Source organism: Mustela nigripes, chromosome 9, assembly GCF_022355385.1.
Source record: "Mustela nigripes isolate SB6536 chromosome 9, MUSNIG.SB6536, whole genome shotgun sequence".
NCBI classification, from domain to species: domain Eukaryota; kingdom Metazoa; phylum Chordata; class Mammalia; order Carnivora; family Mustelidae; genus Mustela; species Mustela nigripes.
The window spans coordinates 26,014,276-26,082,859 of record NC_081565.1 but is presented as its reverse complement, the minus strand read 5'-3'; the positions used below and the strand labels follow the sequence as shown (position 1 = coordinate 26,082,859).

At 42.4% G+C, this 68,584-nt stretch overlaps 1 long non-coding RNA gene across 1 annotated transcript; it reads left to right on the top strand.

Annotated features, from left to right (window-relative positions):
- Positions 1–8,801: 8,801 nt before the first annotated feature.
- On the top strand, positions 8,802–36,468 carry LOC132025060 (uncharacterized). The gene is made up of 4 exons (XR_009406402.1): positions 8,802–9,029; positions 22,119–22,225; positions 22,755–22,902; positions 36,105–36,468. It is a non-coding gene; the product is annotated as an uncharacterized LOC132025060 (long non-coding RNA).
- Positions 36,469–68,584: the final 32,116 nt, after the last annotated feature.

Sequence of the window (68,584 nt, the reverse complement as noted above, 5' to 3'; positions counted from 1 at the left end):
AAAGAAATGTCTTTGGGAATTGTAAGCCGAATCAAAGCCCAGTTCATGTGTGACATGGGGTTTAGCACTACTTGACCATTTGCAATTAAAACTCCTTGTGGGGTGTGGGGGAGGGGAAGCTTGAAAGCCTGCATTCAAAAACATTGACCGTGGTGTTTAAAAAAAGATACTTTTAGGGAAAAATGATTGACATAAGGGACCTTGGTTAACCTTGGGGTTTTTCCTCACCATACTCTTTTGAGCATGAGTAAGAGTCGGAAGTTTGTGGCTTCTTGAATGACTCAGCCTTGAAAGGTCTGAATTGTTTTGCAGACCAAACGCAGATCAGTGGGTCACCACAAAAGTTTGCTGCAGGAGAGCTCTAAATGCCCTTCTCCGTGGGCTATCCTAGGCCATCTCACTTGGCTCTCCAGGAATTCATGAGGATCTGACCCAGCTGGTCTCTACCCAACCTTCCTTGAGTTATATTTTAAATTATTTAAATTATCATCTATAAAATCTCCTTATTAGACAAATCAAGGCAGGGTCTTTGACCTCCTGAAACTCTTCTACAACATTCTGGACTAATGATCTTGTTGACCTTAAAAAACGAGAGCCACTTCTTTTACCCGCAAAATGAGTTTATTGGGAATAGCAGAGGAATTATAATTTGGGACAAGCAAACTATGGTGAGCTGTGGGCAAGTCCAGAAAACAGAGGAGATAAGCTTGCTTTTGTAGGGGAAAGGAGGAAGCTGGGTACAGCGGTTTTGCTGAGTTCTCATTGGCTGGGCTGTTGCTGGGCAAGGAGAAATTCTTTCTTCCCTCTGCTGGACTATGGAAAGTAAGCTTCTTCCAGTTGGATAAGGGGAGATACTCTTCTTGCTCCAAGTGGTAGTGTGTGAGAGCACCTCCTGCAGGGTTTCATGACTCCAATGTTTCACGAGGTTTCCTTTCTTTATTTTTTATAATTTTTAGCATCTACTCAAATCTACTGGGCTTACTATTCTGAAGACAGCCTATCAGTTGTTCTTACAAAAACTTTGCTTAAATATCAATCTATACTCTGCCTCTTTTAATGTCCCACTTATTAGTTGTTGGGACCGGGAGACATAAAACCTTCTTTTCTTGTCTCCTAGAAATATTTTTCTCCTTGCCAACTTTTGAACCCCTTGTGTTCGGAGACAGAGCTAATGGCTGCCTCTGGACACTCTCTTAGCCGGCTTGGAGGTCCTCCTGCAGTGTGTAGTGGGCATAGATATCACCGTAAGGTCGAAACGGGAGATAATGTGGGCCAGCCACACACACACCAGCATGAACACGTCTGTAGCTTCCTCTATCGGGAGGTGGTCAAGGCTGGAATAAGAGGATTTATGACAGACTACGGTACTATGAATTAAAACCCGTCCCTACTCCCTCGATCATAAAAATCAATGGTTTTATTTTCTGTGTTCGCCAGTGTCTGTCCATATGCAGAGCTCAGTTTTTATAGGTATACCGACGAGATGGCTATTTCATGTTCTTTTCTTTGCTGAATGAGTCCTAAGTATTTTTCATGTGATTTCAGAGTAGGCTGAATTATTTTAAAGGATGCAGAAACATGATGGTTGACTTGTTTGTTCCCTAGTGTTGGGTAGGCAGGTTGTTTCCAGAGTCTGGCAGTTGTGGTTAGAGAACACTGAGGCCAACTCCTCCCATTCCCCCGGGCCAGCCGCTGATAGGGCCCCTGGCCTAGGCAGTCTGTCGTGTTGGAGGGCAATGGTCTGTGGGGCTTTGAACACTCCAGTGAGTCTGAAAAGGGTCCTGCTGCCCTTGGGCTGGTATCCACAGAGCTGGAGGAAGGCTTGGCCCCTTCATGCCCCCCACTCCCCCACCGAGTGGTTCCGTCTTACACCTGGGCTTTTGTTCTGGTTTCCAGTCCTCTCACTGGGAGACTGGTGCCAGCCCTCATGCTTAACTCTGATGTTCTCACTTGTGGAACTTCAGGGGCCCCTGTGCTGGACCACCCAGGTCCCTCTTCAAAAGGGCAGGACCTGGCCCCCCGGCTTCCAGGACTGTTCCCTGCACACAGTTGTACAGGATGGCCTCCGCTGAAGACAGCTGCCCTGTCGAAGCCCCTTCCCTGAGCCAGCTCCATGACAGATGCAGGGGTGGAAAGGCCTGGGCCCCTGTCCGCAGTCCCGGACAGCTGTGAGGAGGCATCGCAGCCTCAGGCCTGAGAACTCTAGCAGGGCTCCATCACATCCCAACTGCCCCCTCTACTCCTGCTTCTTTCCTTCTCCCCAACCCCCCTTCCTTCCACAGCAACAATCCCCAGACCACACCCTAATAAACCTCGTGCCCACTCCTCTCCATCTCAGAGAGCTGGCTTCCTGGGAAAGCCTGTGATACCTTCCTAGTCCCGACTGCCTGGGCTCTGCTCTCCCCACAGCAGCTAGGCAGTGCCTGGGATGCTAGTGCAGGAGGGACCTCCCCACGCCCCTGAGTCACAGGACCACCTTCCGTGACACTCCAGGACATCACTGGCCCCTGGTGAGCTCAGTTTCCAGCTCTTCCTCGGAGATAGTTTTCAATTCTTCTTTCCCCCTAAAATCTCCACAAAGAATTGCTAAATTCTGGTGACGGGGTGATTAGAATATGGAAAAAGTCTCCTGCCCTTCCTTCTCTCCCATCCATTTCTTCCTTTCCTCCTACTGTCTCTGTTCTGTGGGAGCCTGCATTGCCTGTTTCCCCGTGGACCATGGCCACACCCTCCTAACCGGCCCCCCTGTCTGCCCTTAGGCATCTGCTGTCCTTCATACTGCGACCTGAGGGACCATTTCAGAGCTCACATATATGCACGTCATTCCCTTGCCTAAAGTCTTCAATGCCTCCTTACAACCTGTAGATCAAAACCTAGACTCTTAGCAAGCCCTCTGTGGGTTACCCCACGGGGGCCGGCGAACAGCCTGGGAGGCTGGTGTCTTGGCTTTGCTCTCTGATAGCCGTGTGACTGCGGGGGCCCCTGGGACCTGGTACCTGACTTCGGGGGGCTCCTCGGTTACTGCACCTGTACAATGAGGAGAGCAGTAGCTCCTTTTTCACTGGAGGTTTGTTTTCGCTTTTAGAGCAGCTTTATTGAGATACCATTTATAAACCACACCATTCACCCATTTAAGGCATAGGAGTCAATGGTTTTTGGTGTCCACAGAATTGCACAACCGTCGCCCCCTCACTCACTGATTTGGAAGGTCAGATGAGCCGTGTAGGGGAAACATTTAGTGCAGTGCCGGGGGCACAGGCACGCTCAGTAAATGGCAAATACTGTTGTTCTTGATGGATCCCTTATCTCTGGGGCAAGTACTCGGGGTGACAACCTCATGACCTAGTACAGGGGGCACTCAGGCATCAGGAAGGGAGCTTCCGGTCTCTTCTGTCTGTGGCTTGAAGCTCTTCATTCATTCCTGTTCTTCAAAGATAAAAAGTGAGGGCGCCTGGGTGGCTCAGTGGGTTAAGCCGCTGCCTTCAGCTCGGGTCATGATCTCAGGGTCCTGGGATCGAGTCCCACATCGGGCTCTCTGCTCAGCAGGGAGCCTGCTTCCTCTTCTCTCTCTCTGCCTGCCTCTCTGCCTGCTTGTGATCTCTCTCCGTCAAATAAATAAATAAAATCTTTAAAAAAAAAAAAAGATAAAAAGTGAGGCGGAGGGAGGTCATGGCTTTCCCCAAATCACCACTCCAATATCTCTTTAATACAAGGGCAGATAAATAAGTCTATTTGCCCCCCCCCCCATTGTTTAAGTTTGGAAACCAGCCACTGCAAGTTTCTGGAAGAGATAAGATCAGGTAGGAAAAAAAAATCCAAAGAGAAAAGGAAATTGACTTAAAGTCTATGTGATGATTCCGAGTGGGGGGGGCTCCCCTCTCCCTGCACTTCCTCTTTTCTCACCTCCTCTGCAGGCTTCACATGAGCTGCAGGTCAGGGCGACCCCCGCTAGACAATGATGGAAGCCTGGAGGCTGCTCGTTAGTGAGCAAATGACTGTGCAGAGAAGTCTGGAGGTGGCATTCCAAACTCGCTGGGAGCTCGGGCCCTTGGTGTGCATTTGGTTCCCGGGCTTTAAAATCCCCATGCTAGAGGGAATCCCCGACCAGCCAGTTTTCACCAGGTGGGTTTGAATCAGTTCCAGCCTCCCTTTCTGGGCTATTTTTCTCTTTGCTGCCTTGCAGCTAGATACGCTGGGGTCCCTGTATCAGGAGTCCTTTGCTCCTGTTCCATCCCCACCCTGGCTGAAGCAGGGAATAGGCTTGGTAGAGCAGGGAAGGGGCACCTGGCTTGGGCTACTGGGACCCCCAACTGTGGCCTGAGTTGAGCCCTGCCCCATGCCTCCCCATCCCACGGTCAGGATTACTATTCACTCTTCCTAAATTTAGCCTGTGTTCTGCCTCCCTTTCTAAGTTCCTGTGCTGGGGCCTCCCTGTTTGTAAGGCTGTCTCGGGCACCCTCCCCATCCCCCTCCTAACCCCAGTGCCAGCTGTGGACCCACCTTCTGGCTGGACCTTGTCTATTTCTGTTTATGGTTAAATCCAGTCTTCTGCCTGGCACATAGTAGGAGCTGAATACATACTTGCTGAACAAATACATTGTAAACATCCAGGAGAAATAGATTTGTAGGAATGGAAGGTGATCAGCTGTTTGTTTCCAAAGCCGGGATGATGTGAAAGGTTTGAACTGCTTATTTCATCAAACCCTAACCTGTTAGAGAAATGTAAGACTGATTTCCTTAGGTTTTAAAAGCTGTCAAAGGACTTAATTTAACATGCTGAACCTCTTCAAATTTCAGAACACTTACCCCATGTGCTTCTCCTGTATAATCCTAAATCCTGTTCACAATTCTGCCATTTGGATTTGACGTGTATTCCCACCCACATGGGGATAACCTGCTTTTTCATAATTCTATAATAAAATGACTGCAGCCATCGTTGCTGTTCAAACCCAAATCTAGCCAGATATTTATTTATAAACACAACCCCTCATACATGCTGAAGGGATTCATGTAGTCTTCAGAGGTATTTCAAATCGAAGAATAAACTTCTCAAAAAATGAAAATTTGTGGTTGTTTCTCTGTGGGGAGACCAACCACGTTTATTAATAAAATAAAGGAGAAAAAGAGTGGCCCAGCATCAAGGGCACGTGAGGCAGGCTTGAGAAGGCGGCAGAGGGTGCAGGAAGCTGTCCACCATGGTCTCCCTCTGCTGCTACCTGCTCTGGGGGTTCCCACTCCAGGACATTGTCTTGTGCTCCCAAACCCCTCACTTGCCACAGTAGAGCTGTTGCTGTTTGCCTGGATTCTAACACACTCTTCACATGGCCTCTGTTATGGACTGAATTGTGTTCCCCTCAAAATTCCTGTGGTGAAGCCCCGGCGTGGCTGTATTTGGAGATGAGGCTTCTGTGGAGGTAGTGAAGGGTATATGTAAAGGCAGAGCTCTAGTCCGGGAGGGCCGGTGTCTTCGTAGGAAGAGGAAGAGACACCGGAGTTCTCTCTCTGAGCACACACGCAGGGAAGGCCGTGTGAGGCTGCAGTGAGAAGGTGGATGTCTAGAAGCCGGGAAGACGTCCTCACTAGACGTGCGGTCTGCTCCCACTTTGACTGTGGACTTCTAGCCTCTGGGACTGTGAGAAATCAAGGTCGACGGTTGAAGCCACCCAGTCCATGGCATTTTGTGATGGCAGCTCCAACAAACTAACATGGCCTCCTTGTGGTTTTTTATTTTTCCTTTTCTTCCCCCAGGGACAATGCGTTGGCTTCCTAGGGCTACTGTCACAAAGGACTAGAAACTTGGCAGCTTTATGAAAGCAGCAGAAATGTCTATTTGTCCAAGGTGCAGAGGTTAGAAGTCTGAAATCAAGGTGTTGTCAGGGCCACACTCCCTCGGAAGTTTCTAGTGAAGGCCCTTCCTGGCCTCTTGCCCCTCCTGGTGGCTCCGCTGTCCCTTGGCCTCTGGCTGGAGCCCTCCGTTCTCCACTGCATGGCTCCTCCGGCTTCTCTCTGAGTCTCCTCCCACTGTTTATGGGAACGCTTGTAGGGCCCACCCAGTTAGTCCAGGATGGCCTCATCTTGAGATCCATACTTGAATTACATTGGCAAAGACGCTTTTTCCTAAAAAGGACACATTCCCAGATTCAGGGGGTTAGGATGTGGATATATGTTTTGGGGGTCACCATTCAATCCACTATAGATAGGCTGTTTTATGGCACACAAATGATGACCACCATATGTACGTCTCTTCATAGATAACCACGCCCTTTTGATGCATATGAGCTTGTGTGTTCTTGGCAAATGCTGGGAGAGGTTACTCTATGACAGTCTCCACTTACGGAGGAAGAAAGGAAGCTGGAAGTGACTCGCACAAGGCCACACTGCGAACAAATTATGTAGCTGCATTTTCTTTCTTTCTTTTTTTTCGTTCACTTAGTTTTCCACCTAATAAGGTCTACCCTTTGAAGTTCTTCTTCTTCTTTTTTAAATTAACATATAATGTATTATTTGTTTCAGGGGTACAGGCCTGTGATTCATCAGTCCTACACAATTCACAGTGCTCACCGTAGCACATACCCTCCCCAATGTTCATCACCCGGCCACCCCATCCTTCCCAGCCCTGTCCATAAGAGTCTCTTATGGTTTGGCTCCCTCTCTGGTTTTGCCATTTCATTTTTTCCTCTCTTCCCCTATGATCCTCTGCCTTGTTTCTCAAATTCCACATGAGTGAGATCATATGATAACTGTCTTTCTCTGATTGACTTTTTTCGGTTAGCATAATACCCTCTAGTTCCATCCATGTCATTGCAAATAGCAAGATTTAATTTTTTGATGGTTGTATAATATTTCATTATATACACACACACACTCACACAAACATACATATATATGGCACATCTGTTTTATCCATTCATCTGTTGATGGACATATCTTGGCTCTTTCCATAGCTGGGACATTGTGGATTATTGTTGTGGATATTGTTGCTATAAACATTCAGGTGCATGTGCCCCTTCAGATCACTACATTTGTATCTTTGGGGTAAATACCTACTAGTGCAATTGCTGGGTCGTAGGGTAGCTCTATTTTCAACTTTCTGAGGACCTCCACACTGTTTTCCAGAGAGGCTGCACCAACTTGCATTCCCACCAACAGCATAGAAGGGTTCCCCTTTCTCCGCATCCTCACCAACATCTGACTTGCTACTTTTAGCCATTCTGACTGGTGTGAGGTGGTATCTCACTGTGATTTTGATTTGTATTTCCCTGATGCCGAGTGATGTTGAGCACTTTTTCATGTGTCTCTTGGCCATTTGGATGTCTTCTTTTGCAGAAATGCCTGTTCATGACTTCTGCCCATTTTTTGATTGGATTATTTGTTCCTTGGGTGTTGAGTTTGGTAAATTCTTTATAGATTTTGGGTACTATGTGGCTGCATTTTCATCCAGGATTTTCTGTCTCCAAATTCCATCTTTTTCTCACTGTGCTCTACCGTCTCTCAATCACTGTTGATGAAATGAAGATGATAGAGTTAAGAAAAGTCCCTACAAACCTATAGTGGATAATTGCCCTGGCCCTGGTCCTGTGCCAAGAGTTTTATTTGCACGAAGTCATTTTATCCTCACTGCAACTCTAAAGGCTGGTGCCATTATTATGTCTATTCTACAGTCAAAGAAACTGAGGTTTCTAGCTAACATCAGTTAGCTAACATCAGTCATCCAAGCTTCCCAGCTTGGCAAAAGGCAGAGCTCAGATTTGAATCCATGTCTGTCTGGATCCACAGCTTGAAGTCTTTTTTTTTAAGATTTTATTTATTTATTTGGCAGACGGAAATCACAAGTAGGCAGAGAGGCAGGCAGAGAGAGAGAGGAGGAGGCAGCCTCTCTGCTGAGCAGAGAGCCTGATGCGGGGCTCGATCCCACACCCTGGGATCATGACCTGAGCTGAAGGCAGAGGCTTTAACCACAGAACCACCCAGGCGCCCCCACAGCTTGAAGTCTTAATCCACATTAGCTACGTGGTAACTTGGCATTTGCAAATGCCTATGGAATTAAAATCCAAATGGCATACAAATTAACAGTCCAGACTATGGAATTAACTTTGCACTCTGATCTGTCTGCCTTTTGAGCCTAGAGAGGCAACATGCCATAATGGTGAAGGGCATGGGTTCTGGAGCCAGTCTAGGTTTGAATCCTTGTTCTGCCAATTACTGTCTTTGTGGCATTGAGGGAACTTCGCTTGTGGTTGTCTCAGTTTCCCCATCAGTCAAATGGGAGCGATATTCATAGTACCTACATGGGTTAATAAGTTAATACTTGTCAAGCTTTTGGAACGGGGCCTGGTACATGGCTGGTACTATGTGAGTGTTAAATTAAAACAAGATCATCAGCCTTCCTAGAGTCTCAAGACAGGACGGCACACTCATGTGAGAGCGAAATGTAAAAGCTCATGACACAGGCTTGCTTTAGGCTGCTAGACAACCAAGGGTGGCTTTTATTTTCCTTGCATGTGGGGAGTTGAAGTTTGCCTTGATGTCTTCCCTGGCTCTTCTTTGGCAAAAACACTGCAACCAGGGTTCTTGGGGGAGGAAACCCGCAAACTTCACGCTCCCGCTGGCACAGAGATGCAGAATTGTCAGGAAGCAGTTTTGCTTCCAACAGAATTCCTGAAAGAGTGTACTTTACTGTCATGAAACAGTCAAGGGGACGTCTGGCTCTAAGGACCCTCCCTTCCTGGCAGCACTGGGCGAGCTGTCTTTAGCCAGATTTTCTCTAACTCCCCCCACCAAAATGCAGCCAGGCTCTTGCAGAAGGAGTGAAGTCATCTTCAGGACACCGTGCATGAGACCATCTCCTGGGCGTGTTTGCACTTTAGCAGATCGTCGTTCACCCCTGAGATTCTGGGATCTGGGAGGGGCCCGTCCTCCTCTTCTGCCTCCAGGGGAGTGAAGACACACGGAGTTCTCTTTGCAGCTGTGCACTGACTGCTTTCCCACTCGCAGGCTCTGAGCTCCGTGCAGGCAAGAACAGGGCACAGGTGAGGTGTTTAGTAAGTGACTGTTTCCAGAATTGGATGATGTGTGGGTGGTTCTGGGCTGCCCGGTTTTCCAGGGCGAAGGAGCAGGATCAGCCGCCTGTGTAGTTACACAGAAAGGCCCTGAACTTGGCTACTGCTCTGCTGTCATGGTCTTGAAAGTCTTAATAGTTTCTAAAGAGGCTCCATGGGTTGTATGGTTGCTCTTATGGAGGAGGCGTGACTGCCCCCGAGTTCTCTGTCCCCAGCCCTCAGGACTTCCGAGAGGCCTGATCTGTCCTTTGGGTGGTGAATATCTAAAAAGACGTATAGAAGTTTAACAGTCTTACTTGGTCAGTGCTCTATTGTGTATGCCCTTGGGACTGCACATTAAAATGCTTCCACTGCCTTCCTGAGATGATGCTCATATCGGCTGCTCTTTTTCTTCCGTTAGTGGGTTTATTTCCATTTATCCAGGCTTACAGGTAAGCACGGCCTTTTGCCAATCAGGTTGTTATCATTTTGCTCAAGAACGATAATAGGACAGGCCTGCCAAGGTAGAAACAAATGCACAGTCTCTTCTGCTGAGTTGGCCAGGGCTGATGGGAGGATGGGCTGGCTTGGATCATTCCAACCAGGGACTTCTCCAGCGCGTGCAGTTTCGGGGAACTTGGGTATAAAAGAATGAGCAAGAGACAAGGTCTTTGCCCTGGCAGAGCTCAGAGCCTAGGGGACAGAGCAGACAGAGGGAAGTCACATAACAGCACGGATAGGTCAGTGCAAGTGCTGCTGTGTGTTATAATAGAACCACAGGGAGTTAGGAGTGTTTGCCAGGGAGAGGAGGTCAGGCGACAAGAAAGGCATCAGGAGGAAATGATGTTTGGGGAGAGAGGGGAAGGCGGATTTTCTCAGGCGAGGGCGTGCGGATGGGGAGTAGAGGGAAGAGCATGTGCAAAGTGACTGCTGTGGGAGGAAGTGGGGCGACATTTGAGGGGTGAGAAGGACCAGCGTGGAAGGGCAGACAGGAGAGGCAAGAAGTAGGGGAGGGTGCAAAGCAGAGATTTGGGTTTTGGTCTTGGTCCTTAGCACAAGAAGTCACTGAAGCCAGTAAAGTTGTTAAAACTGATCTGTGTGAATTAGGGAGGGCAGATTGGAGGGGACAAGAGTCGGGAAGGGCGCGAGGAGGAGGCTGTGCCACTGGCCCAGACGAGAGCTAATGGGAGCTTGGACCAGTTGGTGCATCCCTGGAATAAACAGAGGCATATTTAAGAAGGGAAAGAGTGGCACCTGGTGATGTCTTGTTATGGGAAGACTCACGAGCTTCCCTGCCTCATAAGAGAAGTAGACGTTGAATGAGTGTGGGAATAGCGCTGTACAGGCAGCAGGCATTCAGTGAATATGTTCTGCCTTCCTTGTCCTTGAATCTGGGCTTCTGAGGCTCTGTCAGCCCTTAAACCAACCCTTGGAGGTGTCTGCACAGCTTCAGCTTCTCAGACAGTTCCAGAGTGTCACCTCCCACCTTTGTAGACCCCGTCTCCGTGCAGCTGTGGCCCACCTTGCTCTGGGACTGGGTGGGGAGCATCCCATATTGACATCACAGTCAACCAGGGCCCTGGAATCTTTGTTCTCATGGTGTTGAGGCACACCTCTGTCATCACACCCTTGCTGGCCACACTCCCAGGTCCCAGGCGAGGGGAGATGCATGCTGGCAGCTAAGCACAGAGGTGGGGTTGTGGTCCTCTGGCCGCAGTCCTCTGAGGGGCTCTTGGTAATGGAGCCACAGACTGAGCACTGTCTACTGCAAAGAGCAGGAGAGCAGAGGGGCAGAATTCATGTGGGTTTCCATCTTTCGTGATGACTGGGAGGAAGGGAATTGCAGAAAGGGCCCTGGGGAGGGAGGCGCTCAGTAGGGGCCCATGCCTTACTGTATATGCACTAGTATATATGCACCTTAATGTCTTTGCACATGCTTTAATGTATATGCAAGCTGTGTGCCCGTGGGGGTGTGCAGGTGCACGCTTATGAGCAGTATATAATTCTGTTATGTCTGTCTGCTTGCATGCTTGTGTTCATATCTGCATGGGCATGTGCATGTATGCATGGCTCTCTGTGTATGCACATGCATGCTGGGGCATGTGGGATGTATGTTTCTGTGTGGGCGCATGCATGCACACCGTGTACTGGGGTGCCTGTGTGTGTGTGTGTGTGCCCTTGGAGGAGCCCTGGGTCTAAGCAACCCTCTCCCCAGAGTCACACATGCCCCCAGCTGCCAGCAGGTGGCCCCTGAGCACCACACGCTGGGCTCTGGGGAAGGGGCCAGCCACGTTCCTCCAGCCCTCTCCTTCCTGAGAATCACTGCAGTGAGGACCGCAAGATTCCTCCTCACTACTCTGGTCTCTCGGGCTTTATCCCTGAGGATCTGCCTACCCTAAGTTCCACCCTCAGCCCACCCAGAAGCAGAGGTACACCTAGTAGTCATGGGAGACAGTGGGTATAAGGAAGAGGATTCTGATGTGTGGCAAGGACCTGAGAGTGGCAGGGACTTACCTTTACATAGAGTGAATGAGTGACTGCTCTTGGTTCTGCTCAGGACTCTTGCTGAGAGATGCTGGCCCTACACCCAGGTGCATAGGGAAACCCCTGGCCTTGGCTGAGGCTGGGGAGCAGCGCAGTCTGAGGGTGAGAACTAGTCTCTCTGGACCACAGAATGGACAGAAGACAATGCCTAGGGATGCTTACTAACCTCTGGTTGAAGTGACATTGAGGCCAAGTGAGGCAGACAGATGGCATTTCTCTTTCTTGGAGGCGTGGCAGTTCCATCACCCATATCTCACAAAGACAGCAACCGACTGCATGCACAAAGACAGCCAGTCTTTATTTAATTTTGACTGTGTGGCCTCAGGACACTTTGGAAGGCTTGAGAAAGAACTAGGGACTAAGTTGGACTTGACCACATTCCTATAAGAGCCACTAGAAGGCCAGGGAATTGACTATGACCTGAGTTATCTCCCGCATGCAGCCCCTGCAGAACAAGCCCCATGTCTGTTTCTGGGTGCACCTGTACCCAGTGTGGAACTGAGTTGGGGCCGAGCTGGGGCTGTCCCTCACTGGTGACTCCATGAGCAGGTGCTGTAAGGGGCTAGTCGGCACAGTCTGGAGCACCTGGCAGAGGGTGGCCTGTGTGAGGCTAGCTGGCCTAGTGGAGGTGATGTGGAGATGGGTAGAGCTCTCCCTGAGTCTGGATGAGACCTACTGTGGTGGTCCCGGGTGGAAACTGAGAAGGAGGGCTCAGGTCAGACCTTTGTAGACTGTCTGAACTGGAAAAGATCTGAGCCATCAGACAGTCCTGTGGTTTTTGCAGTTTCTTTCAGGGCCCTGGGGGTTCCTGGGATATACCCTAAGGCAGCCAGTGATGGTGGGAAGGGAGTGGAGAGAGAGAGAGAGAGAGAAAGGGAGAGACAAGACTCTGGACCCCTAGCCTTGGTTCCATTGAAGCAGCTCAGCTTTTTATCCTGAGGACAAACTGGAGTTCATTTTTAATCAAAGGAGTATTTATTGAGTGCCTACTGTATGCAACTCAGTGTTCCAGATTCTAGAGCTATTTGGAGACCAGGACATACAACCTCCCTGCTCTTGACCATTATATTCTAGCAGGGAAGGCCAGGAAACAGACAAATAGGTCAGTTTTGGGTTGTAAGTGATATGAACACAATAAAACGGGGCATGCAACAGAGTGACTTGGCGGGGAAGGAAGAAGTGGAGATACTTTAGATCCTGTTTAAGGATGGTCTCTCTGAGGTGATATTTGAGCTGACGCCTGAATAATGACAGTGGGAAGAGCATTCTGGATAAGATTTTGTTTGAAGAAAAAGCTCTGCGGAAAAATTTGAAAATCACTCAGTTAGTCTTTTATTTATATTCATTTATTTAAATTTCAAAGGTAATACATATTCATTGTAACAATTTCAAACCTTATTAATGTATATAAAGTCAAATGTAGAAGTAGCTTCTTTCCTCTTCATCTCCCCTCCCCCTACCCCCAGTTGCACTTCCTGGAGAGAATCCCTTTATCGGGTCGGTGGATAACCTCCCAGATTTTTCTCTCTGCATTTGCAAATATATATGTTAATTTCCCACTTTATCTCTACTTGCCTGTCTCATAGGACATGCAAGCTTCCCAAGTCCAAAATGGACTCTGGAATTTCTCTACTAAACTTCTCCCCCCCCCCCCCCCCCCGCCCGGGCTCTCTCATCTCAGTAAATACCACCACCAGCCCACCCAGTTGTTCAGGCCCCAAATTTGGTGCCATCCTCAATTCCTTCTTCACTTACTGTCAGACGCCAAGGGCAATCCACTAGCAAATCCTGTTGGCTCTACCTCCAAAGTATGCCATTATCTGGACACTTCTCTCACTTTCCACTGCCAGCTACCTGGGCTCAGCCCCCAGTCCATCTTGCCAGGACCTCCTCACTTCTCTCCGTTCTCTCATTGGTATTTTCCTACAATACATTCTTCACCTGGCAGCCAGAATGATCTTTTAAAAATGGCAAACCTGGTCACGTCCCTCCTTGCTTAGTACCCCAGTGGCTTCCAAAACTCTCTTCTCTAGTCTCATCTTTTCCCTTTCTCCTTCTTATTGGTTATCCTTTGTCTTCCTCCTACAGGGTCTCTGGGCCTTCTATTTGCTGGGCTAGTTCTTGGTCATCGTTCTGATCTTAGCTCAGTATTCCCCTCCAGGGAGTCATCCCTGAATGGCTTCATGTGTAATAGTCTCGCCTCTGCCCTGTCCACCTCTGTACCCCCAAACATGCTCTATCATATCACCTAATTTTATTTCCTTTACATAGTACTTATGTCACTGGAACGTATCTTGCTTATTAATGTCCTTGTTTATCATCTGTCTCTGCCTCCAACTGAACAAAGTCTCTGTCAGGGCAGAGATCCTTGTGTGCTTATTTACAGCTCTCCTGATGGACAGGGGAAAGTTTTCCCAGATTGTTGCTAGTGAACAAGCCTCTAGACAACATTCTTGCATATGGATCCTTGGGTAATTGTGTAAGGGATTCTGTGGGACAGATTCCTAGAAGTGGAATTTCTAGGTTGAAGATAATATGCTTCAACTGTGATAAGGTATATCAAATTACAGCCCAAATTATTGTGCCAATTTACACTCCCATTGACTTTGCTTGAGAATGCCTTTCTCCAAGTCCTTGACAACACCGGATAATAGAAATCTTTTCCTTGTTTTGGCCTATGTTATGAGCAAAATCCAAGTATTTTACTTTGTTTAATTTGTAGTTCTTTGACTATAGGAGATTGAATATTTTTTCACAAGAGTTTTGGTCATTTGTACTTTTTCATTTGGGTAATAAACATATGGCTGGCCCATCCTCTAATATGGGTCTATTTGGAAGAAAGAATAGATTATAGGTAGACAATTGCCAATGTTGACCACACAGGATTTGGCTATTTATTATTTTTTTCTGCATTTATTTCTGTCTTATTGATTGGTAAGAGCCCTTTATGTTCAGTGGCGTTAATTTCGTTACATATGTTGCAAATATTTTCATTATGTCTTTCCTTTGTCTTTCAGTATTAAGGTTTTAACATCTTTAAACAGAAACAGAGATGGATCTTTAACTTTTCTATTTCTGTTAATGGGAAAATTACAACTGTAAAGTTTTTAAAACAATCTATAAAAAAGATATTATGTGAAAAGTGATTCTTCCTCCCATTACACTGAGCTAACCTTGGGTATCTTTTCAAATTTTTCGTGTTTACATGTACATTCATCATTTATTTATTCATCAGCCATTCATTCCTCTAGCAAATAATTATAAGCCATTTATACTTCCAATATGTATTGGGTATTTACTTTATTCCTGACATCATATTAGATATATTAAAAAGAGGATATATGCACATTATCTTTTATTTAAAATTTTTCTTGGAACATGTGCTTTTCTTTATTCATTTTTTTTTTTTTTACATTTCAGATGCTTCTATAATAACACATCCATATCTACCTCATTGTTTTTAATGTTTGCTCACTGTTCTATTTCATGCATAGACCAGAGCATTTTTAATCTGTCCTCTCTGATGGACATTTACATTGTTTCCTGTGTGTTTGCAATTACAAACAATGTTGCAGTGAGTATCCTTGTAGCTATATCTTTACCGCCATGTGCAAATATATCTGTAGGGCAGACTCCTAAAATGGAATTGCATTTTAAGTTTGATAGACATTGCCAAATTGTCCTCCAAAACTGTGTTTCAATTCACACTTCCATCAGATGTGTGAGAGTGCCCATTTCTCTACTTTATTTGCAACCCTGGATATTATGTCTTCTCAATTTTTGCAAACATAAGGCTGAGAGTGGTGTTGCATTGTTTCATTTTGCATTTCCCTAATTAGCCATGGAACTGAGATTCCTTTCATATATTTATTGGTCACCTGTATTTTTTTCCTATAAATTGTCCATATTCTTTCCTCATTTTTTATATTGAGTTGTCTTTTTAAAAAATTTAAATTGACTTGTAGATTCCATATAGTATGAATATTTAAGCTTTGTCTGTTACATGTGCTGCAAATATTTTCTCCAAAGCTGTCTTTAGCCTTTTAATGTTGTTTATGGTATAACCCCACCTTTTTGACCCTAAGGTTCCCTAACGTCTTCCTGTAGAGGTCTCAAACTATGTTTAGTTGCTCGTCTTTCTCTTCCCAGCCTAGAGTCTCAGGTGATCATACTCTGGAGGACTGCAGGTGAATCCTGACCGAGAGGTGGGGAGTCTTCCTTCACTGGCTTTGCTGTGGCCATTTCTCCTCTGTTGACAGAGCACCTCATCATTCCTTCACACGCATTTTTGTTTGTGTAAACTTTTAAGACTTCATGTCTTTTTCTTGCTTAAAATAGTCTATTACGCAAAACACAAGTGGCCCCCTCATTCTTGTTTTAGATGATCATTTCTGAAATGACCCCAGGAGTCCTAGCGATTCAGGGGAAATGACTCAGGGGCAGTCTTTGGGTTCGACTGAGCTGGTGGAGGAAAGGCCCCGCCCCTCTTCAACCTGTGTATTTCTGCCTGACCTTCTCCATGAGGAAAGCAATGTGCGTCTGTGCCCAAACAAGCCTGGAAAACGCTACTGTAGAACGAGGCCTTTATTTTCTAAAACCTGTGAAGCACCAGGGCCTCCAACGAATGCATCTCTTTTACACTGTAATCACTCCCTCAGCTTTTAATAAGGAGGCCATCTTGGAGCTCTTGTAGCCACACACGGCTGGATGTTCTTGGGTGTGCACAGGGCAGATTTTGGTTAATAGGCTATCATGGGATTTTTCTTTCTTTGGAGAAGGTGCTCAGTGGAAAGATTCATTAGTACCTCTTATTTATTTATTTTTAGAGCATCATTAACCTGCATTTTCTCAAATACATAAATGTGCCCATTTCAACCAAGAAGTTTGTCTGGGGCAAGGATGCAGCAAGACAGGAAGTGAGTGGAGAGTCGTTTTTCACCATACCAATCTCTAAGGATGACAATGACCTGTGGCAGAAAAGCTGCTTTTGATTGAAGTAATGGGAACCCCAGCCATGAGGAAAATAATGACAATAGCCCTCCTCCCCCCCCCCAGTTTTGCTTTCTTCATTTTCAGTTACCCACCATCAATTGTAGTCTGGAAGCAGATGATCCTTCTTCTGATGGATCCTCAGAAGACCAGTAGGAGCCAAACATCTACCAAACCACTCACCTCATGTCGTCTTATCACAGAGGCATTCTGTCACCTCACACCATTGCTCGGAGAAGGGTGAGTGCAGTGACAGAGAGAGAGAGAGAGACCACATTCACATGAATTTTATTATAGTCTCTCATTATAATTGTTCTATTTTATTATTAGTTATTGTTGTTAATCTCTTACTCTTCACTTAGAAGTGAAACTTTGTGGTAGGTTTGTATGGAAAAGAAAAAGCATAGTATGTACTGGATTGGGTACGATCTATCCAGAGTTTCAAGTATCCACCGGGGGTCTTCAAATCCCCTTCTAATAAGGGCTGTGGGGACTATTATATCTTTTTTTTTTAAAAACAAGAAGCCCAGGGTAGGGTTGTTTTAGGGTTGCTTAATTCAGCAGCTTGACAGGGATCACAACTTTTTGCCTCTTGCGTAATATGACTGTTGGGGCTCAGGGGTCATGTGCACATCCAGTCCTGCACAGTGTTTTTACTGCTGGTGGACTCTCCATCACACCTCTTCATAAGAGTGAAGAAACCTTCTTTTGAAGGCCCAGTCCAATTCCCTCGGTCTTGTTTGTCAGAGTTGAGGCCCATGTCCGCTCCTAGACTGGTCACTGCCAAGAGAGTGGGATTCTTTCCAGCAGTGACTGCCTGTTCATGAGTTCACCCTGAGGTAGGGAGAGGGTTGCCTTCTGTTGAGGGGTGGTTACCTGCTCAAAATTAGAGAGGGTGCTGCTAGTAAGGAAGGGGGAGGGGAGAGGCAACCAACAATGGTTGCTACTACCCTTCTTTTATTTTAGTCAGTCAGCCAGTTAATTAATTAATTAATTAATTATATTTTCCCCAAACGTTAACGTGATTGTTGTTGGAACAACCTGATCCACTCACTATTTTGAGGTTTTGGAGTTTAGGCCAAATGATTATACACAAGAAAGAGAGTACGCATGCGCATATCTTAAATCGGGTCCCACTTCTGGAAGGGGTATTTTGTAGGGGGGCGAATAAAACTTTGTTGCTCCAAACACAGCTGAGCATTCAAGAGACTGAATAGTTGATGTTGCAAAATAAAGATGGAGATTTATGAGAGGCAGAAGTAGGTGCACAGTTCCTTTATAAGGTCCTCACACTCTCTTTGAATATTAAACACGCACCATCCAATTACACAATTTCATCTGTTTGAGTTTACATCTGTTGAGTCTGGTAACAAAGCTGTCACTTATGAAGAAAAATTTCAATTAATTCGTTAATAATAATAATAATATTATTATTTTGGATTGGTCGAGAGGAGTTTGGGCATAAGGCTGGTGGCTGAATAGTGCTCGGCTTGTTCTGGATATTTTCTCTCCATTAAACGAAGCCACAGCTTTCGTGGTTTTTTTTGTTTGTTTTGTTTTGTTTTGTTTCAGACGAAAATTTGGAGGCTTCACATGTTGGTAAAAGAGGACAATGGTGTTGTACAACTTGGATTGTGTTAAAGGGGTATTACAAACGTTCATGAAAGTTGGCTTTGTGGCAGGTGATGCTTGCAATGTGTAGATTCCCATTGACAGGAATGAAATTGTATGTGTTCTGACTAGGGCTGCTGCTGGGTTCTGAAGACCCTGGAAATCTAGTTAAGTCACACGCAGCATGTGTCGTTCCCATCATGGCAAAGGTAACAAGAAGCACTGTGCCCTGAGTTAGGATGCTTGTGGTACCCAGGGAATGCCACAGGCACCAGAGAACGCGAATTATGCCAGCTGTAGCTCCGAGCTACTTGAGCGAAAATTGACCCTCCAGGGTCCAGAACCCACTCCAAATTTCCTCCTGCTGTTATGCTGCGGTAACAGAAAAGGGGAAAGAGAAGGCTCACTCCTTGCTATGTTTTTTATATGCTTTCAAACATCAGAACTGATTCTCCAAAGTAATTTTTCTGTATGCATCCAGACATTTGGATGATGCAACCCGGGGTCAAATCTTGAGCTTCCATAACAAGTCATCCTGAAATCAGATACCATTCTCAGCCTTGGCAAATCTTTTCCCACTACTCAGAGCTCCAGAGACCTGGTGGTCCTGTCCTCTTGGGGGGCGGGGCTGGAGGTGCATACCGATGGTGGTGATCTCAGCATGGGGATGAGTAGAAAACAAAGGATGATGTGTATGTGTGTGTGTATATGTGAGAGAGAGAGAAAGAGAGAGAAAGAGAGGAGGGGAGAATGCGCTTGTTTCTAAGAGGAGCTCTGGTAACAGGTTTCTTGGGTAAATGAAAGTTGTATTGTCTTCCATCAGAGAGGACTTGAAAATAAAGTGCTTTAATGCTAATACTGCAGATGTCTGCAGGAAACTCAGCACCACACCGAACACTGTAGTTAGATAGCTGTGCAAAAAAGTACATGAAGGAAAGGGCTAATGTGCAATACTTCTATTTAAGATAGAAGGAGGAAATAGAAATTGTGATAGCATGCTATTTCAAGTAATAATAGAAAGTACTTGATGTTTACATGGTGAATGGATCAATACTAATTCTGTAGTCAGTGCACATACAGTAGTTTGGATTATACAAGTGATAGATGCACTCAGTATAGCTGAAATTTCTACCCTGCAACACTTATTTCTTACTGCGTGTTAGATGGAATTTTCCACCCAACTATCTGGAAGGATTTGCATAAGAATGGTGATAGAGCAGTATTCTTTAATGATGTGCTTTTCTTTGTTAAACTTCAAAAATGTCTATGGTGCATGATGAGGTTTGGGTGAATTGCCAAGCTAATGCTTTTATATTTTCTTTAAAGAGCTTATCTTCACTGTGTTGTGGGAGTTACTTTATATTGTGGTTATAAAGGCAGTGGCAGTAAAGCCGAATTTGTAGCAATCCCCAATAAATGCCTCCTCCTCCTGCTCAAGGGCTTGGTCCTGCTAAAAGGGGAATTTGGGAAGGCACTTGACTGCCACTGGTGCCGTTGGTGATGATGAGTCAGTTGGACTTGTGCTATGTTCCCATACCTGGTTCTTCTCACCAAGAAGCCAGGATGCCATTCTTGTGCTCAGACAATGGCCCCTTGTTAGCCTAAATCAGCACCGTGCCTGTCAAATGGCTTGAGATCATCCCCAGGCCTGGTGCTCTCACTGAAGATGAGTTGAATTATTCAGATCAGAGCCTGGGAGCAAACGCTGTTTGGTAAGCGACCTTTTTGTCCTCCCCACAAGAACCTCATGTTTACAATGCGAGGAGGAAAAGGGGCTGGAATCTTGGGAATTCCAAGAATGCAGCCGACAAGCAAAAGAAGCTTTCCTTCCTGGGTTGTGCACTTCGAGACATGCTCTCCAGATTCTGCTCCACAGCAAGGATTTGGAAGTACAAAGGTGGAAAAACAAAGCTCCAAAGCTGGAGCCTGCCAGGGTAGTCCAATAGAGGCCTTCAAATTAACCTCAGTTTCAATGAAGCAAAGAATGTGAAAGCCAAGAATGGAAGGAAACTTAAGATCACCTAATCCGATCCTTTGTCTAATGCAGGAATCTCTTTCCCAACACAGCTTCATGGCTTGTTGATCGGCAGTTGCTTCTTGAATATGCCCAAGGACAAAGAACTCACTTCCTCTAAACAGCAGGGACAACAGATGACATCATATGGAAGACTTACTGCGTGCCAGGCTTTGTGTTAAGCCGCTGAGATTCGTGATCTTTTTAATGCTCACAACAACCTTAAGAGATAGGAAGTATTATTGCCACAACCACTTTACAGATGGGGAAACTGAGGCTGTATATGTTGCGGAGAAAGGATTTATAAGCTGTGTTCTTTTTTTTTTTTTTTTTTTAAAGATTTTATTTATTTGTTTGACAGAGAGAGATCACAAGTAGGCAGAGAGGCAGGCAGAGAGAGAGAGGAGGAAGCAGGCTCCCTGCTGAGCAGAGAGCCCGATGTGGGACTCGATCCCAGGACTCTGAGATCATGACCCGAGCCGAAGGCAGTGACTTAACCCACTGAGCCACCCAGGCGCCCATAAGCTGTGTTCTTAACCCCTGTACTTTCCTGCCCAGCCTGCCCCGTCATTGATTGGCAGGCTTGGTTGTTACTTTTCTGTTCCCTGGAAACATCTGGAATATACCTTGCTTCTCTTTCACAAGATAGCCCTTGAAATATTTAAGGCAGCTTTTCTATCTCTCCAGTTTCCCTTTTATTCTATTCCATGCCAAACATTCCTTTGTCTCAGTTTGGTGAGTTCCTCTAGACCCATTCCTGCTTACCAATGCTCTTTTCAAAACATTTGTCATTTACTTCTTGAACATTTTGAAGAGACCTCATAATTGTTTTCTTTTATTAGGAGGCAGTGGGCTTTGTTGGTGGCATCTAACCATGAAGGCATCTATTCTGGGTGCAGAGGCTTTCCAAAGAGCACATGATGAACTTTTTCCACAGCTCTTTTCAGGGAGAAGGCATTTAAAAAATCCAGAGCATTAAAATAAGCCAGGGTTGAGCTTCGATGTCATTGCTGGTGGTAGAGGCGATGTTGGAATAAAGGACAGAAGCCTTCTTGCAAAGTGTTTGTGGTGGTCCTATGAGGCCCTATGGGAGGCAGCTGCTCTTGGATCTCATTCAGTATGACCAGGATTCTCTGTAGCTCACTAGCATGTCACCGTGTTGATTGGCCTTAGCTTCTTGCCTTAACCTCTTCCCTCTTGCCTTGTGAAAAGGGGTCGTGTTGTTGACTCTTGGGCATATTTCTCATGGAGTTCTAGGTCTGATTCAGGCGACCTGGGGGCATGCTGTGTTACCTTGGGCAAATCACTCACATCTATGGGCTTTTAGTAAGTATACTTATCTCTTAAAGGGGGTAAGTATATTATTCTAACAGTATTAAATTAATTAAACAAGGGGCGCCTGGGTGGCTCAGTGGGTTAAAGCCTCTGCCTTTGGCTCCAGTCATGATCCCAGGGTCCTGGGATGGAGCCCCGTATTGGGCTCTCTGCTCATTGGGGAGCCTGCTTCCCCCTCTCTCTCTGCCTGCCTCTCTGCCTACTTGTGATCTCTGTCTGTCAAGTAAATAAATAAAATCTTAAAAAAAAAAAAATTTAATTAAACAAGGAAGCCAGTAGCCTCATGTCCCTCTAATGCTGTGGGCTGCCTACCTAAGCCAACCAAGATCTAAGCCCCTCAGTGCCTCCAGGTTAGGAAATCGAAATGCTAAGGACAACCAGTAGAAAACAGCCGACTGGGCTTTCACCTATAGCCAATCAATAGTTTCCTGACTTTGCATCTACTTGTCTAAGACCCTCTTCCCAAGCTACTATTGGTGGACACTGCTAGCCACTTCCGGCTTTGTGCTGCCTGGGCTCGGAACCGGTTTTGCTCAAATAAAGTCAACATTTTTAATAGGCCTCAGTTTATCTTTTAACACTCCTAGTGTCAGAAGAAACGGGAGACCCCCCGCGCCCAGGAGCAAGGTGCCACCGAGCGAGCGGGGTCCCTGTGGAGGCCGTGGTTCTGGAGGCCCCTGGAGGCAGGTGGTGGGTAAGTCCTGGGCCTAGTCTGGCTCTGCAGCTTTTGCGCCTTTTCAGGCTTTGAACATTTCTTTTTCAGGCCTGTCTGCAAACACCCTGTGGGACTGGGTCGGACTCAAAATCCGGCCTGGATTCGATTTAGAAACGGAACCGGTCTGGGGTTGGATTGGGTCTGATTTAGAAACCGGACGCGGGTGAGGTGGGGGTAGGGGTCGGGGTAAGAGGGTGTGGCGGTGGGGTGGAGGGGACTTGGAAGCCTGACCTGACTGGCTTCGGATTGGGTCCAGTTTAGAAATTGGTTCGGGTTCGGGTCGATGGGGTTCGGGTCTGTCTGTCAGTCTTCATCTGGACTGGGGTCCACGTGAAGGCCTCATATGAAAAAAATTTGGTTTTAGGGCTGAACAAGTGGCCACAGTGGAGAACCTTTAACCTCATTAAGCTTATCTGTTAAAAGGTGCCCTAGAGAGAGAGAGAAAGGGGCTTCAGCCAAGCAGTCCCTAGACAGGGACTGGGGGAAAATCATTCTTCCTCCTCTGCAGTGTCTGGTGACTAGGATGGGACCTGCTGAGACACCTCGGTCTTTCTGGAACCTGCAGCTGGCATCCTGGGAAACCCGAAGAAGCCGGAGCAGGGTGAGACTTCTCACCAAAGTCAGCTCTGTCTGCGGTGCCTGGTCGAGGCAGGAAGGTAAGATTTCGCGGCGTCCCCTCAGTTCCAAATTCACATTGGGCGGAGGAAACGTTTATCCATCCTTTCTCTCAGGGGCAGCTATTGCCTCTCCTTGGTCTGGTTTTGTGTCCGGAGAACTTGGTTGGTCAACCTTTGTGGGGGAGGGGTGTGCTCAAAAATAGGGCTGGACAGAAATGTAAGTTATACTTCCTTTGCAGCTTGGGTTCTAGTAGCTGTTGCCTGCTCTCAAGGTAATTGTGTCTTTCTTCTGGTTATCTTGGAAAGTAGCTCTGTATCTTGGGAGGGTAGTATCTTCTGTAGCCTTGGGAGGAGCCCTGTTGTGTCCATGGGTTTGTTGAGTACTGCCAGGAATAGTTACTGCTTGTCCAGCTGACACCTGGCCCAATGGTTGAAAGGATTTTTTAAAAGGTATGTCTGTGGTCAGAAGTTAACCAAATTCAACGTTGATATTCAGAGCCTGGTAGGAACTGTTTAAAAAAGCCTTGTCCCCTAAGCTAAAATGAAACTATGTACCCACTGGGAAAGAAAACATTCTGAAGGCATTGTGGAAGGCTTTATTAAAACATTCCAAGGAAACACAGCTCTAAATCTAGAACATAAGAATCTCTCTCTCTTTTTTAAAGTAAACTCTATGCCCAGTGTGGGGCTTAAGCTTTTATGACTGTGAAATCAAGAACATGCTCAACCAAGTTAGCCAGCCAGGTGCCCCTAGACAATAAGAATATATATATTTTTAGTTTTTAACTTTAATTTAGTTAACATATAGTGTATTATTAGTTTCATGGGTAGAAGTTAGTGATTCACCTGTTGCATATAATACCCGGTGCTCATTACTTCAAGTGCCCTCCTTAATGCATACCACCCATTTACCTAGCAACCCTCAGTTTGTTTACTGGAGTTAAGAGTCTCATGATTTGCCCCTCTCTGTTTTTATCTTATTTTTCTTTCTCTTTTTTGTTCCTTAAATCCCACATATGCATGAAATCATAAGGTATTTGTCTTTCTCTGACTTACTCTGCTCAGCACAATACCCTCTAGTTTTATCCACATCATTGCAAAGGGCAAGCTTTCATTATTTTTGATGGCTAAGTAGTATTCCATTCTGTATATATACCACCTCTTCTTTATCCATTCATTTGTCAATGGACATCTGGGCTCTTTCCATAGTATGGTTATTGTGGACATTGTGGCCATACACACTGGGTTACATGTGCCCCTTGGAATCACTGAAAATAGTAATCTTTTGACATCCGTCTTAGCTGAAGTTCTCCCTGATATAAAGAAGCAAGTTGAAGATAATGTTGCATGGTTGGGTGAGTGTCTTGGTATCTTTCTGGTTGCAGCCCAATTCTTTGAGGAATTAAAAATAACTGTACTTGTTCTACAAATTGAGCCTTTATAAGTACAGCAGTGAGGATCTACGAACAATGTAAAACCCACCTACCCTTTTCACCAATATCAAAACCTCCCTCATCCCAGCTACAGTGACATCCAAAGAGCCTCCCCAGCTGTGATGAGGGTCCAAGGCTGCATTGCTGTGGGTCTACAGAGACCCCCATTCTGGTGCACCACTGTATAAATCAAGATCAGCACAAGTGAAGTCGCCAATGAGCTAACAAAAGTAATTGACAACAGATGATCACATTGAAATAATTGTAAAGTTAAGACACAGACTTGTTAAATGAAGGTTATTTTGAGTTAAAAAACTGCTCAACACTAGTAAATTGAGGGGGAAAAAAAGAATCATTTTTTAGGGAGCAATTTACATGAATAGCAATTTTCTATAATCCTTGTACTTTTTTCCAAATACAAATGACTAAAGAAATATTTTTCTTCGGTTATCCACCCATCTCTCTTCCCTTCTGATTCTGCAGCAAAGTCAGGACTGGGAAAGGGAGTGTCATACTTCTTTATTGGTTTAAATGTACTTACTAAGTATTTTATACTTAATATTTTTAATTTTAAGTTTTCATTTAATGAGGTAGAAAAACGGATGGGGCTGTGTTAGGAGATCTGGATTCTAGTCCTGATTTTGTGTGACCTTAAGAAAACCACCTTCCCTCTCTGGGTCTCCTATTCCTTTTCTGTGGGAGTTGGTGAGGGTGGTTCATAAGATTGTCCCCAGGTCTGGATTTCTTCAGTGTAGTTCAAGGCTAGGTGAGCCCAGTTTAGTCACCACTACTGGAGTCCCTGTTAAGCGCTAGATCTTGTGCTGGTTTTTCCATCCCCTTCTGATACATCAGTGAAAAGACCTGAGCTCCAGGCCCGTGCGGATTCCAGGTGCTGGTTGTCCGATTCTATCCCAACACTGCTTCTTACTTTGCTAGGGAATCCTAGTGTGGTTGTTTCTCTTCTACCCTTCATTTTCCTCATGGGATTGTTATGCTAATAAAATAAATGAATGTATATTATGCAGTTCCTCTAGGGTCTGGCACATAGTGAACATTCCAGTGATGTTGGTTTTTATTATAATTCCTATTGGTGAAGGAGGCAGGTTAATTCAGTCATCACAGAAGAAATACAACACTTGATCTGTGCTGAGTGCCCAGAGGGCATATATCAGGAGCATTTCCTTGGGTGGGGAAAGACTGATTAAGGTTAGGATCTGGGGGCGCCTGGGTGGCTCAGTGGGTTAAGCCGCTGCCTTCGGCTCAGGTCATGATCTCAGGGTCCTGGGATCGAGTCCCGCATCGGGCTCTCTGCTCGGCAGGGAGCCTGCTTCCCCCCCCCTCTCTCTCTCTGCCTGCCTCTCCATCTACCTGTGATTTCTCTCTGTCAAATAAATAAATAAAATCTTTAAAAAAAAAAAAAAAAAGGTTAGGATCTGAAAGATAAATTTACCTGTTGGAGGGGAGTGGAATAGTGAGGGGAACAGCATATGCAAAGCTCCTAGGGTAGGAGGAAGCACAACTTCTTGGGAACTTGGAATAGGCCAGGGTGAAGGGGAACAAGAAGGAGGGAGAGTGTGGAGGTTGAAGGTGAGGCTGGAACCAGGCAGTGCTGAACTCTGTCTGAGCCTCAGATTTAGAAAAGCTGGTTTTGCATGCTTCTCCGGAAGGCCAGAGTTCCCAGGTAGACCTCTGGCTCTGACACCTGGAAGTGATGGTCCACAGGATTTAGCTTTCTCCAGAGTGCAACCCAGCTTCTGAGGGACAGCAGGAAAGTGCATGTGATGAGTTATGTGATGAGAAGGTTGACATTGCCTGGGCCATCATGCACACAAGTAGGTCATGCTTTGGGGACCAAAGCCCTTGACTGTGTTCTGATCATTTCAGCATCCTGTTCAGGTTGTCTTATGACTGGTCAGATTTGAGTATGGTTTAAAGACCAAACTGATTTCTTCCCTGTTTACAGAGAGATAAGGCTTAATGGGTTTTCAGCTTTGGGGATCACATTTACCATTTGAGAATCTCATGAAACCTGTGGATTTCCTGTCTTGAGAGATGTGTTTACATACTTAAATCCAAATTTCAGTGCATTTTAAATTTGGGTTCTTGGGTCCCACTGAAGCCCTTCCTTGGTCCAGGTTAAATGTCCTTCCAGTGCAAGCTGATGTCTCACATTATGGATTCTGTCTCCCTGCCCCTGTCTATCCCTTTCCTTCTCTATTATAGTTGCCCTGATTTTGGACCCTGGTAACTTTCCCCTTACATTACTTTAACTTCCTCTGAATTTGTCTCTCTGCCTGTAGTTTCTCACCCCTCCAATTTTTCTCCATGTATTCTCTGGAAAGAAAAAAAAATGTTGGGGGATGTGAGATGAAATAAATAGATTTGTAAATATTCATTTTCAGAATAAAGTAAATCAGGCTTATTACAGATATTTCAGAAAATACATACAAGATAAAAAAAATAGTCTCAGCATCCAGAGGCAACCAATGGTATATTTTTTCCTAGTATTTTATTATGGAAAATTTCTTTTGTATCGTTATGATCAAACTATATGTACGTATATATTTGCATTCAAATGCTTTACTTAACATTTACTTTTCCTCTAGCTTAAATGTGTATATGTATTGAATTTTTTAAAATTATGGAATGTATGAAACCCACAAAAGCAGAAAGAATATCTGAATGAATGCTGGCCCTTATGTACTTGTTTCCTAGCTTCAAAAATGATCAGTATTGTATCAGTGACCTTTTGGTGTGTTAACACATGGTCTTAAAATTTAGTAGCTTAAAGTAACAACCACTGATTTAGCTCCTGATTGTCTGGGGGAGTGATTGGGGCTGGGATCAGCAATGTGGTTCTTTGGCTAGTCTTGGCTGGCCTCAATTGTGCATCTGTGTTTTGCTGCCACTTAGTTAGACGACTCTGCTTCTGGGTTTGGCCGGCTGCCAGGTGGGGCCATAGGAGGGACTGAGTCAAAGTATCTCTCCTCATAGAGCAGGTTATCTCTAGGCTTCTTCATAGAGTGATGGAAGACTTCCAAGCAAGTAAGAGGCAAGTGCCAAAGCATAAGTGCTTTGCAAGCTTCCGGTTGCATCTCATTTACTAAAATTTCATTGGCCAAAGCAAGTCACAGGGTCTGCTCACACTAGAGGGATGGAGAAATCGATTCTACCTCCTAATAAGAGATTCTGCAGCATCCTATTGTAAGGGCATGGATCTAGGCAGAAGGATTTGTGGCCATTTTTATAACCTACCACAAGATGTGTTGCTAATACTAACAAGCAAATTACCATTTTTTTTTTATGTTATTGGTAACTTGTCATGAATAAAATTTAGGTGGCTGAGTCATGTGCTGCCCCGTGGTTATGTGCTAACCTTGTGTGACCATTCCCCTGTTGCTGGGTAGTGAGGTCATTGCCATTTTTCTGCCATTATGGATACTACAGTGGATGCTTTGTGCATAAAGCTTTTTCTGGTTTTAGGATTATTTCCTCAGTGTAGTCACAAAAGTGATATTACTGTGTCAAACATTTTAGAGCTCTTAGTACACTTTGCCAAATTGCTTTCCAAAAGGATTGTATCAATTTACACTCCCACCAGTGTGTGTGAGAGTACCCCACAGGGATCCTTCTAAAATGCAAATCTGATTATCTAATGCCCAGCTTAAAAGTGATCTCTGCTGCCTTCACAATGAAGAGTAAACCATGTAAGAGAAACCATGTCTGCTACGTGACTTTTGAATAACTAAAGGACTGTTTTAGTTTGATAAGACTGTATGTCTAAGGGCCATAGGATCTAGGGTAGGTACAGAACCGAGAAGTGAATCCATCCCTGTTGTCATCAAGTGTAGGTATTATAGGAGAGGAAACTGAGGGTCAGAGTGCTCAGTGTGAAAAGTGGAAATCTAGTCCTAGCTTTCTATCTGTCGTGATCTATTTTAGCATCATTGAATCTTTGCAAAGGCGTACACATACAAGTTTAAGTACATATTTAATCAATGCAAATAAATTATAGCACATTTGTTGGTTAGAATTCTGTGGCTCCTGAAAACTACAGACTGTGAGATTTGGAAGGAGACCTCTTCGTTTGAATCCACATTCTGTCATTTACTAGAATTCGAGCAAGATTTAACAGCTCCATACCTCAGCTTTGTTATCTGTAAGATGTAGATAATAATGCCTGTGTTTTAGGGGTTTAGAGATGATTCAACATCTATATGGAATGTATAACAGCACCATTCAGTGGTAACTATTATTATTATGTGGAACGAATACGTAAGTAGAAAGGAACCATACATGTAACAGAAAGGAGGGTGCTTTGATAATCCAGGACTATAAATAAGGCTATGTGACTTTTAACACCACGTTACCATGGTTTGCGATTCAGTTCAGTCTCCTAGCTGAAATTCTTGCCTTTTCTGAGGCTTCTGTTTCCCCACTATTCTTAGAATCCCCAGGTTCACGAGTCCTTGGTTCTCCTTGATCCCCGCCTCTGTGTCCTGCCTGGAAAGGGAGAGCAGAGACCAAGATGCATTCCTGGAGGTGTGGTTCCTCAGCCAGCGATCTGCGCCCCTCCCCTCCCCCCATGCCATGGGTGTGGCCAGCATCACGTGGCTAGTGCAGGAGGACAGCTGTTGAAAGCGTGGCTGAGCCTTGGTGGTTCTCCACAGGAGTGTGTGAGGAAGCTCTTCGGACCCCAAGATTTTTATGACTTGTCACCCCATTGTGAATATAGATCTATAGAATGGCTCCAGCCAACTTGGTTTTCAGTACCCTGTATCCTAGGCAAGGATGTTCTAGTGTGGCACTGTCCAGTGGAAATACAGTGTGGGCCACATATATAATTTTAAGTTTCCTAGCAGACACATTAAAAAATAAACAGATGAAATGAATTGTAACATGATATTTAACTCATTATACCTAAGTATTATTTCAACGTGTAATGCATATGAAATTATTAAAGAAATACTCTTTCATAGGAAGTCCTTGAAATCTGGTGTATATTTTATGTTAACATCTCAAGTTGGACTGGCCACATTTTAAGTGCTTAGTAGCCACTTACGGCTAGTAGCTCCTGGATGAAACTGCACAGTTCTAGAACAAAGCTGTCTGTGCTTCACAGGGTACAACTTTCTACGAGGGCTGATGCAGCTGTTTTTCCGACAAACCTGCTTCTGGCTCCAGTTTGATGTGTCTGTGAGGGGTTCAACTTACTACACGTTGTGCCAATAATTATTTCCTTTAATCCAGTGTTGTGTCTCATTTGCCAATTCCGACTCCATTTCCCTTACAATGAATTCCCTTTTAGGGTTCTCTTGTATTTTCCTACTTTGCTGCCACTCTGTCAGAGGAAAAAGGTCTTAAACGACCTTTAGGTCGTTTAGGGGGCAAGAAGGTTAGAGTGTGACTTCCCCTCCTCCCGTGAGGTTCCTCTGCTCCTCTGTGGATTCGTAGATACGAAGTGCATGTGGGAATCCATAATCCAAGTGCACAAAGATATGACGGGGAAGGGGTAGCTCTTAACAATGGCCAGCGGTGTCTGAGCCCTAGGTAGTGGTCCTTCTGAAATGTTGTGCTGACTCCTGGAAGTTTTGCTAGAAGGCATCTATAGGAATGATGTGGAGGGGCAGAGAACAAGCAGTTCTGTGCTGGTACTGACTTCCTGGAGGAGGCATGCACTGGGAAGAATTCTCTATTAGTGACATTGGGGTTTTAGAACTCCTAGCGTGTGTAAGAGCTTCACGTGCTTGGTTTCCCAAGTAGACATTATTAGTCCTGTTTTATGGATGAAATTGTAAAACTTGGGTTAGATAACTTAGCTGAGGCCACAAGAAAGGACCTGTGTGTGGGGTCTCCAGAGACCTTGCCCCACCCAGTGTCTCACTGAATGGCTAAGGGTTGGCTCAAGGACCACTGGAATATACCTGAGGGGGTCTTTGCTGGAGAGCAAGCTCTGTAGCAAACATAGTAGATCTCTTAGAGGATATGGTTACAGTGCCTCGATGCTCCATGAACTATCCCCGTGAAAGATGTTACCCCGAAATGGCATAAAACAACTCTTACTATGCTCACCGTTCCATGTGTCAGGAATTTGGGCAGGGAAGAGTGGAATTGATTAACCTGTGCTCCATAACATGTGAGACCCCATTTGGAAGACTCAAAGGCTGAGGGCTGGCACGATCTGAAGACCTGTTGACTCCCAGATCTGCTGGTTGAGGTTGGCTGTCAGCTAGGGGCCTCAGCTAGGTGTCCTCTATGTAGATTGGTTCTGGCTTTCTCACAGCTTGGTGGCTGGGTTCTAGAGAACGGGCCAGGAGTTCTGTTGCTTCTCATTGCCTTCCCCCTGAAGTCAGGTACTTCGTGCATTTTATTCAGCAAGGTGGTCACAAAGTCCGGTATAAAGGAGAGGCGAAACAGACTCCGCCTCTGCATGGGAAAGTGGCAAGGTCCCAGAAGGGCAGGTAGGACCAGAGATGCTACTGTGGCTATTTTTGGAAAATACAATCTGTTATCATTAGTGTTGCCTCACTTATGGATGAAGAAGGAAAGGCAGAGAAGTGCCTGGGAATGAAATGCTTGGGTCTCTAGTAAAGGTCAAAATAATGAAGGAGATTAGGAAGATGATGAAAAGGCAAGTGAGTTCAAAGGCAAATCGGGAGTATATGGAAAGTCTTCCTCCAGCTGAAGATCCCTTTAAAGAAAGTGGTGCTGCCATCCTTGACTTAGTCCACTGGCCTGACCAGTGGTCTTCCTCGGAGGCTCAGGCATCCTCCACCGGCCAGAGCTCTGGCCTGGGTAACCTTCCATAAGTCAGACCCAGGCAGGGCTAAAACCACTCACCTCTGGCCTGCCTCTTTTTTTCTTTGTGGCTTAACCCCAAGCCTCCTTTTACGAGAGATTTGGAATTTCATTAAATCAGGGCTTGAACTGAGAAATAACGACTGCCTTTATATGCACTGGGTCTTTACTGGCAAGCTATTAGAGGGAAGATAAGGTTCTATAACACTGCAGGAATAAAGCCCAGAAAATTATGCGAAAAGCTCCACCATCCAGGATAAATGTTATAGGAGGCATTAACCTTCCATAAAAATCCCTTTGCTAGGCAGGAATTTAAATGACAGTCTCTGTGAGAGGAGATATTTAGCTTTAGAAACATATTATACTTCTACCCTCTCTTAGAAAAGCAAGTTCTTTGGTTATCAGTAGTTGGGCATTGTTCATCTTTTTCATAGGAAAGCATGCTTAGTAGTGCAGCGAGTATGTGGGTATGGTTTTGTAGGGACACCCCTCTTTTGCACTGCTTAGTTCCCAAGAAGTTGTATATACATTCTACTTTTATTTTGGAAAATTGAATAAGAAATTGAGTAAGAATTGAAACCTTTGTGATCTAGTCTCCCAGTGACTTGTCTTGAGGGAAAAACAATTTTTTTCTCCGTAAGGTATAAGTGTGATTCTCCAGTGAACGTGTTAGGCTAGAAATCACAGTGATTACCCTCTCTTTTTCTATGAGTTTGGCTCTACCAGTGAACAACTCAACAAAATCACTGCTCAAAGACTTCATCTACACGTTTATGCATGTTGTGCATACATGTTTATGTGTGTTGGGGGAAGATCTTAGGTGATTGCATGAAGTACTCACGGTCCAGGTCTCCACAGTGAAAGCATTTGTTTGGGATGAGCGACAGGGCAAGACCTTACTGTCTTAGAGCATCAGCTGGAGCCCCAGAGCTGCTTCCTGCTCTTCTATGGTTGGGTATGGAAAAGATAACGAATTTGGATTCTGGCGGGGTTAAGTGGTTGTATATTGTAATACCTACACTCTTGCCTTCTCTGTGGCTCCTGAGTGGTTCCTCCCCAGGCAAACAAAAAGCGGGGGCTTTATTTTTCTTTCTGTTGACTCAGTCACTTTGGAAATACTGTTTGGACCTAGAATTGAAATTTAACATAATGGGTGGTTGAGAAATCCATAGTCTTTCCTTAGTTCATTTCATCAAGTTGACGTACTTTTGAGGCAATAACTAAGAATATGAAGATTTTTCTCTAGATGAAATCACAATAAAACCAGAGTTTAGCTTTGAGAGTCAAACAACAACAAAGAAATGAAAGGAAAATAATCTTCTAAAAGGCTTTATAGGTTTTCTACTGATGAAATAATGATGCGTGCTACTAATTTGTGTTAGAAAATACTTATTTAGAATATTTTGAAAGCTTTCTGTCTTATAGTGGACTAAGTTAAAAAAAAAAAAAAGTCTTCAGAGGACTGTATGTGTTCCCAAATGAGATTTGTTATTTCAGAAAGAGTGAAACTAACATTTATGGAGAACTAATATGTGTCAGGCTCTGTACTCCCTAAATCCCTTTCGTCATTCGACACTGTGGGTGTCATTATCCCATTTTTGTACATAAGAAAACCAAGGCCTAGAGAGGTCTACCAACTTGCTTGGACTTCAGATTACCTGGATTCAGCCAGAGTCTGTCACTTATCACCTCCCATTCATTCTAGGTCTTCAGAAATTTCTCTAAAGTCTAGGGTGGCCAGCCAGAGCCTTAAATGACAAACCTAGGTTCAAACACCACTTTTTCCTTCTAGTTAAATCTAATCTATTGACAAATGTTCTTAGTTCTACTTCTGAACTGGTCACAAGTCCACGTATCTTTTTTCTTTTGTCACCCAGGCCCTCACTAGAGCCCAGGACACCATCCCTTTGCACGCACCCCTTCCCTGCTTTCCAAGTGAGCTCCCTGCTTCTGTGCTTGCTTACCTGGCATCATGTAGAGCGGCATCTTCCAAGAAATGAAAAGATAAAATGTGTCTCTCCTCCGCTTGGACTCTCTGTAGATTTGCTCTTTTGCCTAGAGTAAAATCTGAATTTCCTACCTTGGCTTATGAGACCCGGCGTGCCGTGGCTCCAGCCTTCCTTGCTCATCGTCTCTCCTACATTCTCTGCTTTGCTCTCTGTGCTCCACGCCCCCACAGACTATTTCTAGAAAAGAGCAGAGCTCTTTCCTGCTGCTTACTCTTTTTTCTCTCCTTAGAGTATTCTTCTAGTGGCTCTTCCTGTGGCTGGAGTTTGGCCTTTCAGGTCTTGGTTTAAAGGCCAGTTCTTCTGTGAGTCCTTCTTTGACCACCTTATTTAAAACAAAACAAAACAAAAAAACCCCAAACAACTTGGTCCACTGTGTTATTTGCCATCATAGTGTCCTCTTTGCTTCCTTCATGGCTCCTGTCACAAATGGTAATTACTTGGTGCGTTTGCTTGTCATCTCGCCCCTCATCCTACTCAGGCTGTAAGCCGCATGCGAGCTCCCTGTCTGTCACATTTTTTGCTGCTACCTCAGTGCCTGACACAAGGTTGCCACTCAACAGACCTTTCATGCAAAAATCAATGCATACTTCAGTAGTCCTTCTGCTCTTAAAATGCCTCCCCCACTAAATACCGAAGTGTATCCAATCATCATCATCTCCGTGCCCTATTGGGCAAAAATATTAGAGTTGGCTCTACTCCCATCTCTGTCATTAACTTGCTGTAGGACCTTGAGCAAGTCATTATTTCTCTCGAGATGATCTATAAATTCCCTCTGATTCCTGACCTCTAATTGTTTCCAGTTTCCCTACTGCTGTTCCCCTGAAGCAACCTTAACAGTAACAACTTGGTTTTAACCAATGATTCTGGGATGCAGCCTGGAAGTTATTTAGGTGGACCCAATGTTTCCCCTGTGTCTGGAGACTCTTGGGTGGTGGTAAAGGAGTGTATCAAGGGATGATGTCTGGGCAAAGAGGTCCCCCCAGATGCCCTGCACAAGAGAGGCTGATGGGTTTCATTGCTGGTGGCCATTGTGAATGTGGGGGGAACGTGTTTGCCTTTTGTGACACTGCAGCCTGGCTGGCCACCATGGAGAAACCGGTACCTACTAGTATATGGTGCCTCTATATTCTTGCCTTCATCGCCTTGGGAGTGTGAGCTCCTCTCTAGGAATCTCTGTCTGCAGAGGTGACTGTAGGCCAGAGGAAGCGAGCTCCTACATGGGGGCTGGACCTGGACTGGGGGGCAGGGCCCAGCTGGCTGCCCATCCTGTGTTTCCTGCTTGTGAGAATCTGCTTTCTCCCCTAATGTTTACCTGCAGTTGGAGGAGGAGAGCAAGGTGGGTGCTATTTGCTGTGCTAAGTGCTCAACGTTTCTTGCTTACCTACATGCTATGAGGCGGTGATTATCTTCCTGTGAGTCCCCATTTTCCAGATGGGACAGCTGAGGTGCATGGAGAAATGAACTTGCCTGAGGTCCCAGGGTTAGGAAATGGCAACGTTCTAGTGAGCTCATGGTGTGATCTCTGCTCCTCTCTCCTTTCTTTGGTCAGTTTCTGGTGTCACAGGGAGCCCTGAACTCTGCAGAAGGAGCCATTTTCAGGGACTGTTTGAAAAGCCAGCGTGGTGGATCAAATATATTGGGATTAGATTTGGCCGGCAAATTCCCAGCAACTGCGCTTTGGAGCTTAAAAAATAGGCCAATTACATCAGTGTAGAGTCAATGTAGAGTCAGATAACAGACTATAAAGAAGAGTCCTCTGCTTACTAGGAGAAAAATTTAGAAGTTGAAGTGAACTTAAGAAATACATATATTTTTCTCTATGTCCCTATTGGCACCACGGCTTTTAGATGTTTCAAGAAAACTGAAATTGTCTCAAGCCAGAAAAATCAACCTTCTAGAAGGTCATCTGGGGTCTAAAGGAGGAGCCATTCCGCAGTGTTGATCAAATGGTGCCGGTGGGCCAGGCCCTGCTGGTCACTGGAGATAAAAAGGTGAGGAAGATACAGCCCCAGGCTGAGGCTGGAGGTCAGGGACAGACAAAGTGGACAGTTTAATATGCTGTCATTAGGCTGTGACAGAGCTGAGAGCAGGAGCCTGGGGAAAATTCTCTAGAGGAGGCGAGTTTTGAGATGAGGCTTGGAGGATAAACTGGCGAGAAATAAAGGCGGTGAGTGTGGGGCCACACACTGCAGACCCCGAGGACCCCCGAGTGTCTGGGGCGGGCAGAGACGAGGCTGCAGAGCGTGATTACAACCTGCCTGTGGAGGGCCTTGCCCATTAGGCTTTGGAGCTGGATGTTACCCTGTGGGGTTGGTTTTTGAAAGATCCCTCTGGGGGGCCATTTGAGCACGTACTGGAGAGAGAGGACTGGAGGAAGGTCGCTCTAATAGTCCGGGCAAGGCTGAAGCCCTCTTGAACTCGGGCAGTGGCAGTGCAAGAGAGGGGAGGGGAGGACAGGCCGAGTCACGCAAGGAATTCTTTTTGCAGAATTCGTCTATGAAGACGGTATACGGTAAGAGGACCTGGCACAAAGTAGATGCTTACTGAGTGAGTAGAAGCGGAGTGGAAGTGGAGTGTATTACACATGCACAAAGACCAGCTATAGAATTTTTATGATACACATAAATACCTGGAAATTTTAAGTTAAAATATTTACTTTCATTAAAAGAAGTGAGTGTGAATTATTGCCATTCCATAGCATCTAACATTCTGTATGTTCAGATGACAAATTATTCTTGCCAAATATTCATATATAGTAACAAATTTTTCTCCTTGATTGCTTATTATTTTATTGTGCTGTTACAGATGTTGTATTTGACTTCAGAGCGGAATTTGCTGTTCTGTATCATTAAATTCTCAGCGATATAATTATTTTCAATCCTCAGAGGATGGAAGGAATTCAGTTTTGAAGCATGTTTGAAGTATGTTCCAGGGAGTTAGAAAAGCACGAAACACTGTATCAAAATTTTTTCCCACAGATAAAGGCACGTTTCTTTTTTAGGGGGAAGGTTCATGTTGAAGATTGGATATCATGTGAGCAAGACGGTCTGCACCTGATAGCTTTGACCACTGATGCCTCTGAGCTAGAGAGAGCCCACGGCCGCCTGCTCACCCACTTTCAGTTTGGCTTCCTCTCTCTGTCCCCCTCATGGCACCCTGTTCCTACCCTTCATTGTACTTTTCAACTCCGTGAATTAGATATTTGTGGTAGACTAAAAATGGCTGCAGACTCTTTCTTCCATCAGGAAGAGTGGGATCCCTGGGACCTTCCATTGAATCTGGGCTGGCTCTAGGACTGCTAGTCAAACGTGGCTGAAGATAAGGGATTTTCCAGGCTCAGACCTTAATAAACTGTGGGCTTCTGCTTCCTGAGTCTTGGAGCACTTTCTGGGAGTCCCAACCTACTGAGTGGGAGTCCTGACTACCCTGACAACTGCCATGCCAGAGCGTCCTTATAGAGGCACTTATTCAACTGTCCCTGCTGAGCCCACCCTTCTAGTCATCCCTGCTGAGGCATACGGCATATCTGTGAGCTGCTTTGGACCCTCCAGACTTCATTGTATATGCCAGTTGAACATGATCATGTGACATCCATTGACACCATGTGGGATAGACCCGCCTAGCTAAATGCTGCCCGAATTCCTGACCCTCAGTGTTGTTAGGTATAGTACAGTGGTTGATGCTTTAAAAGCCTTTATACTTTGGAGTAGCTGGTTTTGCAATAATAGACAATGGGACAGTACTTATTAATGTTTATTAATACGTGTTTTTTCCTTTAGACAGTAAGCATGATGAGGAAAATAAGGACCTCGCCTGGTTTGTTATGCTGTGTGCTCAAACACTTAATCCAGTATTAGGGCACTGGAGGAACTTAGTATGTGTTTAAAAAATGAATGAAAGTTTCATGACTGAAGTTGAACAGAGTGGAGTAAGCCTAAAACCTAGGTGTGGATTCTGTCCTTGGACTCTTGAACTATTTGTGTACTCTCTCCTTCATTCCTTGGTTTTCCTCTAACATGAGCCTGGGTCCTGACACTAAGACTCTTCTCTTATTTGCATGCAATGCGTTTTGAGGCTAAGCATGCTATTTGTCTTAAGTTAAGGACATGTATTTTTTTTTCTAGAACCCATCACATGCCTGATTTTCTCAGGTGGTTGTAAAAGGGTCAGTATCATCTGGGTCTAAAATGAATTAAGAAGGAATATCTACATCTACCTGTCCTTCCTTCCTTCCTTCCTACCCATCAAGCATAATTTCGGCTCTGATGCAAGACTTGAAAAAGGGCTTGGGCTTAGTCACATTTGATACCACACTGCACACAGAGAAACAGGCATGTTTATAGTAGGATTCAAGGCTCTACTTTTCCTGACTTGCTTCCATAGGCACACTTCTGCTTTCTTAGCGTCCCTGAGTCCCAACTCTTAGAACAGCTTTCCTGCAAGTGGAATGATGGCGCTGGGTGCTCTGTCTTCTCAGTAGACCGTTCTCTTCCTCTTTCTCCTCCTCTTCTGTTTGGTTGCGATTTCCCCTTCCATTCCAGGGCATATGGTGAACGTTTGGTGACACTTGAAGCATCTTTATGAATTTCTCTAAGAATCTTTTCCATCACCTAGCGGATGGGCCTTTTGTAAAGTGCCAAGCTGATAGGACAGCTGAGGGGGTTTTAATTATAGTATTTGGTTTTCTCAGGGCAGCTCTTTGTACCAAGTAAAAAATGTTGTCAGGACTTTCTAGCAGGGTTTGTTTTAAGTGGGTTGTCCTGTCAGAGTGTAAATCATTAATACTGCCCTTTGGATGGGAGGTGGGTGTGCACCAAGGCGAGGGGATTATGGCAAGGGGGTGATGATAGGAGAAGTGAGATGCTTACTTTCTCACACTGAGACATTTTACATTCGGTAAACCAGAGTCATAAAAGCTCTCTTGTTTCATTTATATATATATTTTTCCTGATGGGGATTTTACAGAATTTTAATGGCAGTATAGTCAGAGATAATGCAAAAAGTAGTGCCTGGTAATAATTTATTAATGTGATTAGTACTAGGGAAGACTCAGGGAGCAATTCCATTTAGGGGGTCCATTGGGTATAGGTGTGTAAGTGGATGGGGAAGGGGTGCTCATGTTGCCAGTGGTGTTAAAAGCTGTGTTGCATCAAGGGAGTCTTGAAATTTCATTCATGATTGAAAGTAATTGAGAAAAGTTGGTGTATTAGTCAGGATTCATTTGGTCACAAATGACAACACAATTCAGGTTGTTTTTAAAAAAAGGTAAAAGTTGTTGACACACGTAATTGAAAAGTCTAGGTCTTCAGGCATGGCTGAATCCAGGTGTTCAAATTATGTCACTCTGTTGGATTCATTCTAAGGAGGGCTTTTCTGAACATGTGACATGTCCCATAGTGACAAAGATATCCTCTAACAACTCAAGGCTTTTATATAATCCTTAAAATTTATAATCCCAGAGAATACAGAGTTGATTCTTTTCTAAAAGCTCTAACAAAAATGCTGGGGTGATTCTCCTTGGCCTTATTTAGATCATATAATTATCCACAAACTGATAACTGTGGCCAGCAGGAGGGTGTGTCCTAATTATCAAGGTTTGGGCCATGTGCTTATCCCTGGAACTGGAAGCATGGTCCAACAAGTGAGACATGTAGACTAGAAATGGTGGTGAGGTGGTTTCTCAGAGGACAGCCTCAAGACCTATTCCATTATAGTTGCTGAGTAGTCTTATGGGATCATAGGAGCAGTGAGATGCTTCCTGAACTGACCTTCAGATGGGAGAACTGAGTCTAGGTGTATTCTGCCATTCACTCCGACTTTGGGCTAGTCACTTTCCCTCTTGGTCTCAGAGTCCTCATCTGTGTGGTGAGGAGTTTGGATGAACTGATTCTGGCAATCCCATCTCCACAAAGATTCTACACTTTTCCTCACCCGAGCTGGAGGGATTATAGTAGACATCCAGAGAGATGCAGTATGGTCCTCTGCCGCATAAACACAAGGTGACTGTGATTCCAATGTTGGTGGTGCGGACGGTGACAGCAGTCCTGAATTCTATTAGAAACCTCCCCCAGGCCTCTGCTCAGCATCTGAAGAAATACTGACTGTTTCAGAGACCCACCCCTCCCCACCCAGCTCGGCAGCAATGCTGGCGAGAGACTTTCTGGCTGCTGTAAGGTCACTGGGATAAATGGGAAGTTTGGCCCATTGCCTGAAAATGAGTTTGGCTTAAAAGTTCCTTGCCCAAGAAATGGAAAGAAAAAAACCCTGCTGGGATAGCCAAGGGGGAAGAGAAGCGAGTGACCTCTTTAGAAAGAACTGCAGCCCTGAAAATCTGACTAATGGCTGGAGAGGGTATGTGATGATAACTCACAGTGGCCACTTGGATTTAATTATAGCAACATTTGCAGACAGTAAGTGGGTCTTGAGTGAAGCCGGCCTGATGATATGGCAGTGACAAAAGCTAATCTGGATTTCGGGCCAAAAGGATGGATGAGAAATGACTTGGGAACATTTCCTTTAGGAGATACATATATATGGGACTGTGTGTGTGTTATTATCATGGTCACATATTAAGTTCCTGGGGTGAAGATGGTATCCGATTGTGGAAAAAGAATTAGACTTAGATTTGAAAACCCTGGGCTCACTTTGAGAGTTTCCACTTAATCACTGAGCCTCATATTCATCATTTGCAAAGTGAAGAGCTTTGTTTCTTTGTTGTCTTAAAAATCAGTAAGCTATGTTGTTGTTTTTTTTTTCTTTTAACTTTCTATGCTCTTTGAGTTTTGCGGCTTACCAATAATATTAATAATACTAATAAAATATTCCTGAGTTATAGGTACTCTCAATAAAAAAGGTCTTATTGGAATAGCAGAAAACTCACGAATTCTTAATACTGAACTATCAGTAGGATTCTAATAGAAAATACATGGTCTGAACAGAAAAGCCAAACATTTTTCTAGCTAGCTTCTGTTTATTGAGTGTCTACTGTATGTCTACTGTTGAATGTCAAGACTGTGCTTTATATACAGAACAGTGCTGTAGGGGAGATTTTACTAAACCCATTTTTAAACGTTAGGATAACGAAGGTCAGGTAGGTTTAAGTAACTGACTCAAAAAAAAAAAAAAAAAAAAAAAAGAAAATAGACTGTGCCTTAATACAACTCTTGTCCTCTAGTCTCAAAATACTCACTTTTAAGACTGAAAAGAATGCCTCCTTTTGAGAGGGTAAGTGGAAACACCAGAAGTGAATTAGGTTTCCTAAGTCCAAGCCTGGTAAGTAACCTTGCAAGGAATGGAGCTGGATTTAGGCCTCTGTGCAAGGACTGTTCTCTTAGCATTGTTCCACCTCTGTTCTGTATCTCCCGTCTGGGTCTTGTTAATTGCAGGCATCTTTGGAATTTCTGGTCCTAGGAATCATCCTGTAGCAGTAGGTTTCTGCCTGACATCTGTTGTGTCTGAAATCCAAGCTTTGTGAGTAACAAGGCAGTAACAGGGAAGTGTGGAAGGTTCTGGGGAATGGGACCCTAGATGATGCGGAGGGTTGTGGTTAATATCTTGCATTGGATGTATGTTGGTTGGTGATGATTGTTTTTTATCTCCTTCGAGTGAACTGCATTTTTCAGGAGGATAAGTTGCTTTCATTTTCTCCAATATGTGATGGAGTCGTGGATTCCAAGATGATGGTCCTAAAAAGATTTTGATTATTTTCATATCTATTTGTATTCACAACTCTCAAATGATTAATTCCTTTTGACTGAGTTATTGTCCAGCCTTCTGAATGTTCTCAGCTACTGTATGAGTTGGCTTTTACTGCTTACAAAATTTGCCCAGATGTAGTGGTTTAAAACAACAAACATATGTTTAGATAATGATTCTCTGCATTAGTACCTAGGGCTAGGCTCAGCCAAGTGGTTCTTTTGGTCTTGGATGGCCTTAGTCTTGCATCAACTTCCAGCTAGCTAGGTGGCTCTGCTTTCGGGACTTGCTGGAGAAATGCGGACAACTGGGTAATATGTCTTTCATTATCCAGTAGGGTAACCTAGCTTGTTCACCTGATGGATGGGTTGGATTCTAAGAGAACAGAACTTCTCAAATTCTCCTGAGTCTCAGAACCATGATACCATTTCTTCCACTGCTTTCTATTTACTCAAACCAGTCACAAACCCTACCTAGGTTCAAGGGGTAGGGAAACTGCTCCCACCTTTTTGGTGGGAGTTGCTGTCAAATCACATTGAAAAGCTGCATTCACACTGGGAAGGAAATCATTGTTAATTTTTGTGAAAAGTCTGCCATAGCCATTTGTATTGCTGTTGAACTCATGAATGACCACATAGACTGTCCTAGTTGCTATGGAATCCTAATACTTGCAATAAGAAAGCAGGCCATTATTTTTAGTGAATAAATGGAGCTTTGATTGGAGAATTTTGTCCTTTTTCAGAAGGAATTTGGGTGGCTTTTAGAGTTACATGGAACAAGGTAAAAGAGAAAATGGAAAGTATAGGGGGAAGTTAAGTAGTAGGAAAAGATGAAGCCAGGAGCATGTTTAGTATAAGAATGCATACTCAGAGGTCATGTATAGCTGCTCGAAGTGGGCATGTTTGGATCTGGGCTCTGAAGAGTCAAGATACAGAGGAGAACATGATCAGTTGTGTGAACCATAATTACCATAAGAGGAAGGAAACTAGAGTTTGATGTTAGGTATGATACGTTAGAGTTGGTATGAGTATAGCTCAGGGAGGGAGCTTTTCTTTGTGTCTCCTGGGAAGACTAGTGGGGTAAAATGTACTAAGCAGAATTCGAAAAGAGGCCAAGAGTAATTGAAGTCTGTAGGTATATACTGAGTATATTTGATAGTTAAATCTAACATCACATTTCACAGGTTATGAGTGCTTTATAGATTATAAACTACTTGTGCATAATTGTTTGTTGCCTCCAACAACAGTGTGAGATTGGTAGGGGAAATATGGTAATATGACTCTAACTTAACAGAGAAACTCAGAGGTCAAGTGACTTGTTTAAGGTCATATCGTAATAAGGCATGTCTTCTGACTTCAAAGTCCATGTGATGTGTGGGAAATATTGGATGAGATGTTTTGGAAGGTACAGAGGAGTGCTTGGGATATCAGGAAACTATGAACTCTTTGGGAGAGAAAGGACTTAATAATGGTAACAACAACAATAATAAAGATTACCTTTCTTTTGCTTTCTTTTTTAAAAATATGTATTGTGTTGATCTTTGTACAGTCCCCATTTTACAGATAGTAAACACAGGCCTAAAGAGCATGAATCACTTGACTGCAGGCTCCCAGGTGGTCTTTACCTTTGGTTTGCAACTCCTAGCTCTTATATCAAATTCTGGAACTTTCCACTAATTGATGCTGGCTAGCTTCAGCTAGACTTGATATTAGCAGGGGACACTATAAGATGGTGTGTCAAAATATACAAATGGAGCTTTAGGAGATCAGAAGAGACCAGAGGAGGCTGAATTACTAGGGGAGAATTAATGGAGAGACCCAGAATTAGCTAGAACCCGAAGGGCTAGCATATACATGAATGGGAAGGGAAGGCCAAAGAACTAGGTCAGGCAGGAGGAGTGGTACAGGGAGATGTGCAGAAGCAGAAATAAGTGAGGTGCGTTCAGGGCAATGGTGGAAGAAATTAGTCTGATTATATCGGAAATTGATTTTAAAAATTTATCACAAATTTGATGAGGACTTGTTAAGTGAGAAGGTGAAGACAAGATCAATTAGAGATGACCTGGTCCTCAAAAAACTTAGTAGACTAAACCCATAAGGAATGTAGTGGAATCTAAGATTGGGGAGGTACTGGTTGACCAGATATTGGGACAATTGTCAAGATATAAAGGTCTTGGGCTTGATTCTATGGGGACTAATGAAAAAACCATGGACCTAACAATACAAGGATTCCATGAACCAGGTCACAGATGTAAAGAGGAAGTAGCCCTAATGTCAGCTATTAAATAGAAACTCTGGTAGAGAGACCCCTGGCCTGTGTGTCCTGGACAGGATTCAGGTCCAGGTCCCAGGACCAATCTGTGGCAGAGTTCAAGCATTGTGGATATCGGAAATGACAGCACATTATTTTAGCACCATCATGAGCCCTGGCCTGCAGAGGGTAGTTAGAGCTAAAATATATACTTAAATGACTTTATTTAAAAAACAAAAAGTCCTATTGTTTTCTCTGATGATAAAGATGTGTTCATTGTAGGAAGTTTAAAAAATGTAGAAAATTTAGAGCAGATAATACACCACCCAGAGAGAAACACCGTGAACCTTTTGAAGAAGTTCCTCTAGATTTTTTTTTTCCCTAGTTATGGGCCTTACATAGATTTCTTTATCTCATGTCCCTTCTGTGTGGATCAGTGAGTTCAGTTCTTGCCCTCATCTCTGATAATGTTTTTAGGAGTCCTAGAAATGAAATCACCTGGTTGTATTAAGGACCATCATATTACAATTATTTCTAGGGAAGGTGTACCTACTTTTAACTTTGGCACTACAGGCGAATGCTCATCTTAGTGTACCTTTGTCAGTCTTGAATGTAGTTGTTAAAAATAAAGCTGATATTCTAAACCCATAAGCCCAGTAGTGGATGATCATTCATCAGGCAAATCCCAGTAGATGGACATTTTACAAAATACCTGACCAGTACTTGAAACTGTCATAGTCATCAAGAACAAGGAAAGCCTGAGAAACTGTTGTAGTCGAGAAGAACCCAAGGACACATGGGGACTTACAGGGTGGGGTTCTAGAACAGAAAAAGGCTGTTAGTAAAACTAAGGAAATCTGAACAGAATACGAATTTTCGTTAATAACTATATTATTAGTATTATTCAGTTGTACAGATTTGCCGTACCAATAGTGTGTGGTCTAGCTTCGTACTTTGTCTGGCAATCTAAAGCTATTCTAACATAAATTTATTAAAAACTAATAAAGCACATACACAGATACAAGTGCAACAAATGAAACAATAAAGTGAATAGATAGCTCTAAATGCATTTTAAAAATTTGCTGAATTGTTGGTCTGTATCTAACGACATGAGTCATTTATGCTAAGTTTTTCTTGAAATAACTAGAGATCGCAGATGAAGTTGCTGAAAAGGATCATATGTTAATCCATATTATATATTATGTTATATTGGATTGAGAATAGAGTGCTTAGGAGCATGGAGACTAGAATCAGAGTGCCTTGGCTTAAGCCCTCCTTCCATTATTTACCAGCTGAATGACTTTGGATTAGTTACCCCATGAATCTGCTCCTTAGTTTTTCAGTCTGTAAACTGGTGATAAAAATAGACTTTTGTAAGTTGCTCTGATAATGATGTGTTGATATTTGTATAGCACACAACTATGCCAGGCATTTAGTGCTATGAAAGTGTTTGTTAATAAATAAGTAAGGAGAGAAAAAAATAAATCTGTTAATTATGGAGTAAACATTTACTGATCCATCCTGCATGCCAAGCATTGGGTTCAGTGCTAACAACAGAGTTCTAGAAAGACCGTGCCCTCAAGGAGATCAGTGTTTAGTAGCAGACATAGGATAAACAGGTAATTATAAATTGCAGTGAGTGCTAAGAAGGAAATAATAAGGTCAGATTGATAATTAAAAAATGTTTCATTGTTTTAAGTTTGTATTTCTTTGATTTCTTGTGATAGGGAATGTTATATTTCTTAATAAGTTAGTTTACTTCTTTTATGTGTGCCTTTTGTCTATATTATTGTTGGGTAAGAGTTCTTATATGGATTTATAAGAGTTTTTATTTTTTTTATTTATTTAAAATTTTTTTTATTTTTTATAAACATATATTTTTATCCCCAGGAGTACAGGGAGTTTTAATTTTTTTTATAAGAGCTTTTATTAAGGGAATTAAATCTTTTCCTAGTTTTATTATAGGTATCTTTTAATCTTATTTCTTTAAAAATATACATTGTAAGATTTTAATTACTATATGGGTATTTTATCCCATTTCCCCTAGAGACTGCCTCCATTGCCTTTTTTTTTTCTTTTTTAAGATTTTATTTATTTATTTGACAGAGAGAGAGAGAGAGAGAGAGAGCGCACAAGCAGAGCAGCAGGCAGCGGGGAGAGAGAAGCAGACTTTCTGTTGAGCAGGGAGCCCGATGTGGGGCTGGACCCCAGAATCATGACGTGAAGCTGAAGGCAGCTGCTTAACCAACTGAGCCACCCAGGTGCCCCCCTCCATTGATTTTTTAGAGAAAAATAGAAAAGATTTCTCCAGCCCCTAAAGAACACATATTTAAATGTATTTTTCTTTTTAATATTTTCTGGGTTCATTTTTTACTTGTACCTCTTTTATCCATCTGAATTTGATTTTTTATAAGGTATGATAAAAGATCTAATTGGATTTTTCCCCCTAAACCTGGTCAATTTCTTGACTAATCCTTTGTTTTCCTACTTACCTGTGATGCTGTTATTATCATTCCCTAATTTTTTTTTTTTAACACACTAGATTTTTACTTCTGGAATTTCATTTATATTTCTCTGATTTTTAAAAAACAGTATCCTACTGTTTGTGATCACTGTAGTTGTACGGTATGTTTTACTATGGTAGGTTTACTATTGACAGGTGCTATTTCATTATCTTTCCTTCTCTAAACTTTTTAGTCATTTTTATCAGTTTTATATTTTGGATGAACTTTAGAGTTATTTTGACAAATTTCAGTAAAAGTCCACTTAAGCTATTGGCTGGGATTTTATTAACATTTCACACTGTATTACCTGTTTGACAATTGATTCCCCGCCCCCACCCCCCCAGCTGTTGTTTTTTTTTAAATTTTGACTAATACTTAATCCTTTTGTTCAGTAGATAAAATTTTTCTTCAATGTTGCAGAGTTTTTTTCTTTTACCCCTCTTGTATTTTTGATTTTTTTTTTTCTGCTTTTTCATTTGTTTTGGTCTTATTTTTAGAAGTGTGCTTTCTCTGCAGATTTCATTTCTGGTCCCTATCCTGGGTATCTATCCATCTTCTCTCTTTTTGTTTCCTTTTCTGTCCTTTGCATTCTTGAAGGACTTTTGAAATCTGTATTCATGCCACAAATTTGATTTCTCTAAAATGTCAACCATTACATTTTCTGCTTCTTCTATATGTTTTGGTTCTGTTACTTCATTTTTAGTTTCTTTCTCATCTCCTCAAGCTTATCTTTATGTCTCTGCCTATATTTCACCCACCTGTCTTTTGACTGCCTCTGACACTGGATACTGTCAACTTACTTGCTTAATGGTGGCCTTATTTCCTTGAGCCTAATTAAAAATGAAAATCAGTGCCATCTGCATTTAGTCTTTTAAGTAAATTTTTGGAAAGCAGCTGTTTGAGTCAGACACAGTTCTTAATTTAATGTAAAAGAAATGGACTTTGGGAAATTTCAGTAGAAAGAGCTTATGGAAAAGATATTGGGTAGTTGATGAAATTGCTGGGGTAGAGTGTGTGTGTTGGAGAACTGGGCCTAAAGAGTGCTTGGCGCGGGGGGTCTTGTCAAAATCACAGCACAGAACTGCGCAGGGAGCATTCACTATGTATGGTCTTTGGTAAGCAGAGGTGCCATGGCTTCCACCTGTCATTGCTGCCTCCAGACACCGGATATTATTGGTTTTAAGTTGGTTTCGCTGATTAGTTGTGATTTGAGCCGTTTGTTTCTCATGTGTGGACTATTTGTTCATCTTCTTTTTTGAAGTGTCTATTCAAGCTTTTTGTCCACACTTTAATTCTTACTATTGAGTTGTTAGAGTTCTTTATGTAGTTCAAATACTAGTCCTTTCTCATATTGAGATATATTCTACCAGTCTGTGGCTGATCTCTTCATATCTTACGGACTATCTTTTGGTGAGCAAAAGTTGTAAATTTTGAGATCCAATTTACTGATTTATTTTAATAATTTGTGGAGTTTGTGCTAAATAATGACCTACCCCAGGGCTGCAGTTATCTTTTCTTTTGTTTCTTTTTTATTTGTATCACATTTAGGTCTATGGACAGTTTTGATTAATTTTTGTTCATGGTGTTAGGTAAGAGTCAATGTATATTTTTCTGCTTATACATAGCTAGTTGTTCCAGCAGGTTGGTAAATTTTCCTTCTTCGTTAAATTATCACAAGATTTTTGTTGAAAATTGACCTATGTGGATGAAACTTGTTCTTGATTCCATATTCTATACAAATTGATCTGTATGTCTATTCTTTTGCCATTACTGTCTTGATGACTGTGTATTTAGAGTAAATCCAAAAATCAGATAGTGTAAGAGTGCCAACTTTGTTATTTTTCAAAAATGCTTTTTAGGGACGCCTGGGTGACTCAGTTGGTTAAGCAGCTACCTTCAGCTCAGGTCATGATCCCAGCATCCTGGGATCGAGTCCCACATCGGCCTCCTTGCTCAGCAGGGAGCCTGCTTCTCCCTCTGCCTCTGCCTGCCATTCTGTTTGCCTGTGCTCCCTCTCTCTCTCTGACAAATAAATAAAATCTTAAAATGCTTTTTATATTCTGTCATTGATTTATGTATATTTAGATATATAATAGTATATACTTAAATATATGAATATATATATAAATTTTATAATCAGCTTCTAATTTTATATTTAAAGTCTTGCTGGAATTTAAATTGGCATTGTTGAAATTGTAGATAAATTTGGAGAGAGACCTCTTAATTATATTGAGTTATCTAACCCTTTAACATTGTCTATGTCTCCTTTTATTGAGATCTTAAATTAGTTTATCTCAGCAGTATTCTGTATTTCTTGGTATAGATATCCTGTATGGCTTTTGTTGGATATGGTCCTTTTTTGGTGCTATTATAAATGAAATTAAAAATGTGTCCCAGTTTGCCGCTGGTATAAAATTCATTAATCTTGATTTTCAGGTTTTCAATTTTTTGATTTTTAGTATTTATTTATTTATTTAATTTTTAAAAATGATTTATTTGACAGAGAGAGACACAGTGAGAGAGGGAACACAAGCATGGGGAGTGGGAGAGGGAGAAAGCAGGCTTCCTGCTAAGCAGGGAACCTGATGTGAGGCTTGATCCTAGGACCCTGGGATTATGACCTGAGCTGAAGGCAGACACTTAACAACTGAGCCACCCAGGCACCCCTTTTATTTTGATTTTAAAGTTTTAATTCCACATCCTGAGATCTCACTATATTCACTCATTAGTTCCAGTATTCATTTTGTATCTTCCTGAATATTTTCTACATAAATAAACAGATCATTTGCAAATAGAGATAGTTGTATTTCTTCCTTTCTGAACTGTATTATTTTTCATTTCTCTATTGCAATTGCTAGCACCAGCAGTGCTGAATGGAAATAGTGAGAGCAGGCTTCCTTACTTTCTTCCTCATCTTAAATAAGGAAATAATTCATTATCTCATAATAAATAAGATTTTGGCTTTAAGTTTTTTCCTAGATGTCCTTTGCCACATAGAGGAAGTTTCCTTCTATTCATAGTTTGCCTCTGAGAATTTTTTACCATGAATGGGTGTAGAATTCTGTCAAGTGATTTATTTTTTTTCTGCATGTGATTTTCTCCTTTTATTTTTTAATACGCTGAATTACATTGGTTTCTTTTTAAATGTTAAAACAGCCTTGCATTACTGGCATAAACTTCACTTGGTCAAAGTATATTTTTGATATATTGCTGGATTTGTTTTGCTGAAAGTTTGAGTTTTTACATCTATGTTAATGAAGGATATGGATCTATAGTTTTCTTTTGTTGTAATATCTCAGTGTGGATTAGCATCAGGATAATGTCACTCTCCTCCCCTATTTTCTGGAGGAGTTTTTGTATAATTAGTATGATTTTCTTCCTTATATGTCTGGTAGAAGTCACTAGAATGACTAGAGATTTTCTTTATAGGATGGATTTTTAGCAAAGACTCACTTCCTTAATAGCTGTCAAGTTATCCATTTCTTCATGATTGTACTTTGCTAGCTTTCAAGGAATACATTTATTTTATTAAGTTATCAAATTTTTTTTGACATAAAGCTTTTTTGTAATTCTTAATATCTATATAGTTATAACCTCTTTTTTATTTCTAATATTGGTCATTTGTGTCTTCTTCCCCACTCCACTTCTAACTCAGTCCAGCTATAGCTTTTGGAATTTGGTTTATCCTTCTCAAAGAACATGATTTTGGTTTTATTAATTGTGTTTATTGTTTGTTTTCTATTTTGTTGTTTTTTGCTCTTAATTTTATATTTCCTTCCTTTTACTTGCTTTGGTTTACTTCCCCTTTTTTAAAGATTGTTGAGATAATTAATTGTAGATGTTTCCTGTTCTCCAAATATTTAAAACCATAATTTCCCCTCTAACTACTGCTTTAGCTGTACCTCACAAATATCTATATGTTGTATTTTCATTATCATTCAGTTTCATATATTTTTTCTAATTTTTCTGTGAGGTCTTCTTTGCCTTTGGGTTATTGCAAGGACTATTGTCTAACTTTTAACAATTTGTGATCATTCTAGCTATATTATTGTTATTGATTTTTAATTTAATCTCTTTTGTGACTTCAGCCCTTTGAATTTACTAAAACTTGCATTATGGTTTAAAATACAGTTTATCCTGGTGAATTTACTACATGCACTTGAAAACCATGTGTATTGTGAAGTTGCTGGCGTAAAGATTTATAAATATGAATTAGGCATAAAACAATGATATGCCCCGTTATTCTGTTCTATATATTTACTTGTTTTTGCTTTTCTATCACTTGGTGAAAGGGGGGTGTTAAATTTTCTCACTCTGATTATAGCATCATCTATGTCTTCTTTTCATGTTGTCCGTTTTTAACTCACATATTTTAAGGCTTTGTTATTGGGCAAATGCACATTTCTGATGTTTATGCTTTTTCTGATGAATTGGCCCTTTTATTATGAAACGTTCTTCATTATTTTTCTTAAGAGATGTATTTGAGATCTGTTTTATTTGTGCTATTATAGGCATTTCAGCTTTACTCTGCTCATTCTTTTTGCATGGTCTTTTTTTCCCATTTAGTTTTAAACATTTATATTTAAAAATGTGTCTCTTATGGATAGCATTTTAATTGGGTCTTGATTTTTTTTCTCATTCTGATTTGTGCCTTTTAATTGGAATGTTTAGCCCATTAATATTTAATATAATTGTTGATATGGCTGGATTTAGGTCTACCATTTTATTCTGTGTGTGTGTGTGTGTGTGTGTGTGTGTGTTTTAGTCCCTCTCCCTCCTTCCCCCAATTCTGCCTTCTTTTGGGATTATTTTAGTATTTTATTTACCATTTCAGTACATTTGTTGGTTTAAAGTTATACTCCAAGTCATTTTAAAAAAAATGTTTGGTCTGTCCATTCTTTACTTTTCACAGTCTATGTAGTGTTAAGTAATAAAAAGAGGAGTATTGTAATGTATAGGTGCATTTATTGTCTATCCTACCATACTCCAAGTTATAGTTGTTGTATATATCTTACCTACATGCATCATAAATCCCACAGGGCAATGCTATATACTCTTTGCTGTGAACAGTCATATGTATTCTAAAGAAATTAGAAGTATTTTGTGTTTACCTGTATATTTATTGCTTGTATATGATACTCTCCCTTCATTCCTAGGAGTCCAATATTCCCTTTGTTATAATTTCCCTTATTCATCCATCCATCTATCTATCTATCTATCTTTATTTACTTATTTATTTAATTTTCCCCCCTAATGTAATTTACTACAGGTCTGGTGGTGACAGATTCCCTGTTTTTTTTTTTTTTTTTTTTTTTTTTTATCTAAAAATATCTTTACTTCACTGATACTTTTGATGGATGTTTTACTTAATTTGAAATTTCACATTAGCAGTTATTTTCTAATGGTGAAAGATGTTTCCACTGTCTCCTGGCATCCATGGTTTCTGGTGAAAAGTCTATAGTAGCTTTTCTTTTGTTTTCCTATGTAATTTTCCTGCTGTAGAATTTTTCTCGTAATGTTTGCTGGTCAGTAAGTTTGAATATAATGTGTTGAGGCATGGATTTCTTCAAATTAATCCTACTTGAGATCTGTTGAGCTTCCTGAATCTACAAATTTATGTCTTGTAAAAATGTGGGATGGTTTTTGGTATTTTTTTTTTCTTTTAAAATTTTTTTTCCTGCTCTATTCTTTCTCTGTGATATATTTGAAGTTATTTCACAGGTCCCTGAAGTTCTGTTATGTTTTAATTTTTGTTTCAACTCTCTTATTGAAATTGGGTAATTTCTACTGATTCATTGTCAAATTTAATGACTGTTTCCTTTCATTTCAATTTTGCCATTAGGCCCATCTATTGCACTTCTAATTTCAGATGTTCTATATTTCAGTTCTAAAATTTCCATTTAAAAAAACATTTTCTATTTCTCTGCTGAAGTTTCTACTATTCATTATGAGTGTATTTTCTTTGACCTCATTGAGTATACTTACAATAGCCATTTTAAAATTCTTCTCTTATAAACCAATATATGGACCATCTTGGAGTTGGTATCTATTGTTTATATGTTCCCTTGACATTGTCACATTTTTCTTATGTTGAGCGTTTTTACATTATATCCTGGAGGACACTGTGAATATTGTAGAGACTCTGGATTTTGCTATATTGCTCCAGAGAGTATTGATGTTTTCTTTTAGTTGGCAACAAACCTGGTTTGACTTAAATTGAAAATTGTAATGTCAATGAAAGTGGAATTTAAGACCTGATATTAGTTCTGGAAGCCTTAACTACTAGCGGCTTTTCATTAGCCCAGCTCATATGTGGTTCAGGGGTCAGACAGAAATTTAGGCTGAGTTTAAGCACAGAATTTGGTATGTTTTTTTCTTGGCTCTTTTCTCTCCTTATTCTCTGATTGTACAGTTTCCCTGGGCTTTTTCAGCTGGCTCCTCTAGCCAGAATAGTAGCAGACTTTCTCTTGAAATTTCAGCCATAGTTCTGGCTGCCCTCCAGTCATACCTGAAAAAACTGAAACTCAGGTTTCTTGCTACAATTTTCGTTGGTTTCTTGCTACAATTTTGACTGCCTTCCAAAATATGCTTGCTTTTTTTTTTTTTTTTTTTTAAAGTTCCTGGAGCTCGCAAGGCCCCCCCCGCCCCCAGCATTTATAGATGTTATTCATGGGTGGATAAATTGTTGGACACTCACTTCTTGTTAACAGTAAAATTTTGTGCTTTTTACCTATGCTTGGAGGTCTGTGATTTGTTTCATGCTTCTTGCATTGATTCTCACTTTACTTGAGCTAGCTTGACTGGATTTGTTTCTTTCAAAACCAGAACAGAAGCCTTTAGTTATGGAGTGTAGAACTACTGTAGACTTGGCAGAAAGGCATAATAGTAAGGGCATAGGTTTTGGAAGTAGACATACCACTAAGTTCAGCTATATAAGCAAGTATTTGTGTTAGTTATCAATTGTGTAAAAAAAAAAAAAAATACCCAAGCCCTTGGTAACTAAAAATCAGCAACCTTTATTATTTCACATGGATTCTGAGGGTTAGGAATTTGGGAGCTACTTAGATGGATGTTTCTGACCCAGTCTCTCATGAGGTTGCAATCAAGCTGTCAGACAAGGCTGCAGTGCTTAAGATTTGAGTGGCCTGGAAAGCTATATCTAAGTTCACTCACAGTTGGCAGGAGGCTTTTTGGCAGGAGGCTTCCATTCCTTGCCACATGGACCTCACTGTAGGGTTGCTGACAACATGGCTTCCCCCAGAGCAAGTGGGTGGGTTGAGTGAGGGGGAGAGGGAGATAGATGCGGAGGAGGGAGGGAGAGAGGGCAGAAGAAGAAAGTAGTTAGCATTTAATTCACATATATACGCTTCCCTTATTGCCCTTGGCAATTGGCTTTGAATTACCTGGAATCCACACTTCTAGGTGGCTGGTTTGCTTACTGTGGCTTTCACAGCTCTTGGTCATGTTGAAGCTATTGAGATGCCTCAGCAGCATAACCAAAAATTTTAACCCAGGGAAGTCTTAGAGTTCTCTGATGAATTTGGAGGTATACAAGAATCTCAACTATCATGCTTAGACTCACTGATGTCTTAAGAGTCCATTTTGTATTTTTGAAGACCCCAGAGGGTACAGGAACATGGAAGGTCAAGAGAAGAATAACCGGGCTGATTTTGGTCCTTCCCTCATTTAACAGAATCCCCTCCACTTCTTCAATTCTCTCCTCTACCCTGAATCATTCCCACCTGTGCTGCAGTGCAAACACCTGTATCCTGCCCTTTTCCTACACCATAGCCCAAATTTTCCATTCATTCTGTCCTTATTCCTAAGGAGGAAGTGTTGGGCTTTACTGGTCTATTCCTCTAAGATTTCTGTGGCTGTCTCTAGAAGTGGGAGGCTTCTTTTGTGTCATCCTTGCAGTTTTCTATCCTCAGTACTTTTTGAATGCATAGTATTTGTACCATAGAATTGATACAGAAGCTAGCATTTTGGTCATAGCTTGTTAACCTTAGAGTGTATTTAAATTCTCTGGGGTTTTTCAGATTGGAAGATTGCTGAACACCTGAAAATGTGCTTGCTTTTAACCCATACACTTGTAACAACAACAACAACAACAAATTTTGTCTATGAGGGAACGTGGAGAACCTGACATCTGAACCAAATCTCCCTCTGTTCTTGGTTAGGATATCTATCTTTCTACCCTCAAGGATTACAGTGAAGATGTTTGAACTGTCCTTTTTATACGTCTCCTTCAGAATTCATAGGTACCACTCAAGCAATAAGAACACTGAACCATACATCTCACTGATGATAAAGACTAAAGAGGTTGTAGGAGGGAAGGCAGGAGCCAACGTGCAACTAAGCTTCCTCAGTTTGCACAATGATTTGGAACACGTTGGTCAGCAGAGACACAGGCGGCAGCAGGTGCAAGTCCTGGGCACATTTCTGAACTAGTGAATGTATTAGCACAGCCATTTCTGCATTCTTCATGTCAGGAGAGTATCCTTAAGCCCATGGGTTACCTTTTTTATATTCAAAATTATGTTCTAGTGCCAGTAGGATAAACAGGAGCACCTATGCCTTACAGCTCTCTGATGTTTTTAATTGAATAGGTTGCATTTGCTTCTTTGGGTCCTATAAACAGTTACCACTAATGCACATTCTGGGGCCATTGTGCCTGGGTTTGCATCTGGGCTCTGGAACTGCCTGTGTAGCTTTGGACAAATCCCATATATCTGTACAGAGGGTATAATTATGGTACCGCCTTATGAATACTAAATGAGTTAATAAAGATGAACAGTTTAGACCAGTGTCTGGCACTTTGTAAGTGCAGTAGGTGTTACCTGTTGGTCCTTCCTTTCTTCTTCTCCTTTTATTTGTCCTCTTCCTTCTTCTTGTGTCTTCTGCATCCTTGCCTTCGCTGTGGTTCCTGAGATGACCAAAAGATTGTACCAGCACAGGGAGGAGCAGACAGCATATCATAGAGATAGAGAGTTAGGGAGAAATTACACTTCAAGACTATGTAACTTATATTTCAAAAAAAAAAATTTCTCTCTTGAGTCCCTAAGATCTAGTATATTTCTTCAGTTCATTCAGCAATACTTGGAGGTAGATGCCACTATTACTGTTTTACAGTTGAAGAAACTGTGATAACTTGCCCCAAGTCCTCTGGTTAATAACGGCAGCCTTGAAAGTGACACCTGACCTGATCTTACTTTAAATCTCATGCAGTTTAATCTAGGCTCTTGGGACTTTTGTGATTTCTTAGCTCCTTTCACTAAAGTTCTCAGTTCTGGTGCCAGGGAAATGGATGGATGGCAGAGGCTGTATGTATTTGGATAATGGTAGGAGCTCCCTTTGTAGAGAAAGTGTAGAAAGGGGCTGAGGTTGTATGGCTAACTGAGTGTGTGTCTCCCAGGTTAGCAGGCTGCAGGTGGCACCAGCAGCATGGCCAACAAATCTGGGGCATTTCATCCTTTACAAACTGAATTTTGGCCGTGGCATATTTCAGACTAACCGAGGACCTTTGGGTCTATGTCCAGGTCTGTACCCAGCAATACAATGAGTGGGAGAATTCCTAGAGCTCTGGGTACATTTTTACCCTGATACACAGAATATGCCCATCTCCACTGATTCCTTTCCTAGTAACAAAATCAAGGGTCATGAATGGGCTCAACAACGTACCTCTCTACTGAAACTCAGTGTGACAGTATGTTTTTGTGCCTGAGAAGTTGTTAGCTTTACTTTTCCTCCTAGATTTTCCCAGGGTTGTCACTTGGCATTCTGGGTAATGTGCCTATTGACTGGGGCCTACTGATTGGGGTTGTAGCCCTCCTCACAAAATGAACAAATGAAACATAGAGTTTCTCTTTTATCATACAGATTTGGGGGATGATGCTGAATTTAGAAGATGCTTTGGTATAAAATATAGTGAGCTGCCACTAGAAGTGCTAAGGGGGAGACATTTTATAATTTGTCAAGTTTTAAGTGGTCTCTGTTTCACTGATAAACAGCAGTGTTACTCATTTGGTTTTGCTCAAAATCCTTCTGATAGACGGGAATCTGATTCTGAGTTCGAGGATTCCCTGCTGATTATAAGTTAAGGCTCCTAAATGGGTTTTTATTGTCCCCTCCCCTTTCTGCCCAGCAGAAAGTGGAGTTCTTGGCAGTTGTAGTCCAACTCTGTAATTCCTTATTTTGCCTCTTTCCTCACTAATTCATCCTGAACTCCAGACGCACTGCTCTCCCTCTTGCTTCAAACTGGTTTTACCTAATTATTAACCCAGCAGGAAGGATTAACTTTTAACTCCAGTGTTGTTTTTGTGTCTCTTGAGACATACTCGGCATGACTGAGCACCATGGAGTCTGAGCGGTGATTTCTGGACCTGCAGTGGGGTGTAGAGGAGGAAACTTGAGGGGTGGCTTATAACATAAGGAAATCATTTTGATGGGAGTTAAGTGTCTGCAAGTGAACATTCACTAATGAGGCTGAGAGCTTATTTATAACAAATAATAACAGTTATTATTCTTTACTTGCGATGCATCACCCGGGCACTAGGTCATGTGCAACATGCCGAGGTTTTTGCTGAGTGTTTCTCCTTTAAGTCACAGGGACAAGACAATTCAAACATGCGAAGGGTAAACCAATTAGAGGAGTGGAGAGTTTTCTTGATCTTCTGCGTCACTAAGTCAATAAATAAAGACAAACAGCTAATGTGTATATATTTGTAATAATAAATCTGCAGTCAGCATTGTCAAAGAAAGGTGGGCAGAGTCCATTGAGAGGGAGGAACGGTATGTGAAAGAGAATAATGAGGTTAAAAGCTATTCCAAAAGTTTCTAAAAGTAGTTACCATATTGGCTCTTAGTGCCAGGCAAATCCAGGTGCCACCTGTTTTTGTAGACAAAATTTTACTGGGATACAGTTGTGCTCATTTGTTGATGGATCATCTTTTGCTGCTTTCACAGATCACTGCAGGGTTGGGAAGTCTCCGCAGGGACTGTATGGCTACCATGCCTAAAATATTTACTGTTCTGGTCTTTTACAGAAAAAGGTGACAGACCCCTGTATTAAGAACTCAGTTGGATCTCAAAATATTCTTAGAGGACTCTAATTATTACTGCTTTGTAGGCAAAGAACCTGAAGCACAGAGAGGTCCTATCACTTGCCCAGAATCACACAGCTGGGGAGTAGCTGACTCAGGATTCAGAGTCAGGCAGAAGGACGCCAGAGCCTGTGCTCTTCATTGCTGTACAGCCCTGCCCTTTCTATGGTATAAGACCCAATTCTGTGATTCTGGTCGCAAGTGGAAAACAGTTTGAATTCACCACTGTGTTGTGTGTCTCTCACCAGCCTGGCTAAGACTGGGAAAAAGAGCAATTTGAGTTTGTTAGAGGCCAAGATGGGGGAGTGGTCAAAGATACTGTCAGCCTCGAAGGCACCTACTCTCTACCATCTGACTCCGATACCTTCAGACTGAGTTCTGCCTAGGCAGACACTGGTCTTTCCTTCATTAAAATTGACCTCCTACACACAAAAGGAGTTCACAGAATATTTGTCGAATAAAAGATTAGATGTCATTATGGGGTTCCTGCCCAGTTTCCAAGATCTCTCCTTCCTGTTAAGGAAGGAGAATTTTCCTGAATTATCTTTGAGAAAGTACCTCTCCACTATAGTCATTCATGTAGACTGGGTAGGATTGACCTTGCCCCTGACTCTAGTGGCAGGCTCCTAGTAGCCTAAACTAACCAAAGTATCCTTTCCTTCTGCCTGTTAGGATTGGTTCAGGGATGGACACATGATTTAAGTTCGCCCAGTCATAGCAAAGCTTGCTACCTGCAGTGGAACATGGAAGCTGGTGATGTCAGGATCCAAGTCTTCTACCACAAGACAAGAACGTGGAGGTGCTAGGGGGTTGCCACGGGGGAGAGCTAACTCCAGCTTTACCCTGGGATCTAAAACCCAATTTATCTCTGAACTACTTAATTATGTAAATGGACAAAAAGAAGAGGAAAAAAAAATCACCTTATTGTTTAAGAAGATTTGAATTGGATTTTCTGATTAGAGTTCCAAGGAGATGGAACTGGAGTGAAGAAATCTGTTGAAGACCTAGATTTCCAATTAATAAGTTGTAGGTTTCTGCATACGGTGGTATGTATGTGCCTTGTTCATGGTTTTTCAGTCTTATAAGTGAAGAAAGGTTGCTGCCCCTCAGTCCTCGTAGGACCGCTGTGAGGAGAAGGATCTGCCACATAGGTGCTCAGAGTTCTGTTGGAAAGGAGAGAAGGGGAGCACCCTCAGCGGGGTTGACATTGTGCAGACGGGAGTCCACTCTCTTCTGGTCACTGGGGTATAGCAAAGCCTTCCAGAGTTTTCTCAGTCCTGTTCCCCTGGCAGTCCTGTTCCCCACAATGGGCAGATGATGCCCTTTGTGTATCTGGTTTGATAGACATCTCACAGTATCGGTTCTCAAGGGGAAGGTTTCTTTCCTTAGTCTCTCCTGGGTTTTCTGCTTGGGGTCAGGATGGAGGACAGAGGCAAGGAGTTGACTAGAGAGAGTGCCATGCTGACTCGGGGAAGAGCTATGGTAGGAGAGAGGTGACTACACATTAGGATGCAGAGAGAGCACAGATGCACTTGCCTTGCCTAAGTTCCTCATTTGTTTGCAGGTGGACATTTAAAAATAGCTCAGTGTACCATTGAGATAAGAAGCAGACAGCCAGGCTTTTTGGTCTGGGTACCAGCTCTCTGTGAAACACTGAGCTAGTGACCAAATGACTGAAGCCTCCTGAGACCTCAGGTTTTCTTATCTGTTAAATGGGCATCTTGTGCCTTCCCCGGCAACCTCATCTTCCTGGTGTGGGGGTAAAACGAAAGAATGTCAGTAAAAATGCTTTGTAGGAAGAGAACATACCTGGTGAAATTCAGAAGCTGCCCATGCTTTTGAAGGCTTCGTTCTTGCTCACTGAAGTATTTTGCAGAGAGAATTCTTGCTCTATGAATCATCTATTCCGGTGGCGTACCTCACAGGGCATGGTAACTTCTGCTTACGGTATCCAGGATTCAGTGTGTACATGTAGCTACTTTCTAGCAAAGGCCCGTGTCTCCTCATCGTCCTCACCCACCACTGTCCTCACTTTAAGCCTGTGCATCCTTATCATCACTACTATCATTTATTCAATGCCAGAGGTCTGTCAGCTGTTCTGGTTGGTTCTTTATGTACATTTTCTAGTGTAAACTCAGGCTATCCCTGTGAGATAGTATCCCCTTTTCACATAGGAGAAAATCAAGATGCAGAGAGACTGAGTGTCCCAAGGTCATGCGGTGAGTGGAGAGCTGTGCTGTAACCCAAGCCCCTGCCCTTCACTGCAGCGTGTTGCCTTTACCAAAGGGAGCCTTGGAATCAGACCTGGAAGTTCTGATCTCATTCCATTGCTTCAGCAATTCAACACAACTCTTTTTCCTTTTGTGTCTCAGTAAGTAAGTAATATTTCATCCCTCTCCCCTCTGATCCCACCCTCATTGCCAGATTCTGGAACCGTCTGTGTGTTTCTGGTCTATAGTTCAGTGTCTCTCCCCAGGCATTCGAGAAAGGCATTCTTCACAAAAAGGGAAAACACATTTTATTAAAGCAAACATGCAATCCTCAGCACTTTTACTTATCTTATTTATACACTGCAGTGCAGCTTTCTATGACCTAGTGATTATCATTTCCCAGAGCTATCATCATTTTAAAGCTACCTGTTCATCCTGCTTCAGCAGATGGCACTATGCTAGGAGTATTGTAAGAGCTTAAAAGAAAGAAAAACAAACAAAGGAAAGATAGGCGGTAGGGTCAGTTTGAGGAAGAACTCTCTTGCATTGTCTGCAGACACTTTTCGCCTCAGCTGGGGCTGTGAGGTGGGAGGTGACACCCAGAGGACTCCAGTCACCAGGGATGTGGAGGCGGTGGGTCCCCCCCCCCGCCTTTTTTCTTTTTCTCTTATCAATTGGTGACCTGGAATGGGCAGTCTGCATACAGTTGGTTAAAGAAAGAAATTCTTATATCTGATCTTCCCAATGATACGTGTTAGATTGAAATCGTTCATCCTTTTGTTCATCCCCCGACACTTTCTGAGCGCCTACCCCATGTAGGGTGCCATCCTGGGTTTGCGTTCCAGCTGCTGCAAAGAGTTCTATGTCCTTGGGAAAACCCTTTGCTTCTGCAGACCTCAGTGCTACCTTCTGTGAAATGAGGCAGCTGGCTCAGGTTCCTAAGTCTTCTCTCAGAAGCAAAGGACTGGGGCTCATAAAAGTCTTTTATGGATAGAAAATCCTAAAATTGTGAACAAGCCAGGTTTATTCTCCAAGGAGAACTCCTTGCAGTTACCATTCAAGTTAGATGGCCTGCTCAAGCGGAATAAGGACCAAGCTATCCCTCTTCTGTTTCAAATTCTCTGAAATTCTTAATACCCTAGAGCAGTGTTGCTCAAGCTTTTTTTTTTTTTTTCATTATCTGTCCCATAAAGAATCTTTTGAGACCTTTTTTTCCCTAATCCACCCCCCACTCCCGTGTTGAGATCTTAATACCACAGAAATAACAGTTACTAGTTTATATACTCAATGGAAAAACCACTTGAGTTCATAAGATTTTTTTGGCCCTCAAGAACCAAATTTCACTCCTTGGGAGTTATATTGCCACCCTGCCTTGAGAAAGTATGCCCTAGAGCAGCAATGTTCAAACGGGGGTGTGTGTGTGTGTGTGTGTGTGTGTGTGTGTTTAACCCTTAACCAAGCAAATTCTATACAAAATTCAATACAAAATTCAATACATGGAATTGATAAAAGCAGTATTTTTATAGTATGATTATATGTTACATATTATATAAACATAGTCTATCCTAAAGTCAGTCAATGAGAAAACTAGGTAATATCCTGGTAGTCTCAGAGGGTTATCACTGAGTATACAACACTTAAATTATACTTGTTTTTATCATAGTTTTAAAAATATCTTATTTAAAGACTTATTTACTTGAGAGAGAGAGAAAAAGAGAGAATGAGCAGGGGAGAGGCAGAGGAAAAGGGATAAGCAAACTCCTTGAGGACCATGGAACCAACCTCAGGGCTCGATCCCAGGACCTTGATAGCATGACCTGAGCTGAAGTCAAACGCTTAACCAACTGAGCCACCCAGTCCCCCTAGTTTTAAAATATCTTACAATCTGTTTAAAAATTCAAATCAAACAATTGATGAACTTAAAACACTGAAACACTGTTCAAAAACCATTGTGGTATATATACACAATGGAATACTATGCAGCCATCAAAAGAAATGAAATCTTGCCATTTGCGACAACATGGATGGAACTAGAGCGTATCATGCTTAGCGAAATAAGTCAAGCAGAGAAAGACAACTATCATATGATCTCCCTGATATGAGGAAGTGGTGATGCAACATGGGGGCTTAAGTGGGTAGGAGAAGAATAAATGAAACAAGATGGGATTGGGAGGGAGACAAACCATAAGTGACTCTTAATCTCACAAAACAAACTGAGGGTTGCTGGGGGGAGGGGGTTTGGGAGAAGGGGGTGGGATTATGGACATTGGGGAGGGTATGTGCTTTGGTGAGTGCTGTGAAGTGTGTAAACCTGGTGATTCACAGACCTGTACCCCTGGGGATAAAAATATATGTTTATAAAAAATAAAAAATTAAAAAAAAAAATCTACAGGCTCAATGATGAAAAAAAAAAAAAACAAAAACCATTGCTAGAGAGTCTTTTGGAACATGACTTCGGAATCAGATGGTATGGGTCTGAGTTTATCCTCTGTTCCACCACCTACCTGTTATCAGATCACGGGCAAGTCTTAGAGCTTCAGTTTCATCATCTGTGAAATGGGTATTGGAATATCTACCTCCTAGGGAATGTGTGAGGATTAAAAGAGCTCATCAGCTGTGCCTGGTGTATGCAGTAGGGACTCAATAAACATGAAAGTTAACATTCTTTTTTTTTTTTTTTTTTTGGAAACCAGTGGACCTAGCTATTAACTCTCCGTATGCGGAGTAATGTAAATTTGTCTTGTAAAAAAACAAAAATTACATATCATTAAGTGGAGATCACCCTGTTTTATAGGTGGAAACACTAAATATTTCATAATAAACTTTCAAGTAAAATTTGCTCCATTTTGATAGAATTTAGCATGGCATACCATTTTCTTCTTTGGATATATGTGTAGTCTGTTTATGCTCATTTATGGATTGGGTGCATCTTGAATGTAATGATAATCATTAAGTATCATTGACCATATCCTTTTCAAAGCCCTTCATGAAAATGAGATGACTTCATGGAGTTTGGAACCAAAATAATTAAGAATATTACCAGATATAGATGTTTTAAGGGCAATTCAGAGAAACAGGCTATGGTCTATTCCCATGAGAATTGCTTCTGGGATTTTGCTGTGGTCATCTGTAGAAGAGGCAATGTGAGTTCATGTAAAGTGCACTCTTTCAGATCCATCAATGTGAAAACCAGAAATAATGATCCCAGTTACTCCCTCCCCCATTCTAACCTGTTTGGAAGAAGAAAAAATGATGGGGGTGGAGAGGAGAAAAGAATGCACAACTGGTTCACTGGGATAACTTTGAAATTTCTGCTAGGGAAAAAAATATATATTTCTTCCTTTGTACGTGTGTTGAAGCCTATGGTTGATAAAACTGAAGTTCTACATCATAAATTCCCATTTGGACATTCAGTTCTGAGAACCTGCATCCAGCAGCCTTATCACTTTGAAGTGAAGTCACAATCACTAATGGAATCTGCTAGCTTTTCACATACTGAAATTAGCTTTGATTCTTTCTCCCAAACATATTTTGAAAAGCAACATGCACATACTGTAAACTGGTCCATCAAAGCAATCGATGCCGTGGACGAGGCTTGTGGACTTGCCTACTGGGCTTGAGAGAAATAAATGTATTTCTTTCAGGAGTAGAAACAGGATTTCTGAATCCTCTTCTGGCCCCAAAGAAGGGAGAGCCTCCTCCTTCCATCCCTAGGAAGCAAGAGAATGTAAATGCCATTTTCCTTTGCGACTGTGAATAATAACATTTATGCTCTGAGATCGGTTTGCTTCTTTAATATGAAAAACGATATCCTGTTTGGATGAGACATTGCCTTGAATGCTTAGCATAAATTGAGCCCTTAAGCTTTTAACAAGAAATTCTGGGCTATCTTGCCTGAAAACTCAGAGTGGATCTTGGAAACATCATGGGTTTCTTGATTTGCAAAAACTAGCCTTTTCCATGAGATTACTAATGGCACTCTTTTGTTTGATATTCAGGAAGAGCCATCTGAAATAATCCTTGTTTGTCTATCATTTTTCCTCTCTCCGGCTTTGTCTCATTGTTTCCCTGATTCTGTCACTCTCTCTCTCCTTCTCGCCCTTTTGCTCTTCCCCTCTCTCCTGCTCCCTCTTTCTTTCACACATTCACACACACACTTCTTTTCCTTTTGATTTTTTTTTTTTTTGGTCACACTCTCAAGTGACACGGACCCAGTTAAGGTATTACAAAGCCGAGAGATAAGTATGTTGGAGAAGGAAATGCATTTTTCGTCACTCAAAGTGACAATTAAAATGACAACAACAAGGCCAGACTCTTCCATCATTGTTTCTTAATGCTGTCAGCACCAACTTTGCCAGAATTATCCTGTCTGATGCATGAGTGGACTTAGTCATTTTTCACATTTTGCCATTCACTACCTCAAAATCATTTAGGAGAGTAAATTAGCTTGCATCTCATTTAAATGAGCATTAAAAAAAAAAAAAAAAACAAAACCCTTCTCAGCACATGCTTCCTCCAGCCAGAGACCGTTAATTTGGTGGGCTGGGATGTGTCTATAGATATGAAATCTCTCTGTAGCAGAGATGACGGTTTGAATTCTGGTGTTAAGACAGCAAGGCATTTTGGTGAACCACGTTCTCATTCACCAGGAGGACTCCTTGGGTAAGTTACAGCCACTGAAACTGAGATTTATATACATCGATATATCTATCTATATAGTATAGAATACACACACACATACATACATACATACATATAGACACACGTAGGTATATATACATATGTATAGGTATATATGTATATGTATGTGTATATATAAGGTATCTAATATATACCTTGATTTCAGTTCTGGAGAACTCACATAGGATGATAGAAACATTTGAAGTCCATCCAAGGGAGAAATGGCTACTTGTTTCACCGTATGGTTTGCGTGTTTGTACCAGACTGGATGGGTTTCCCCATGCTAGTGAGAGACTGGTTGAGCCCCGCTTGGAGAAGGGGCTTTCTGTCAGTGGCCTGGGTTTTCTGCCTCACCTCTCACTTCTCATTTAGACACCTAGCTTTGATAGTTCCCTGACAGACTGAATGGGGTCCAAGGAGGACCCGCATTCAGGCTTGCAGCCGCCAGACACCTCCGAGAATTTTATTTTGAGTGGTTTTCTAGAGAGGGGGGAAGGAATTGGAGAGATGACTGCTGGGTGGAAGCCGCGCCCACGAAAATCTCACTCAGAGAGACTGAAGTCTGACCTTTCTCATAACATGTAACCTTCTGAAGTAGGCCCTAGGGTGACATAAATCAATTCTTGATCAATAGAAAGCATGGATAATAGAAACCCAACAAATCTGACTTGGCAAAGTCAACATACTTTTGTGTTCCTGGACGTAGTTGTATTTCAAGCTGTATTTATTTGCTTGTCTAGAGATTGTGACCTCACCGTAGGCCTCTTTTTTTTTCATAGTCCACCTCTCCAGTGGTCAGTATCTTCAAACCCTAACGCAAATGATCTTTTTTGTTTTTTTAAATATTCAGAAAATATTGATACCTCTCCTCTTGGATAGTCCCTTCTCTTTATTTACCTTTAGTACTTGTATGACATTCCAGATACTGGTTTCTCGCTCTCTACTGGATGGGAACTCTCTGGGGGCCGGGGCCACACCTCCTTCCTCTCTCTGCCCAGGTACCTAGCACAGCACCTGACACAGATGCTTAGTGAATGTTGAATTGAACTCCACAGGCCAATTTATGAAAATCTTTTGAGAAAAAGGAGCATGATTTTGTGCACTTGTGCCAAGCCTTTCCAACCTTAGTTCAGGTGCATGCTTGAAGAAAATTTAGAAACCATGACACAGAGAAGGGTTATAAATCATTTAAAGTCAAAGGAAGTTGAATATCCCTGGGAACTCATCAATCCTAATTTAATAGGAGTGGGAGATGTTTCACATTTCAAATTCTGGCTTTCTGGTTTTCGAGGGTAATGCCGTATTGACCAATTGTTCATGCCCCACATCCCACCGCCCTTTTTCATCTGTGAATAGCAATCTCATTGATGTTGGGAGATGTTCATGGACGTTGAAAGCATTTCACTTTGTTGTTTAAAGAAGGCTTTGTCCTGAAGGCATGAGATTATTCTTTCACATGAGGTGGAAAGGAAAATAAGAAAGCCTCCCTCTGTCCTTGGGTTCACATGGGTAGGAACTCTTTCTTGCAGCAATAAAAGCCTTTGGAGGAGACCTTTCATTATAAGGGTTTCGTGTTAAGTACTGCACATGGGGACACAGAAGCTAAATCCCAATTTGCTCAGCTGCATTTCCCAAGATTTGTTCCCTTGCGGCACAGGAGCTCTGTGCAAGCTCCATCAGGCCACTGCAAACCAAGCCAGAGGATTTGAATATTAATGCCATTCAGGTTTCCTTTCAGAGGAAGCTCTCTGAGTCGCAATATGAGACACCGCCTGCAAGTCTATGACTGAACATGAAAATAAAGAGTTCAGAGTGTATCAGAAAAAGAGGGATTGGGGAAATGCACACAAATCATGCCCAACCACCCAACCTGTCCCAACTTCTCTCTATCAGTGTGTAGAGAATGCTTTCTCCAGGGACATGCTCATTGCATAATGAAGGCTTGTCATTTAGGAGCCAAAAGAAAATCAGTTTTCCGTGTAGTCAGATACATTCTTGATGAGATTCCGAGTCTCACAAAAGAATGTTGCAGATTCCTTCCACTCACATCAAGCATCTAAATGTTGATCTGGAGAAACAAAGAAATGGAAAAAGAAAAATGAGTTTGTTGTCAAATTGAAATACCACATTTTTGTATTGCTGGCTGATATATCTGTAATTCTCATCTGCCATTCCTTCATCGTGTGGTGTGTGTGTGTGTGTGTATGTGTGTGTGTGTAATTTTCCTCTCCAAACCTGCAAAACATTGCAAAACTAGATTTAAATATTTCAGGCGGACTGCACCCAGCATTTGCATTCCTCTGACTCATTCAGAGAAAAGACATCTGAGCAGAAATACAGAAGATAAAAGAGAAACCATTAATCCAAGGAAGATTACTGGCACAGAATCTTTATCCTGTATCCTTCCTGAAATGAGACAAAGATCTCACTATGTACATCCCTCTGGCTTAGCTTCAGATAGTAAGCAATATAGAAGTAGAGACATGGTCCTTTTTAAAGGCACACTGCATTTGTCTGAATTCTGAAGCAGAATCTTCCTTTGGTTCGAGTCTTGCTTTCTTGAGTGTCCTGCTTTCTTCACCGTGTCTTCTGCCCTTGCTCTCATTCTTTCAACTGTAGCTGTCTAAGTAGGACCCCAGGCTTCCCCAGAATATTAGGCTTGACTTTTGAAAGACCCTTACATGAAGTCCAGGGTAGCACTAAGTGCCCTGGGCTGTGAGACAGGAGAGAGAGGGTCTCAGCTTAACACATTAACTCCAGGGCTCCAGGTATAACTGCTTTCTTCATCTGTAAAATGGGCAAATACCTGACCTTGATACCATGCATACGTGGAGGGAGATCATTGAGTTCATTTGGAAAAGCTTTGGGAGTAGAAGCAATGTGAAAATACAAAGTAAAATATTTTTAAGCATAATATTAAAAGCCAGTCGAATACAGAATTAAAATATTTTTTGGAGTATGAGCCCTATTGGTTAAGCAAATTTCGATCAGCCTTAGGAAGGGACTCCCCTACCTTCTTAGTTGAACCCAAACACAGAATCTCTACCTTTGCCATTCTTGAGCATATACTGCGCTGTGGCATGCATTTTTCATGAAAATTATCTTATTCAGTTCTTATTGTTGCCCTGAAGAGTGTTATCTGTTAGCACTTCCGTTTTGCAGATGAAGAAATGGAAGCTTAGAGAGGGTAAGAATTTTTCCCTGAGATAGACAGCTAGTGGATGTCTGGATTTGAATTCGGGTTTCAATGTGAACTCTAAAAATATTACTCTATTGCAGTTTCAAAGAGTCCAATCAGGTTAATGTTCTCAACTTTTATGTTTCTTCATTTACATATTTCCACTCCAGATGGGTGAGAATATTACTTTACATATGTACATGTAATATAAATGTATTAACATACGCTGGTTTAATAAGCAATTTCCAAGTCTAAGATCCTCACCACCATTTCCTGACGGATCACCCAAATTGATGCGTCAGGCCCATTGCTTCTTGAATCTTGACGAAAACCAGGAGCAGTGGTTCTCCCTGCCCTCACACAATGAAACATCCTTACCCCAAGTGTCCCATGATACAGCCAGTGCCAAGTACAAATCTCCCCTGGAGACATGACGCTGGTCTAAGGTGTCTCTGGGCACTGTGTTTGTCTCCACCTGTGTATCAGAAGGGTGTTTATGAAGCAAAGTGTGTTAGAAACCCTCTGGCACCACGACCTCTGCAAATGGACAGGATGATGATGGTGATGATGATGGCGATTAACAGCAGGGATTTGTAAAGCAAGGGGTCAACTAGCAAATATTTTAAACTATGCGGGCCACATGGGTCTCTAACTACTGAACTGTCAGTAGAGTACAAAAGCAGCCATAGACAATATGTAGGTGAAGGAGTGTGGCTGTCTTCCAATAAAGCTTTATTAACAAATACAGGCAGTAAGCTAGATTTGGACCGTGGGTACAATTTGCTAGCCTCCAACTTAAAAGAGGGTGAGCCAAGTCTTCTGAGCAGCAAAGATAGTCGGGAGCTGCTCGTCTCATTTTTATTTCTGTGGACTTCGCTGACTGGAGCTAAGGACAGTATGGACAGTGGTTTTCCTCTCTGGTCACCGTTCTTTCCTAAGATTACTAGACAAATGTAAGGCAGGATGACCGTGATGACGACGACTAGAATTATGAAATAAATAACAGAGCTATTCACCACCGTCTGCAATCAGTACAAGCACGACTTGTCTCCATCTCAAACAGTAATTGGAAGTCAGATTTCTTTCTGACCATTGTGGCCGCCGAGCTGGCTGTGGCCATTGGCTGTTTAAATAAAATAATTTATTTCCATGTTGCAACAATAGCAAAACCTACTGTGTCCAATTAAATCTCCACTTACAGCAGCCCAGGGAGTGTGATCGCTTTCTGGAGATAGATCCGTGTTCCTGTGACCTTCTCTTCTTATACTTGGCATTCAGCTATGAAATTAAATTGCAGGAAATGAATCAGTTTTGACTCATTCCATTCAAAAACGCAGAAGCCCAAAGTTCTCCGATGAACGACAAACATGTGGACTGCTTTTTAGATGGGACACATCTTTAGGCAAGCTCTGTGAACTGGGCCAGAGCTTCAGACATCTCTTGGCCTGATGGGGCTTGAGCTTTCAAATTTGCTCCAGCTCGTTTTTATTTCTGACAAAGGGCCTTATTCAGATAAAGGGGGTTTGCCTTCCTCGTTTCCTAGGAAACTTGTTTTTTTTTTTTTTTTTTTTAAAGTTCCCTGGAAAAGGCTCTTCTTGAGGCTGTCTCAATCTAACCTCTTCTCCTGGCTAAGAAACTGAAGACTGACATTACAAGTTGAGGTTATGGAGAGTTATGCCAACTGGGACTAAGCCGTGATGATTTTGTTGATTTAAAGTGACAGCAAGGTGAGGTCAGAATAAAATCTTGTTTCTCCCGTGATTTGGAGACTAGGAACCATCATGGGTTCTCCCCTTCCCTCATCCCTCCCCCACCAATAATGCCCAAATTATCCATTCAGAGTGATTTGATTTCAGGTTTGA